At 36.2% G+C, this 72,089-nt stretch overlaps 1 long non-coding RNA gene across 2 annotated transcripts; it reads right to left on the bottom strand.

Annotated features, from left to right (window-relative positions):
* Nucleotides 1–16,648: 16,648 nt before the first annotated feature.
* On the bottom strand, nucleotides 16,649–56,967 carry LOC103886420. 2 transcript variants are annotated; one of them, XR_004184826.1, is made up of 4 exons: nucleotides 55,343–56,967; nucleotides 39,914–42,329; nucleotides 19,233–19,329; nucleotides 16,649–18,505 (listed from the first exon to the last, which is right to left on the bottom strand). It is a non-coding gene; the product is annotated as an uncharacterized LOC103886420 (long non-coding RNA). The 2 variants fall into 2 exon arrangements; XR_002523453.2 differs by lacking the exons at nucleotides 16,649–18,505; nucleotides 19,233–19,329; nucleotides 39,914–42,329 and adding exons at nucleotides 42,364–43,831; nucleotides 53,688–53,770.
* Nucleotides 56,968–72,089: the final 15,122 nt, after the last annotated feature.

Below are 72,089 nucleotides of genomic sequence, written 5' to 3' on the forward strand. Positions count from 1 at the left end.
TTCAGAGATGTAAGAAATGTAGACATAATGTACAATATAATAGTCACTAGCTATGTGTGGTTGTTGAGTACTTGAAATGTGGTTATTCTTACTTGAGGTACAGTGAAAGTATAAAATACACACTGAATATCAAAGATTTTTAGAGAAGAAAGACTGCAAAGTGTCACATTAATAGTGTATATATTGATTACATACTTAAATGCTAACATATATTGGATTAAATAAAATATATTACTAAAATTAATTTTGTATGCTTCCTTTTACTTTTTAATGGAGCTACTAGAAAATTTAAAATTATATAGTTTTCCATTCATAGCTCACTTTATTTTTCTCATTTCTCTAAAACACTGTTCTAGATAGAGGATTAGCAAATAACTGCCTTTGGGCGAAATCCTATCTATCACCTCTTTTTGTAAATAAAATTTTATTGGAACACAGCCATATTCATTTACTTACGTATTATATATGGCAGAGTTAACTAGTTGAGACACATGGCCAGCAAAGCCTAAAATATTTACTATCAGGCTTTTTCTAGAAAATGTGTGTGGAGCTTTGGTATAGACTCTAGGCTTCTAAAAGTAATATTATTTGCAGGTAGTCTAAAGTGCATGTTCATTTTTAAAAAAAGGCTTGAAAAATGCAAAACATACAGAGAAGATATATTTAGGCTAAGACTGTGTAACACAGTGCAAGTCTCCTTCAAAAATTACCTTTACTTCCTAATATTGAAATAGGAAACTCATAAAGGCAAACCATAATTAAACATTGGATAGATGAGTAAATATTCAGTAACTTCCATTGCAAAGTTCTAAAACAATCAAGGTGAGTAAAACCTTGGGTTTTACAGTTGAAAAATATCATCTCTGTCATATTCCATAGAAGTATTTGCTATAATTTGAATATTCATCCCCTCCAAGTGTCATGTTGAAATGCGATCCCCAATGTTGGAAGTGGGGCCTATTGAGAGGTGTTTGAGTCAGAAAAACGGATCCCACATGACTAGATGAAAGCTCTCTTAGGAAGGCAGCGAGTGAGTTCTGACTCTTTGAGTTTCTGTGGGAGCTGGTTGTTAAAAAGAGCCTGGCACCTCCCTCCTCTCTCGTCCTTCTTCCCTCACCATGTGATCTCTACATGCCTATTCGCCTTCGTTTACTACCAGTATTGTAAGTGTCCAGAGGCACTCACCAGAAACAGAGGCTGGTGCCATGCTTCTTGTACAACCTGCAGAACCACGAGACAAGTAAACTTCTTTTCTTTATAAATTACCCAGCCTTGGGTATTCCTTACACCAACACAAATGAACTAAGACTGTATTTAATAGAGTGTCTTATCAAATGCTAGTCTCATTCATTGTTAATAGATGTTGCCCAGAAAAGTGGTATATGATCAGAGAAGTTTGCTTTTTAGTCTAAGAAAGTTTAATAGGTTTACTATAGATTTTTCAGAACATTTAATATATTAATATGCATCATATGTATCAAGGAAGATAAATTCGTATAGAATATGTTCTAAAATTATTAGACCAGTGAATCTTTTTTTTTTTTTTAATTTGCAGTGACTGCCGTGTATTTAGTATACAATGGTACCAGTGATTATTACCTTTATTGTTCAATTCGTGGGCCACAGTGCCCAAATATTTGGTTAAATATTATTCTGAATGTTTTGATGAGTTTTTTTTTTTTTTTTTCCTTTTCTGGATGAAATTAAGATTTAAATCAGTGAGCTTTGAGTAAAGTAGATTTCCCTCCAAAATGTGTGTGGGCCTCATCCACTCACTTGATGGACTTCATAAAACAAGAGGGACCTCCCCTGAGCAGGAAGAAAATCTTCCTGCGAACAATCTTCAGATTTGAACTGCAAGATCAGCTCATCCCTAAATATCCAGCAGATTTTGGATCCCTAATACCTAAATACCTTGCAGATTTTGGACTTGGTAATCTCCACAATCATATGAGCCAATTCCTTAAGATAGATAGATCTCTCTATCTATCTATCTATCTATCTATCTATCTATCTATACCAGTAGGATATATGAATATACATATGAATATACAGATACGTGTGTATGTATATGTATATGTACATCAAATATATATGTGATATATCATATATGTATATATGTATGTATATACATATACATATACACAGATATCTATATATTCACACATATATTCATATATCCTACAGGTTCTGTTTCTCTAGAAAACCTTGACTAATCTAGTACCTAAGACTTTAGTGTCTTGTATTGGCTCTAAAATTGCCATTAGAGGTATCCGTTAACCCAACCTCTAGGTAACTCTGCTTAGACCTCAGCAGAGAAGAAAAATCCTCTCTTACGTGAAAAAGATAAATCTAGCCTCTCCATCTTCATAACAAAATATCAATTTTATCTTGATTGTTTTTCAGAACCTATGAGAAAAGAATTTAGTTTTTAAAAAATAACACGTAAAAGATGTGTCATCTACTCAGAATTCTGTATCTAAATAAATAATTGTCAAGAATGGGTGACGAGTGTGAAATTTTACCCTATGTTCAAGCTAATAAGTTACTCTATCACAATTTTGTAGATGCAAGCAGTAGACATGAAAGTCCAGGGTAATAAACAAGGGCTTTATCAGTCAAAGCAAAAGCAGTAGCCAGAATATCCACGTTTTCTTCCACTGCCTCCCTAAGCCCCAGTTCTGACAGGGTGACAAGCAGTGGAACAGATGGCATTTTCAGTGGGTTGCATACAGCAGAGAAACCCAGAGCTTAGGGAACTAAATTTTTATAATGATGTAAGTATGCCTTTCTCTCTTTCCAAAAGGAGATAATATCTCCATCTTCAATACTTTTTGCTATATACACTTCCCTGAAAAAATTGCCAGAGCAAGACCAGGTGGAGGTGACTCACACCTGTATTCTCAGAACTTTGGGAGGCTGAAGTGAGAGGATTGCTTGAGACCAGAAGTTTGAGACCAGCCTTGGCAATATAGTGAGACTGTGTCTCTACAAAAAATCAAATTAGGTGAGCATGATAGTGCACACCTATAGTCCCAGCTACTTGGGAGGCTGAGGTGGGAAGATCGCTTGAGCCTGGGAGATTGAGGCTTCAGTGAGCCATGATTCTGCCCCTCTCCCTGCACTCTGGGCAACAGAGCAAGACCCTGTCTCTAAAAAAAAAAAAAAAAAACAAGGAAAAATTGCCAGAGCAAAGGCAACAAAGGCATTCAGTGTCTCTGCTCACAAAATATGTTAAAATGGTAGATGCCCATGGATAATTATCTATCAACAATAAGCAAGTATGTAACTATGAATTATGTATGTACATATATACATACACATATACATAAAATATATTTAATTGTGTCCTTTTATGAACTCAGAATAACAGGAAAGTACACAATCAGCCTCATCTCAACAGATGGGTCACCTTTCTGAAATACATTCAGTAACTTATTGTGATAGTATACATTATTTATTTTACAGAAGTTTGATTCCAGAAATAATCATATGAAGATCACTTCTGCTTGTTTGATAAAGCCATTTTGACGATAATGTTAATTCCATGGACCCAGAATTACATAAAGATTCACTTGTTAATTTTTTTTTTCCAATATGGCATCACGGAAAACCTTCTCTCTTGGATAACTGTTATGTTTTCTTTAGCGTAATAAAAACTACTCAATACACTACTCAACTACTCAATAACAATATAATAATGATCACTAATTGTTAATTAGCCAGAGCTATAATAAGTAAAATAAATAAACCAACAGGAAGCAAAGCTGGGTTGGGTATCTTCCCTTTTTATACAAGCAGGAAGTACAGCCACTCAGAGAGCTCCTCACTGAGTTTGGTTATTTCATAACAACAAAGAAAAATAGAAATAGATAATATAAAAGAGAAATAGCAAAATAGAAATAGATATATAATATAAAAGATTAAAACAGTTTAATTTTTAAAACAGTTTAATTTTATAATAATATAAAAGATTAAAACAGTTTAATTTTAAAGCTTCTGTATATGAGGGATTGCAATCTTTGCTTATATGCCTCCCTTTTTCTAAACACTTTCATTGAATCACACATTACATATACAACTCTTTAGAGCTTTCCCAATCATTTTTTATTTTTCTCGTTAAAATCTATTATCCTACTTACCTAATGGTGGAAATCCCAAATTTCCTACCACCAAGATAATACTGGTATAGCATGTTTATTTATTTATTTAGTCATTTAAGATGCACTGAGAACTGAGTCCTGTCTATTGGAAATAAATGAATAAAACACAGTAGCTATTTTAAAAATGGCTTAAATCTAAAGCAGTTTTGTTCAACATTTTAAACTGTAAATATAGACCTAATCTTATAAATGGAAATAAGTTGTAGATGGAGCCAAGGATTAAGCATAAAATATGAGGTATGAAAGTGTTAGAAGAAAATATGATAAAAAGTAATATTAGGGGTCAGGGATGACCTTTCTGGACATGTCACAAACCCATGCATTGAACTCCCTTTGAAGTTCAGCCACTTTGATAGTAAGCCTTAGGTTTGGCACACGGCTTCTGTATGCCCCTGCTAGAAGAGATCAGGGCTTTTTTGTATGCAACTAGAGAGGACTTTTTTTTTAATTATTATACTTTATGTTCTAGGGTACATGTGCACAATATCTTGCTGCTATAAAGACACATGCACACGTATGTTTATTGCAGCACTATTCACAATAGAGAGGACTTGTGTTTTGCACCTGTTTTTTACTTATACTTCACTCCCTCAGCCCTTCATTATTTTTAAGTAAAGAGCAACATTGCTTAGCAATAACCATGTAATGTCATATCTTTATAGCTATTATTTTCCTTATACATATGAATGCCTAGAACTTCATGTCCAGCTGCACATTCTCTCCCAACTAAGTACCCTCTCAATTTATCACAGGTCAAATTTTTACCAGTTCAAAAGCCACCTTGTGCCAGGGACTGTGTTCTACCTACTGTCAATGATGAGTTTCCCATTGCCTGCTGAGTTGTGGGTGAGCTAGGTCCAAACTCCATCTGCTATCTTGGGCTATCCTCAATCCTATATGTTGCAGGAATTAGTTCTCAGGGACCAGGTGCTGCAAGAAAGTCTGAGGTGTAAAATGGTGATTGGAGATCAATATCTGCAAAAGAAATAGGGGAAGCAGGATTGAGTAGAGAAGTTAAACTCTAGTACAGGCCTGGAAAAGCCTGAGTGACCTCAGACAGCTCAGTGGGCAGCCCTAGGGCAGGACTTTCTAACTCCACCTGGCTCAGCTATGGGCTGTCGCTGTCCTGGGAAGGATATGAGATTAGGTAAGGCAGCTTTCAGCAGCTGAGACAGATTCTGAAGTTACTGAGAGCTGAACGTTATCTGGTGACCACACAGCTTACAGCTAGGTAGCAAGTCCTTCCTAGAAGGGGTATCTAAGAGAGTATCTCTGTGCCTGCCACTTCAAAACACATGTAGAACACACAATACATACACACACGCACATGCACACACTCACACACACACAAAGAAAGCTACTCTCAAGAACTGACAACTTAATCCATAATGAGCTGAGAGTATCCGACTTGCCTCTGCAATCTTTCTTTGAGCTCTAGCACACTGACTTTCAAAGTCTGGGATTTTAAATGACTGTCATTCACTACCTGTTTGACTGAGGAAGAATCAGCAAAGTGATTAGGGTTTTGACTGGAGACATGAATAAAGTCGTCCATGTGGATCGATGTCACCCTGCCACTATTAGCCAACATGACAGTGATAGCTAACTGCCTCCAGGGCGTCTGCTTAAATGCTTCTATCACCATAGGAACAAGACTGACCAGAACACTTCTCATGCCCTCCTCCAGTGGGCACAAGGTGCCCTCTGATTTTTATTATGAGAAGCAGATGATAGCAATCTGGCTAGCTTATTGTCATAAATTTGAAAAATTTTGAAATTCCATTTTTCATGGTTAAGAATTACCTATATTGATGCTTCTGAGCCTCAGAAAACAATTTTAAGCACTGGAGAGAAACTGGGGATGAGTGAAAGTGTAATTTTACTCTTCACTGGATACAGCTAAGAGGCTAAGACTCTGATATCACTAACGATTCTGTGGCTCTTTCTTCTCTGGTCTACTAAAAATAATTAAAATAGCTGCAATTTCTTAAATGTACTGTGTGCCAGGCATTTTATGTACTCTATCTGTTGTGATTTCAGAAATAACCCTAAGAAGTATATTGGACACTGAGGCTTAGAATAGATAAGGATGTTTCCCAGAGTTGTAGGAGAGGCATGCAGTGTTGGAAACCCCATCTTTGTGACTCTAAACCAATTCTCAGCTTCTCCACCAACCAACTCACCAGATAAAACCTTTGCATTTGGAGCAGAAAGTAAGGCACCTTAAGATTAAAGGTATGTTCAAATTCATTTTAAAATGTTAATCCCTACAATGATCCTTTACTTTAAGTAGAGAAGTATCTTATTCCTTTCTTATAGATGAAGAATGTAAGGTTCGTAGGATCAAAATGACTCACAGACGATAATGTGGCTAGTCATCTGAAGAGATGGAAATTGAATCCAAATGCGTGTGTGTTGTTTTCATTTTCTTTTTCAAAAAGGCAGCCACAAACGATGCAGAGGAAAATATTGCATGTAAGCTCTTAATAAATACAGTAACTCCAAATTGCATATTGCCAAACTACACAAACAATCTTCCACAAATAATGAATTCTGTTTGAGGAAATTAAAACATGGTTTATTGGAAAGGGCATTCAGCTGTGCATTAATGCCTGAATTTCAGTCATGGTTTCTCACCCAAATTCTACTATAACTGAACCACTTCTGCCACTGCTTAACTACCGCTGCAAATTCCAGTAGTCAATGCCAGAGCTCCCTGCTAAGTGTCCAGCTCCTTATTTTCCCTTTACTAACATGTGTTTCTCACAAATGCCTAGTGAGTTACGTGTGACCATTGTCATTTTCTAGATAACAAAATAGAATCCTACAGAAGTTAATTGCTCAGAGTCAAAGAATGAAGCTCGTCATTAGAGACCCCACACTTTGGAATTATAGTCATGGACTTGAAGACCAGCTCAGCCACTTATCAGCAGTGTGAACTTGGAAAAGTGACTTAACCTACCAAGTCTCAGTTTAAAGGTATAGGATTTGTAGCAGATGGTCCCTAAGCGTCCATTTAGCTCAGAGTCTAATTTTTTTCTCTCCCTAATTTAAGTAGACCCTCTTTCCTGCTTGTGCTCCCATGAAACCTCCAGCAATTTAATTGCAAGTCATGCCTACCAAGATAGATAGGTTAAACATCTAAAAGTATTTTAAATGTTGCCAATAACAATTTAAAAGACTTTGTTTGTAACTAGATGAAGCATTTATATGTTTCAAAATTGGTAGGTGCAACAGAAGTATACATTGACAAAAAGTTGCTTTCACACCCCAGTCCCTGTCATTCAGTTGCTTCACCAACATAACAAACCAGAAGGCTTATCCTTCCAAAAAATACTTTTAGTTTTCCATTTTAATACCTTCACAGCTCAGGTAAAGAATGCCTAGTTATGCTTTCAGTTCCAATGAAAGGCATAGAGATCGGTTTATGTAAATAACTATTTAGGATATTTCCATTTATGTCTGAATGAGAGTGTCCTATTTATTTCTTTAAGTAAAGAGTTTTAAAATTATTTCTTGATGAGTTATCCCATTTCAGCTCTTGCTTCCATACAGGACAGATCCAGGATTATAGAATAAGTTTGAAACTCCAAACTAATAGCAAAATGTACCACACAAGCTTATGCTTCTTTTTTGGTAACATAAAGTAATTTAGCAGAAGACCAAATATATTCCATCTATATTGGGCAAGAATAGTTGCATATAGTTTTGTGTGCATCCTTGTTTAAGAAGAGTGGCTTGAAATTGAAGTACATAAAAGGAGATTCATGATAGGTAAGACTGATGACAGGTGCTGAGAATAAAATTATAGAAGAAATCAGTTGTGGTTTAACACAAAGAAAATCAAACCGTGCAATCATTTGGTAGAAAAACAAGAGACCCATTTACCCCAAAGACCAAAACCTTACTTATTTGATAGATTTAATAGATATATAATTTGTAAATCCCCAAAGCCTATATTTTAATGAATTTTCAGAAGTCCTAATTGAATCAATCTTTGCAATAGTGACTATAAATTTAAAATACCTATTCAATTTGCCAAGAAAGAGAGCTTCATTTTAAAATTCTGCAACATAAATTTCCTTCAAAATTTGACATCAGGGTATACTTCACTCTTTAAACAAAACACATCCATCAGCAGCAGGGTAGAGAACAGTTGTACTTATTTAGTGGTGAAGTAAATCTCTGTATTGCATATCTCCTTTTGACATCAAAATTGTATCCACAACTATCCTTAACAAAATGATCTGGTTGAGAGCATGTCAAAAAGACCAGATTTATGCCTCTCATGACAGCTATAACTTGGCCACAATGCATGTAATTAAGGTATCAATTTAACAACCTGTACAATAACAAAGTTGCATAAAAATGCAGGAAGCATTGAGTTATAGCAGTTATGGGTCGTCCCTCTAGTGTTGAATTTCCTCTTTGTCAAGCATTCATACTCACCGCCAATGTGTTTTTAAGAGACACGGAGTGACAGCTGTCTGATGATCTCCCTTTCCTCTCCCTGGTCTCTTGTAAACCTTCTTCCCCTACCATCTAAGTCTTGCTCCCCTGACGCACAGCACTGCAATGCTCAATAGTTCACTTTGAAAATGATCTCTGTGGCCTCTTGGGCTCTTTAGAAAGAAGGTAACATATAGTTACCAAGCCACAATGAGGGTTTTATTGAAAAAATAAGTCATTTGTTGCAGACACACAACAAAGTCAAGCCAGCCTTTCTCTAGAGGGCATCTGATTCTGAGCTGGAGTTTTTCTCTTATGAGAAGTACAGGCAGGATACCATGAAGTGAGACTAAAAGGCGAAACTGAATAAACCATCCATGAACTGACAAGAGTTGAGATGATGAAAAGGATATTTATCAACTTTTTATAAAATAAGAAGAGACTGGGCATTGAAATTTTTTTAATATATAAAAATAAGAAAACGTAGTAGAAAATGTAATTTTTTCACAAATATGATTTGAATATTCTGTTTTATTCCTGGGATGCTCGCCTATCCCTGGGTTCTTTTGGGGAGTCCTTGTTTATCCATGTGTCCTGCTTGGTGAAGGTGGTGCTTGTATCCTTGTTAGGTTTTTACTTAATCTCTCTCTCCATTGAACTTGCCTGCACAACACATGGTTAATCTAAATCATCTTTCTCCCTCACCTGATGAATTTATCTTATGAAAGTATATACAGCTTTGTCCCATTTGTTTTGTTGCCTAAGGAGCAGCATGAATGAAATGGGGTGGGGTGAAGGCAGGCAGGAAGGTCAAAGTGGAAAAATACTGTTCTATCTTTGGTTTTTCCTCTGAAAAAAAAAAAAAATCATCTTGGTGGCAAATTGACATAAAAGAATCAGCAACTCAGTTCTTGCAAAATTCTTTAAGCTGCTTTGGGAATTCTCAGCTAAAGAAACTCTCAAGGCTTTTAGAAATGTATTTCTAGTGAGACCCCCCACTCCTCAAAATCTTTCCTAAAAGTAATATAGCATCAAACAAAATACGGAATTCAAGTCCTAATTAAGCCCCTTTGATAAAGCACTTGACCAGAGATTTTAGCATCAGCATTGTAAAAAGGGATGGTAATTATAAAATCCACCTCTTACTCTTTTGGGGATTCAGTGAAATATGTATGTGTAGAACACTGGCAATTTTCCTCATAATTATTGTTAGTTAGTACCATTAGTTAAAAACTAATAGTATCCACTGTTGTCATAATGATAAGGATAGAACCAGTGAAGAAAATGAGGTATTTATAAAATGCTGGCTGCCTTCTATGAGCTGGTGTGGGTTCTCCATTATGCTTCACAGAAGACAGTATTCACTTGTACTCTTAAGAGTAAAATAATTCAGCATTATTTATTATTTTTAAATTTCAGATATGTAAGAATGTGGGATGTTATGCTATGAGCTCTATTTATCAAGTTGATTGGGTGACCTCACTTTCATCTGGAATCACTCATACACATTCGCCAACTGATCTTCCCAGTAGCACAATAACATCCTGATGTCAGCGCAGGCTGCATTTTAAATGAAATCACCTCTGTTTATGCTGTAAAAGCAACCTGAAACAGAAAGAGCATTTAGGTCTCCTGGTCCTGTGACCAAAATCAACCCATCAAACTCTTTAACAGTGTTAAAAAGCAAGCAAACAACAAACATAAAACAGAACAAAACCATGCTCATTTGAAGTGTATGCGAGTGGTCTCTAAGAAAATCTCCAAAGTAGCAGTGAATTACACTGCAACTTCAGAAAGTCAAAATAAAGAGGGGTTGATGTATAAAAATGATGCTAGACCTGGAGCAAAGAGGGCTTCCCTCTGAGACAGGATGGATCACACGCCAGGGCTGGGAAGCTTCCTGTTGCTTCATGGTATTGTGCAGTTGCTAAGATTGAATACCGAGAGCCCTCGTACTTGGGATCATGAATAAAACCTTGTGACACCTTTGATAAGACTGTTACCCTTGGAGCTGAACCAAGGTCCATTTGGGAGGCTGCACTTCCCATCTATTTTTCAATGGCTTTATATAATTCCATCTTACTTTAAGTTACTCTGCTATTAATCATTTACCTCATTTCCTCTCATACTTTGGAAACTATAATAATAAAAACTCATCACATAATGGCTAATCCACTGTGCCAAACTAAAACAAAACAAAGCAGCCATTAACAGAGGAAAGATCTATAAAACAATTCTCACCAGCTCCCTGGTGTCATGCAGGAAAAAGAACATTGTTCTATTTTACAAGAGAAATTGCCTAGAAAACTATGGGGTCAAGGGTTGAAACTGACCTGCTTGCTGATCAATCAATAGCATAATGAATTATTGAATGTGTATCAACATAATTACTAATGTGCCCTTTATAATTGATAGTTTAGACATGTTCCACTTCCATCTGAGGATTTTAAATTTCTCTTCATCTATTTGTAGGATTTTCCTTTCATCTTGGTTGTTTGGGAACTGCTATTGATAAAGCATAAGAAGTAACTTAAGGTGTCATGTGTAACCAGGTAGAGCTGAAAAATACCTGCTGACATCAAATCCACTGTAAAAGCTGAATCATTAGCCACGTGGAAATGTTCCTTCATCGTACTTCAAAGACAGACGTACATCGTTACTGTCTTTGTCATTTATACTGCTATAACAAAATACCACAGACTAGGTAATTTGTAAACAATAAAAATTTACTTCTCATAGTCTGCGAGGCTGGGAAGTCCAAGATCAAGACGTCCGCAGGATTAGTGTCTGGTGAGGGCTGCTCTCTGCTTCCAAGGTGGCGCCTTGTTGCCAGATCCTCCAGGGGAGAGAGATGCTGTGTCCTTACAAGGGAGGAGGAGAAGAGAGTGCTCTCCTCGACCTCCTATGATTGTATAAGAGTCCTCATGACTTAATCACCCCAAAGGACACAGGTCTTAATATTGTTGCATTGGGGATTAAATTTCACCATTTGTTTTTGAGGGAACACCCCTCATTCAAATCTCAGCAGGTATTGAGTTCAGAGATGAATTTCAGAGGATATCAGAGGCTGAGCTTTACTCATACTCTCTTCAGCTTTGTCTTGTTTGAACTTGCAGATTCTGAAATGCTTTTTGTTAACTGATCTTAATAATCACACATGATACTTAAGCATCTTTTATTCAAATAGTTCATGCAAATATATCATGAGATTTAGTTACTGCATTAGAGTGCTTCCTTAAAACAACAGATTATCACCAAATCGTTGAAATAGAGCAAATCAAGCTGGAATTAGGCCTGGCTCTCACCTCCTCTCTCTCTCTCTTTCTCTCTCTCACACAGACACGCGCGCACACACACACACACACACACACACACACACAGCTGAATCCATAACCACAGCATTGCACATAAAGACCCCTCTTGCCTCTGCTGGATGTTTCCATTGGGTGCTTACAGCTCACATCTTTATTGGATAGCGTGAGGAAGGCAGGCAAATACGGGAAATGGACATCTGCTTTGGCGTCACACTTTCTTATTTTGTCTCCAGATATGCGGTGTAAGTTTGGGCATAAAGTTCTTACCCTCATTTGCTCTTTATCTCAGAGTCCTTAACCCACATTTGTAAAATAGACATCCCCTCAAGGATGTCAAGATAGCTATAATATCTCAGATCATCTCTTCTCCTGTCCTTTTCGCTTAATTTTTAAAAAGCATACTTAGCAGGCTCTTCTGAAGTTGGCTTTCTGCAGTGTGAGAGACAGATGGTCCAAAAGGAAAGCTTATTTCTGATCTAGACACCTCTGTGCTCCTGAACCATACCAGTGATTTTGGAAAGTAAGAACCAACAACAGCCAAAACCTAAGAACAATAAGACACATAAAACTAATCTGGAAGTTCTTCTGTGATCAGTGTGGGTCCATTGGAAAAGCTGTGCCATGAATAAACCCCAATTAAATTTATCCAGGGGCTAAGTGAGAGCACTCACAGAGTAAAGGGATCTTGAACAAGCTATGTTGTACTGTACAACCTATCTTGCACTGCTATGGTTATAAACTCTCTGGCTAAAGGTCGGAAGGTTTTCCTCTTTTTCCAGTTCAATATTAACTTCTTTTCATTGGTAAGAAATAGAAACATAGTAGTCGCATCTAGTGTTTTAGTAAAAAATATGCTCTGAAAATTGCATGGCAAAATAGATAACAAACATACTGCCTATGTTCTTTCACTAAATGTTAGACCGTGCATTTCTGAAGACAGATAAACCCATCATGCTTATGGATTTTTTTCTTCTTTAAGCCGACCTAAATGGTTTTATAAGGTCTGTCATTGCAAACCAATATGAAAGAGAGAGAGAAAGAATCGACCTGCTGTCACATGCGAGATGTGAAATATTAGATCGTTCCCGGAATACGGGGACCACTGAGAATGCCAACCCACTCTCAGCTAAGCTCTGATGGAGGAAAGAGTGACAGCTATTTATTAGAACAGAAAACGGGGTATATACTTTAAAGATCAGCAACATGATGTAAATATTGACTCATCTCAATTTTTAAGTTGATGAAAGGGTGTCTGTAATGTTAAACCCTCCTTCTGCAAATCGGTCCTGTCAACACGAGATGATGGGAGGGGTGGATATTGACAAGAAATGAGAAAGGATTTACTGATGGAGTATTTGTATTTTTTCTCATTTAAAATACATAGAGACACTTTATAAGTCTCCGTGGAGCAGTAGAAAGCCAGGCTGTCAATTCCTGGAGGACCTGGACAGGCACAATCTCCATCTCCCAGTTAAAGAAGGACCTAAATAACCATGTTCTTCCCAGAGAAAGATAGCTATGCTAATGTTTTAACATTTCAATTTTCATTTAACTTACCCAGATGAAAACGTTTATTTCTCTTTTTAGCAGCTGCTGAGAATGTTCAAATTTGAGGTTTGAAGAAAGTACTGGAAACTTAGAAATTTGCATGTGTATCCTGCTTTGTGGAAGTCCGTCCCTCGGAACAATAATGATAATATCTTTATTCCCCATATAGGACGAGGCTTCCACTAACACAGAGGGAATCCATTTGTTTTCTTGGATAATTTCACTGACTCATAAGGACATCAGGAATCAACTTACCTCAGAGTCTCTATCTTCTCATCTTTAAAAGTGCAAAACATTTCCCTGACACCTGCCTTAAGTCATAGTTTTACTTGATTTAGAAGCACACACAGAGTTTAAAAGCTTCCTTTTTAAAGGGAAGTTTCTATAAGCCTTAAAGTTTCAGACACTCAGATTCCTTTGCCATTCTTCTGATGAATGCCGTTGGGGCTTTTGGGCACATCTCAAGTGGTAGTATTTCAGGTCAGTTTTCAAGATAAATGAATGATACAATACAGTCAATCAAATACGTGCACTCTCTTTTGTACAGAAGTACATAAAAATGTAACTTAAATTATACTCTGGAACATTTTGTGCTTCTATGCACCTGTATGTTCCAAGTATGATTCATAGTCAAATTCTGGGTCTGAAAGTAACAACCTCCCACTTTTTTTCTTTTTGGCACCTATCACACATTAGAGTCCCTTCAGCTTCATAAAGAAAGGACAACATACTGAGGTAACAATACATGGTACAGACTTGCTTGATGTAGTACAATATATCAGATGATTACTGAGAGATGGATGGCTCACCCTCTCGCTAGAAGGCAGAGGGAAGAAATCAGCAAAATAGCTTTTCTAGGTGTTTCCTTCTATCTTTTTGTGATTTCTTCAGTAAACATTTGAGAGTGAACCCTGACTCTGAGCATACTTCTAGCAATTTAGCATTATGAAAGTATAAGGCAGCTTGTGGACTCACAGGTGAGGGGGCTGGGAAAAAGGAAATTTAAAGGGCTTAGCTGAGAGTTGAGAGGAAATCCATATGATGTTAGGGTAATAGACATATCTGCGGTTGAATCATGGCTCTGTCATATTTACGTGACTTTGAGCAAGTTTTGTAACATCTTTGAGCCTTAGTTTAAATCTCATTCTCCTTCTATCTTTCCAGCTCTATCTCTATTTCTATCTTTACATTTCTATGTTTCATCTCTGCCTCTCTCTGACTTGTAGCATCTGCTCATTTCCATGGTGTTATAACCCTTCACTGCAGCAGACTTCAAATTACCAACGTAGCATCAGTGAATGTGGAGGTGGGATGCGATGTGCACAGCTGGCCCATGTGAGCAGACTCCAGCATTCCAGTAGGGGGATCCACTCCTTACAAGGTGCAGCACATACTGAGATATCAAAGGAGGTGTGGTTGGATCATACTAAGGAAGAGGAAGAAGAGAATTTCAGTGTCTTTGCAACAATCATGGAAAACAGAAAGTGTCTAACTCTAGAAACTGTGAGGGGAGACAGCATCTCTTGTTTTTAAGGCAATGAGAAAGTTGAATGAATATCCATCCTGGGCTCAGAACCAGGCTCATAGTGATGCAAAGTTGAGTCATTTATGAGAAGTTGAGTAAAGTCAAGGGAATCTGTGGGTTGTAGGCATTATTCCTGACTTTGTTAAGAATAGATACAATTAAATTTAATCACTTTCAGACGTGCCAGGCTCCAGGCTAGATTCTGTTAATACAAAATTGTCCCTTCTCCCAAATGCTTTATAGAGAAGGTGTAGGAGAATAGAGATATCTAGACAAATCAATGCTGGTATTATAGATGGGTTTGAAGACAGATCCCATCCCACAATGGGGTAGTAGAGTTTTCACAGTTTACCTTGGAGAGTTCAAGGCACTCTTTAAAGAGGGGCTGACCTTTCTCAATCTTAAAGAATGTGTAAGAATTTCACAGACTATCTGAAGTTGAGAGAATCTTAGCATGCAAAGGCTTGGAATAGAAAAGAGCATGGTGTGTTTGAGGACCCAGCAGTATCTCAGTGCGAATGGGATGCAGAGTGTGAGGGGTGGTTATACACAAGCATAGACAGGCAGATGGGGGTTACATCTCTCAGGCTTCCCCAGAGAGGCAGAGTGAATGAGATAGACATACAAAAGGGATTTAAGAAAAACTATCAAGAGTGTTCAGGGTACAGGTGGTTTTTGGATACATGGATAAGTCATTTAGCGGTGATTTCTGAGATTTTGATGCACCCATCACCCGAGCAGTGTACACCGTACCCAATAGGTAGTCATTTATCCCTCCCCTCTCTCCCTTTCCCCTTGAGTCCCCAAAGTGCATTATATTATTCTTATGCCTTTGCATCCTCATAGCTTAGCTCTTGCTTTTAAGTGAGAACATATAATATTTTGTTTTCTATTGCTGAGTTATTTTACTTAGAATAATGGCCCCCAGCTCTATCCAAGTTGCTGCAAAGGCCATTATTTTATTCCATTTTATGGTTGAGTAGTATTTCATGGTGTATATAAACCACATTTTCTTTATCCACCCATTGGTTGAAGAGCATTTAGGTTGGTTCCATATTTTTGAGATTGTGAATTGTGCTGCTGTAAACATGTGTGTGCATGAGTCTTTTTCAGATAATGACTTCTTTTCCTTTGGTTAGATACCCAGTAGTGGGATTGCTGAATTGAATGGCAGCTCTACTTTTAATTCGTTAAGTAATCTCCATACTGTTTTCTGCAGTGGTTGTACTAGTTTACATTCTGCCCAGCAGTGTAAATTGTTCCCTTTTTACCACATCCACATCAATGTCTGTTATTTGTTCATTTTTTAAATTATGGCCACTTTTGAAGGAGTAAGGTGGTATCTCAATGTGGTTTGGTTTTAATTTGCATTTTCCTGATAATTAGTGATATTGAGCATTTTTTGTTTCATAAGTTTCATGACTGTTTGTATATCTTATTTTGAGAATTGTCTATTCATGTCCTTTGTCCACTTTTTGATGGGATTATTTGTGTTTTTCTTACTGATTTGTTTGAGTTTCTTATAGATTCTGTATATTAGTCCTTTGATGGATGCATAGTTTGCAAGTATTTTCTCCCACTCTGTGAGTAGTCTGTTTACTCTGCTGATTATTTATTTTGTTGTGCAGAAGCTTTTTAGTTTAATTAGGTTCCATTTATTTATTTTTGGTTTTGTTGCAGTTGCTTTTGGATTCTGAGTCATGAATTATTTGCCTAAGTCAATATCTACAAAAAATATTCTCATGCTAGCGTCTATAATTTTTAGGGTTTCAGGTCTTAGATTAAAGTCTTTGTTCTATCTTGTGTTGATTTTTGTATAAGGTGAGAGATGAGAATCCAGTATCATTCTTTCACATTTGCCTTGCCAGTTTTTCCAGCACCAATTATTGAATAGAGTGTTCTTTCCCCATTTGATGTTTTTGTGTGCTTTGTATTTGGTCTTATTTCTGGCTTCTCAACTGTGTTCCGTTGATCTATGTGCCTATTTTTATACAGTACCATGCTGTTTTGGTAACTATAGCCTTGTAGTATAATCTGAAGTATAAAAGGGAATTTCTTATGGGAATTGGCTCACTTGACTATGGATGCCAAGAAGCCTCACCATCTACAGCCTGCAAGCTGGAGACCCAAAAATGCTGGTGGAGTAATTAATAATTTGAAGGCCTGAGAACCAGAGAAATCGATGGTATAGTTCTCAGCCTGAGGCCAAAGGCCTGATAATCACTGTGACCACTGGTATACGTCCCAAAGACTAAAGGTCCAAGGACCTGGAGCTTTGATGTCCAAGAGCAGGAAAAGATAAATATCCCTGCTCCAGAAGACAGAAGGAATTCACCTTTTCTCTATCTTTTATTATATAGGACCCCCAAATGAAGTGGATGATGCCTACATTGGTAAGGGCAGATCTTCTTTACTTAGTCTCCTGATTCAAATGCTAATCTCTTCCAGAAATGCCCTCACAGACACACCCAGAAACAATGTTTTACCAGCTATCTGGGTGTCCAATAACCCAGTCAAGTTGACACGTAAAATTAAGTTTTACAGGAAGCAAGTCCTTAAGGGTCCTGTGCATTCAGAACAAAGTGTTACTTTCATCATACAGAAAAGGCAATGTCTGGCTAAGTAATGCCGTCACACCACTTGTGTGAAACAAAACACTATATGGGTGGTGAAGTGATGAGCTTTGGACCGTAAATCTGATATTTGCCTGAATGGGGTGCTCTATGCAACTTTTCAAGAACCTATTTCTCAGGTTAATCACCATCCACATAGAGATCCCTCCTTAATCAGCTTATCTGAATTTCTTGAATTTATTTTTCCATAGGGCTTACAATAAAAATAGTTTCTGTTTTATAGATATGCATTTCAGTTGCAGGTGTGAAAGATACAGCACATTTGCTTTCCTGTAGGTGAATTTAATTCTGACCGTAAACATCTATTCTGCTGCGTGATGAGAAGAAATTCCACCTCAATCATATTTGGAGTTTCCTGCTACAAGAGCTCTGGACAGTTCCTGGGGTAATAGCTAGCATAGAGGATTAGGGAGATTCCTCATGTCATGCGACTTCCTTTTCCCAACCTCACTTGTCCCTTTCACATAGTAAGAGTGGTGTCTTTTTTACCACAGTAAACGCATGGAAAAATTTGGAGACATTAGGGCCCAACCTCCCCACAGGTATCATACAGTTTTTCTCCCCTCAGGTGTGACCACTACTAAGGGTTCTTCATGAGAGTGTGACTATGAGGCAGAGACTTGGTTCTCTTCCGAGGCTCCCAGAAACATGTGCCTCTTCTGCTTGTCAATCTGCTTGAAGTAAGACAAAAACAAACAAACAAATAAACAAACAGCAACAACAAACCCCATGGAAAGATAATCAGTTTTTAAACACATTTCAGTCATAATTTTTAATATTTATTGTGTTGGGGTATCTGTTCCTACTCACTAGGCGATGGAACTTGGGGGAGCGGGATCTTTTCTCTTGTTCCTGAAACAACTGGTAGAGTGCCTGTGTACAATAGGGTTTTTATAAATATGTGTTGAATAATTTCATTTATTCTAACCCACTAAATAAATTTTTACCAACTTAATTTTGCAAAATAAGTAATCTAAATATAATTTTTTGGTACTTAGCAACAACTTTACAACCAAAGAGTTGAAATAACTAAATATTCCGGCGAGTTTTGCTCATGACATCACAGGTGGTGGTTACTATAAAGCACCCGCAAGGCAAAATTAATGTATCAGGAGTTCTAGACTCAACCTTTTCCCCTCTTCACAGGATTTCAAGGTCCTTAAATCATGCATATAATTAAGTCTTTAGGTTTTCTTTTTCCCAAACAGATAGACATTTTCTTTTCCTCTTCGAGCCAACATACTACTTTGGAAAAAAAAAAAAGAAAAGAAAAAAAAGGGGAGTTGGGGGGGATACAGAAATAAAGTTAAAATCCTCCCCCTTACACTGAATTTTCCGTATAAGTGTGTGAATGATTTGATTAAAGACACTGATTTTTTTCTTCTCACAAAGAGATGGCCTTAAAATGCTATTAACTAAAAGCTATATGGGTACATCGCTAGTCAATAAAGAGTAGATTTGCCAGCAACAAACAGGAAAGCCCACACTGAGCATAAAACCAGTGAAACGGACCAGAACATGCACATGGAGATTACACTCTTAAGTTAGAAAATGTTTATATTTATTTAAACCTCAACATTTTTAAATTCAGAAAAATTACCTTTCCCTAATTTAAATGATTCAGAGAAGGCTGTTATCTTACAGGGTTGCTGATAGGATCTTGATTGTCAGCATTTCTCAGGTCCAAATAGGTATTCCTATAATAATTACACCAAATTAATTATGTTTGACCACCACTCAACAATCATCTATATTAACTCTCTCCTATGGTAATCTCTATTTTATTAGCATGTAGCTGCTATTTTCTCTTGTAGACAAAAAGTGCGTCTTAAAAAAAGGCATACACTTTGGTTTTGGAAAACTCAGTATTTCTGGCAGAAGAACTAGGGCAAATTTCCATACATCACTCAGGCTTAGCTTTCTCTGAGACAACACAGGCTCTTGGGGTAGTTATGAAGATAAATCAAATGCAGTGATTTTAAAATTATGCTGGACAGAGTCTTAAGGATTCCACATAAAGAAGGGTCTTTCAGATCTCTTGTAGACTATGGAGGGTAAGTGTTACTATGCCCTTGCCTCAGACGTCTCACCTTCACCATAATATCTCTAGCAATTTGTTGTATTAATAACATACATTGGCCTTCTTTTTGCACTGTATTTTGTTTATAGCAAGATTCTGCTTTTAACACTATTTTTGAGTATCATTAAACTGACGTGTCCAAAACATTGTATAAAAAGTAAAGGACTGTTATCACACTGTTATTTTTAATTGGGCTATGAAGTTAGGTTCTATTATTAGTAAGACATAATAAATTTTAAGTTAAAAAATTTATAAATGTAAGAGTGTTTAGTTTCTTTTGACCAGGATGCCTGAATTTTCTAGTTCATACTGTTTTTTTTTTAGTCCCCAGCCATGTGGCTCAGTACTAATTGTTGTGCTTTGATCAAATGTGATTTATGCATGTGTATGTTTCAACACTGATTTTTAAAGACTGATTAACAACATGCAGAGGCTGGGTGATCAGCCAGTAAGAGCGTTGCCTCTGCTTACATAACTGTGATCTTAAATACACACTTTAAGAAAAATAAACCTTGAAGCCAATAGTGCATTACAAGAGTAATTCTCAGTATTCAGTGTAATATAAAACTCAGCACATCTATTCATTGTCAGATTGGGATTTTATGTTTAGTTTTGCTGATGCTGTTCATTGGTTGTACCTACATATTTTACAGTTTAAATACAACACTGTGATAATCCCAAGGGTCCCAGATCTTATTTGCTTTGGAAGAGTGGAACACGCTATTTGGACACATCGATATTGACCTTAGATTCTCTGGAGGATTTTTGCCTGGATTCTGAACATTGAAAGACTAACATCATCAGTAACAAGTTATTTACTGAAAACAGGAGCTAGTTTTAATAAGAGAGAAGCATCAAACAGACTTAACGTTTTAAATGGAAAGTTTGACAATTCAGATGAACAAAAGAACCATTCTGTGGAGCACCCTGGCTTTTGAACAGGTCTTCATTTCCATATGAGGTAGATCACACTGGGACTGCAGGCGTCCATTGATCCAAAGTGTCTGATATTACATGTATATAATTAGTATAGACACAACATTAAGTACTCTGGCAGTTTATAGCTTGTTTCAGTCTCATCTTTCATTTCCTTAAATATAATCAGGGAAGATAGTTACCTCAACCAAAACAGATTGAAGGAGACATCAAACAGATGTCACTTAACTCCTATAGAAGAACACGTGATTGGAGAAACATTACATAGATGTTATAATTCAACAGCTGAACACCAGGCAAAAATGCAGTTCTTAGACTGCTAGGATTTTATTTTGCAAAGAAAGAGGGCTGCCAGGCCCAAGGAGGGGGGAACAGTGGCTCTCATTTTGAACTGAGATAAACATTTCTTGCTGAGAACAATGTACTACCTTCATAATTTTCATATGCTTAAATCATGTTGCTATATTTTACAGGGGAATTTTGTTAAATTGAAAACAAGACAGTGGTCCTCCCTTATTTATAGTTTGCTTTCTAAGGTTTCTGTTATCTGCATTCAGTGGAGATCCAGAAATATTACATCACTACTCTTGTGTTTTGGGGCCATTATTAAGTAAAACAAGCACCGTGGTACTGCAAACATTTATCTGATCACCAAGATCGCTGAGAGACTAAGGACAATCCAGTCAGGATGGAGCAGGACGGCATGAGATTTCATCATGCTGCTCAGAACAGCACACTCTCTAAAACTTAGGAGTTGGTTGTTTTTGACATTATTCACTTTCATCACAATGCTCACATCGTTCACCTCACTTTGTCTCCTCACATAGGCAGTGTATCATCTCACATCATCAAAAGAAGAAGGCTGAGTACAGTGTAACCCATTCTGAGAGAGAGAACCACACTAGCACAAGGTTTTTTTCAGTATGTCATTATAATTGTTGTATTTTATGATTATTGTTGCTAATTTATAAATTAAACTTAATCATAGGTATGTGTATATAGGAAAAAATACGATATTACATAGAATTTGGTATCATAGTATCCGAGGTTTCAGGTACCCATTGGGGATCTTTGAATGTATTCCCTCTGGTTAAGAGCGAACTACTGTAATCAATACCTTGGCTTCAAAATGCATTTTGAATCTTTTCTTTTTTCCTTTCTTACTTTTAGTTTTGGAACACAGTTTAAAGCTTCATTTCCATACCTTTCCAACAGACATTCCCTTGCACTGCTGGCTTATCTAACTATATGTTTGGTTAGAAATTCCAGGAACTAATATTGAGATGAACCAGGCATGGAGACCAAGCTGCACAATTCCAGAGATGACCTCCAGGTTGTTAGTCTACAACCCAGCCATCGTCAAGATAACATTAGACTGTGTTCCAGGTGTACCATGACTCAAGATAGCCACCAGACCAAGGCATGGAGACCTAGCACCCAGCACCGCTCCTGCATGCCTCCCACTCTAAGTTCCCCTCTATAAACACCTCTCCCCAGCCTAAAGTTTGAAATGTCTTTTAAGGGCATGAACCTGGCCATTCCCAACTCTTGGCATTTGAATAAAATAGCTTTCTCTTCATCACACCTCACTTCTTGTGTTTTCAGCCTCTGAGTGGCGAGTGGCCAGACTCACATGTGGTGACGCTACTGTATGACTACATCAAACAGACCAAAGAAGAGAATGAGGAGAGTAAAGTTAGTAGAAGTGGAAAAAGAAAAGACAGCTCTGGAAATCACAGAGCAAGGTACGAATAACCAGAGTTTTGGGAGAAGAGTGGCAGCCTTCATAAATCCAGTTCCATATTTACTTGGACGTAATTTGAGGAACAAAAAGAGCCATAGAAAACATTCTCATGTTGTGTTACTCTGACAAGTAAAAGTAAGAAACCAAATACACATACAGTGTGTACCACAGATTATAGTCTTATATCCTTACAGAAACTTTTAAGAATTAAAGAAGTGATGATTCTCATTTTCCTAATGGTAACAACAGGAAGACTGAGGTCTAACAAGTAACTTTCTCTATGGAAGCTGTGTACCAATACAAACCAGAGCCAAGCACTCCAAATCCTGCATTATTTTCACATCTTATACCAAGTTGCCTGCTGGTGTTCTGATGCCCAAGCCAGTTCTTCTTTCTCCTCTTAGATAAATCACATTCGATCCCAGTGTAAACAGTGTAAAACAATATTTTGGCAAGCTGCTATAGAAACCATAATCAGAGAAAATATTAATAACCCTGGCAGGGACTGAGTATATTCATACACTCCACCTATAACCTGAGAAAAACACTATCTCCTTTCCATGAATATTACATGCTTTGTGAGGCAGCACGTCAACAATATATCACCTTTATTGTCAACTTCGCAGTAAAATGTGATGGCGTATTATAAATGGTGCGAGACACTAGTTGGGGAGCCAGATGATGGCTTTCTTAGGTACTAGACAAAGGTCTAATGGATGATAGTTTTCCAGAATTGTATAACTTTGTTTCACTTTGCATAAATATTGATTACACAGTATACATGTGCTCCTACTGATTAGATGGACTGGGTTTCAGAAATTTTCTATAGACTAGGGGAATGCTTTTTGAAATGAGCTTTACTTGCTTCTTTATTAGCTAATAAGAAATCCCTTCTACCTTCAAAAAATCTGATAAAATTATTGCCAAACCCCCAAATTTGAAAGGGCTTTTCTTTTCTTTTCTTTTTTTTCTTTTTGTTTTTTTCGAGATGGAGTCTCACTTTGTCGTCAGGCTGGAGAGCAGTGGTGCAATCTCAGTTCACTGAAACCTCTGCCTCCTGGGTTTAAGCAATTTTCCTGCCTCAGCCTCCTGAGTAGCGGGAACTACAGGTGTGTGCCACCATGCGCAACTAACTTTTGAATTTTTAGTAGAGACGGGGTTTCACCAAGTTGGCCAGGATGGTCTTGATCTCTTGACCTCATGATCCGCCTGCCTCGGCCTCCTAAAATGCTGGGGTTATAGGCTTGAGCCACTGCACCAGGCCGGAGGGGCTCTTCTTAATCCTGTCTTCTTACTAACATGACATAATCAGATTCTAATATACTATGTATCAGGTACTATTTTCATTTCCATTTCATATTTAGAAGCCCAAGACACTGATGAGTTAGAGTTGGTTTTGCTGGATATATGTCCCTAATATTTTCACAGCAAGTACATGTCAAAAAAGGCAGAGTAAGCTTATAGTTAATTGAGTAACCAGTGGGCTTTTTTGGCATCATAATTGCCATATCTATTTATGTTAAGAAATTTAAAACCCTCAGAAGTAAAGATCTCAATTATTAAATATTATTTCCCCTTCTGCAAGAAATTTTTTTTTCCTTAATCGATTTTCTTAAGGTTTTGGTAATAATATCTCTATCCTCTCTCATTCACACAATAGTTTCCTTCCAATCTTCATGAAATTACCTGTAATTTGTCTATCACTCAGGAACACTGCAATTCACATTATCCATGGTTCTAATCTCACATTGAAAATCGAGATATTGTGTGATACAATTAGAAAGAATATGAAATAACTTCAGCCTTTTAACTCAAGTGCAACTCCTCGCTTTGAACTTAGTGAAACGATTCTCTTTGTTTTGGCTTTGGAGATGACTCATTTTGAAAAAAAAGACAAAAGAAAAAAAAGCCTAACATTGTCTCGCCTACTGCCCATAACTCACCTTAATCCTTAGTTCATAAATCAGGGTTTTCGCCTTTCTCAGCTTCTGAAAACAAATCCAAACCTTCATAAATGCATTTTCTATTGATCCAGTGGTTATGAAAACCTTTACATTTTCAGTAGGGTCTACCATTCATGCCTATCTCCCAAGATAAATCACATTTTCAAACTGAGATGAGCTAAACTGGTTCAAATACATTTTGAAATGGGATCTCCCTCCATGGAAAACAGTTTGGCTTTGAAGGGAAGATCAGTCTTGAAAAAAAGTTCTATGTTTTCCCAAGATTACTAAGTGAGATTTTGCCACGTGCATTCTCTTAGATGCACTTGGTTAGGATAGAAAAAAGTCAATCTGTTAAAATTGGAGTGAGCTCATAGAAAGTCAAAAGTTCACAGGATGAGGCAAGAGCAGATGGAGAGTTTTGCCTGGCAGGAGCAAAGTGATGGCATTGCTGAGTGACAAACTGCCTTATTAGAAGAGATTGGGGAAGGGACAGGTGAAAGGGTTTTGGATTTAAGTTGAGCAACAACAGGCAAGATAGAAACTGTCGTTTCTTTATGTGAGAAATGATGTCATGAAGTGCCATGCCCTGAAGTTGTGTACCAGAAGCTAGTGAAAGATGGGTTGAGATTGGGATAGTGACTAATTCTTGTAGGGCTATTGAGTTCTGGGTTGAGAATAAAACAGAAAGCAGTGGTAGCAGGATCCTGTAAAACACAATTTGATTCATCTCCTGATGTGTCTCTTTTTGATAGAAAAAAAAAATAGTAACACTGACCTTCAGCCATCAGCCATTTCCTTAAAGTTGCATATTTAATTACATAGCACAGTGGTTAAGAACATAGGTTCTGAATTCAGATTGCCTGGCTTTAAATTCTGGCCCCAGCATTTACTATATTATCACTTTGAGCAATTTTGTTGACATTTACCTGTCTTAGTCTCCCTTCTGTAAAATGTACCTCTCTCATTATTAGGAGAATGTATTAGTCTGTTTTCACACTGCTAGAAGAACTGCCCAAGATTGGGTAATTTATAAAGGAAAGAGGTTTAATTGACTCACAGTTCAGCATGGCGGGGGATACCTCAGGAAACTTACAATCACAGTGGAAGGCAAAGGGGAAACAAGGCACCTTCTTCACATGGTGCTAGGAAGGAGAAAAGAGCAAGAGAGAGCATGGAAAACTACCCTATAAAACCACGAGATTTTGTGAGAACTCACTCCCTATCACAAGAACGGCATGGGGGAAACTTTCCCCGTGATTCAAATACCTCCACCTGGTCTCTACCTTGCCACATAGGGATTATGGGGATTTTAATTCAAGTTGAGATTTTGGGTGGGGACACAGCCAAACCATAGCAGAGCACTAACATGAGGTAACCCATGCCCAGTGTATAACATGGTGTCTAGCACCTAGAAACTATTTTTTAAGTATTAACAATTACCATTATCTTAAAATTCATGTGAAATTTTCATTTACTTGATTATATAAACCTATTTGCTTTCATATAACAATAAATATGTAAATTATTTACTACTCAATTAAACTGTCCAGGAAGTAGCCTGATGGTTACAATGTGGCTTTCTGTGTGTATCTCTGTCATGACCCAGCCATCCTTGGTGGCATATGAATTCCAGTGTTAGGAGCACAGGAGTATGCAAGAATGCTGGTCTGTTATTTTTGTCTGCTGGGACTGTTGGAAAAAGAAGCCTAAGAACTCCATTTATTTCAGCGGGCAGTTCCCTGAGGATCATTCACTAGCTTGGTCATTTTTGTGCACTTGTCAAGTAAGAACTGACCCTCAACTTGCCAGGTGAGTTGGAATTGGATCCCACCAGCTAAAATTTGTGTCCAGCAATAGAAATGGATCTGTAATTAAACCCTTTCTTTGAGGTACCTCTGGGCCATGAACAAAGGAAAGTCAACCCCATAACGTTTTCAGGGTCATTCTTTACCCTACAAAAGGAAAATATCAAGCATTTGAAGGATGCATATGAAAGTCAAATAATTTTCTTCCCCCTTTCCCCCTACAAACTCTCAAAGGAACTAAAATTTACTCAGAGAACTCTATGATAGAAGGAATAGCGACTGTCTTGCACTGGATTTATCTCTGGTATCCAACAGAGTCCCTGACACAAATTAGGTGTTCACAATACAATTTGTTGAATGAATGATTGCATAAACATATTCTTGGCTTGGCAGAATAAACTAGGAAGCTGAGATTAGTTTTATTGTCAATAGATAATTTGAAGGAAGACAACATAAGAAATAGATAGCATGGGCCGGGCGTGGTGGCTCACACCTGTAATCCCAGCACTTTGGGAGGCCAAGGCGGGTGGATCACGAGATCAGGAGATCGAGACCATCCTGGCTAACATGGTGAAACCCCGTCTCTACTAAAAATACAAAAAATTAGCCAGGTGCAGTGGCACACGTCTGTAGTTCCCGCTACTCAGGAGGCTGAGGCAGGAGAATTGCTTGAACCCGGGAGGCGGACGTTGCAATGAGCTGGGATCATGCCACTGCACTCCATCCTGGGTGACAGAGCGAGACTCCATCTCAAAAAAAGAGAGAGAGAGAGAGAGAGAGAGAGAGAGAGAGAGAAATAGACAGCATGAGTTAAAAACAGTGTATTAGATGTATTTTGAGTCATTTATCTAATATGGTTCAGGATAAGAACAACTGTGAAGAATTCTGATTGACTGTATTTATGCCTGAGGAGGCAGTATATGGTATGAAGAACTTTCTGTAAATGAAATCTCATATTTTTTCACATGGTAGAAGGATATATGCCAAGAGTTTTGTAAAGTATCCAAAGTTACTTCTTTCCTACTTTGACATAAACCATATCAACAGAGAATCTGAAAAGTTCATCGAGGACAGGCCAAATCTCCACTCTAACTGTGACCTGCCCCTCTGCCAAAGATTGGAAATGCAAATTGTAACAGAAACTCTGTCAAAATTAAAACATTTTGGAGAATATGCTTGAGAAAATTACATTGGGTATTAATAACAAAACTAGAATCAAACAACAGGATATTTTAAATCGGAGCAGCAAAACTATTCTCACACAGACACATAGAGAATTCTGAAATAGTATTTTTTTTGGGGGGGCAGCATTGCCTTGTTCTGTACATTTTAACTATTATTAGAAGTAAAATGAATTCTTTCAGCTAAAACTTATCTATTGAAGCAATCTATGTAGGAAATACCAACCCATCTAATCAAATACCATTTTGTCAAGTTCCTGACCATCTTTTAATTTACATTCATTATTATCACTGGTGTAACCTAAACTTTCAATTTCTGGGTTTTTTTATAGGCAAAAGCTATGTCTCTCAACTTCCTTCTATTCGCCTATGGCCTTTGGGAGATAATCTACATCTTTGCATGTAAATGTGCTACAAGTGACAAAATAACAATCTAAAATAAAATGTGTCAACAATTTGAGACGCATAAATCCTTTCTAAACATAAAATTTAGTATTTTGAACTTTAAAAACAATTTGTCTTTTCATAGCTAAAACCACTTGAAACTATTGAAAATAGTTTGAACCGTTAAATTACATAGAAGGAGATTCAGACATTAAATGTTCTCTTTCTTTTTCATTTTTTGTCTTTAATAAAAGACAAAAGCTACCTTTGAAAATTTACACAAAAGTAAACTCCTCAAGCCTAACCAGTTAGCAAGATTTCCTTCAGCCAGAGACAAGAAGTGTTTTGAAATGTCCCATTATGATGATAGATTTGTTTAATTATTTAATACATTCAATGGATTTTGTTTCATACAAATGAGGCTGCTTTATTAAATATAAACATTTTATCTTCTTGATAAATGTTTCTCAGTTACTGTTATGTCAAATAGACAGATCTGTAAAGCCACAGAGATTTGGACAACACAACTAATAGGCAGAGTCAAATGAACCCATACATTTTGCTTTTAATTCTTAAAAGAAAAATTAGAATAGCCATTCTTTTCAACCATTATGGTAGTACTGTTTTCCTCATCTTTAAAGGTATTATTATTCCCAACTGTGTCATACCTCCAGGTACATTGTGCATATGACCCTGCCCCAATGTCACACTTGGTCAAATGACTTGCTTTGTCCAAGAGAATGTGAACAACCCAGGCACCAACCAAATAACTATAATTTGCTTATGTGGTTTAGTTTAGCCTTAAGAGTTTCAGCTGTTTATCATGAGGACAGCATGTCCCAGAGAGATGCTGATCCTTCACCATAGGGTATGGAATGGGAAGAAATGGGGGAGCTCATCTGAGCCCAGCTGAGTTGAACACAACTGGTGCTGATGCTCAGCCTTTCTACCATGAGTTAAATAAAAGTTTTGTTGTTGCAAGCCATGAAAAATTGCAATATTTGTTTTTATAGCAAATGATGACTAATACAAGCATGTTGAAGATGTGCTTGCATTGCTAAGTGCTAGGATACAAATTGATCCTTATCAATTTTGAAAGAATTAACATCATATAGAAAATTTTCTTCTTCTCCTTCTTTTTTTTTTTTTTTGGTGGAGTCTTGCTCTGTTGCCCAGGCAGAAGTGCAGTGGCACGCGATCTTGGCTCACTGCAACCTCTACCTCTCGGGTTCCAGCAATTCTCCTGTCTCAGCCTCCTGAGTAGCTGGGATTACAGGCGCTTGCCACCACACTCAACTAATTTTTGTATTTTTAGTAGAGATGGGGTTTCACCATGTTGGCCAGGCTGGTTTTGAACTCCTGACCTCAAGTGATTTGCCTGCCTCAGCCTCCCAAAGTGCTGGGATTATAGGTGTGAGCCACTGTGCCTGGCCAACATCATACAGAAAATTTTCTCTAAACATCTTTTAGATAATTTAAATAAATGTATAAAACATGTATATTTGGAAGTTGGAAATAAAACTTCCATGTTTCGTGGTGCCAAGAAGAAATCAATTTTTTTAAATATGCAGGAATGAATGGTAAGGTAACATTATATATCAAAACTGAGAAACACAGACAAAGGAATAATCTGATGGCAATTTCTAGTCTTAAATGTATATATTGGAAAATAAGGAGGGTAAAAAATAAATGAATCAATTGTCCAGTTTAAGAAGTTAAGAACAGCAGAATAACCAGAGTGAAAATAAAGATGAAAGCAAAAATCACTACAGAGACAAAAAGAATCCCCAGTCACAAATGTTAGTTCTGTTAAATGCTTAGTGAAAGAAACAGACTCTGGCAAAATAGATATCCCTTTAACTAAAAGGAAAGAGTAGACAAAAAACCCAGCACTGTGAATAAAAAGGTCTATCATAGCAGGTACTACAGAGTCTTTTAAAGGCAAGAAAGAATCCTGTCAAATTTACTTCCAAAAAAATTAAAAGCTTATCTTACTAAAACAAACTCAAGAAAGAGAAGTTACAAATAGTTTAGACATTAGAGGGGTCATTTAAAAATTATCCCATTCGGCTTAGACATATTAATAAGTGAGTTTGCTTAAATAGTAGAATGTGTTAAACATAAAAATTTTTTCAGAGAAAGGAAAAAGACAGAGCATTTTTTAGTTCATTTCATCTGAGTATTATATTTAGCATATTTTTATACCCAAAATTAGTGAGGTATAGCAGAAGAATGGAAAGTTTAAATTCCCATTTACTCACATTTTAGTTTGAAAAAAAAAAAAAAAAAACTAAAAATATAAGAAGCCCACACTCAACAGAGAATAAATATAAGATTTGACTTACCTTAGTAACACAAGATATTTTAACATTTAAACACCTTCACATCTGCATGGATATAGCCTAATATACAAGAGTCAATTACATATTTACACTACAGTCAAAGAGTTAAAGAATACACTTTGTAAAAATAGATCAGTTTAAACATTTACAAAAGTATAAAGTTTTTGGTTAAATATCTTTAATGAAACTTTGTTAAATACATGCAGAAATTATAAAATTGCATCAAAAGTCAGCTCAACGACTGAAATAAATAGAGATAGCTCATTTTCATGAAAAGAAAGAATTGATGTCATAAAGATATCTGTTCCCATCACTTTGCTCTGAAGATTTAATAAAATCCATATCGAAATCAAGACAGTATATTATTTATTTATTTAAGTACAAATTCATTATACCAAACAATATATTTTATTTATAAATGCTTGACACATACCAAAAATGAAATCTGAATGATATCTTTTACAATAGCATTTCAAGTAACAAATATCTAAGAATAAGTATATATAAGATTTATATACATGAAATTCAGTCTTTATAAAGAGATTTAAATATCATTACACAGATGACTATAAATCATCCTGGGAATAACTAATAATGAAAATACACCATTTTCATAGATTGAAAGAATCAACAATGTAGAGATACAGGTTTCCCTTGATTGTTCATAGTTTTAAAGCAATTGTAATCAAAGCCTATCATTCACATATGTGTGTATGTGTATGTGTACATTGAAAATATTATTTAAAATATTATATAGAAATGCAGAGATCTAAAACTGGATGATATGCTCTAGGAGCTTTAAAATATGGTATGATAACTTATAATGTTTGTATAAAAATAGTACAATGTTGACCAAGTATAAATAGTACAAAAAATATGCCATAAGAAAAAAACAGAACCATATCCACACTGACACTTAATTTGAGAGAAAGGTGCAATTTCAGAGTAATGGGCAGAAAGTCTTTTCAATAAACAAATGGAAACAGTTTGATATCCAGAGTTGTAGAGGAGAGGGGCTGGGGAAGAATCTTGGCCCCGACCTTACACCATACACCAAAATAGCAATTTCACATGGAGTATACACTTATCTATAAAAGAGTACCAAATATATAATATATAAGCCATGAGCAACTTTTAGAATATAATGAAGAAAAGTTATTTTATGCTTTGGGGTAGGAAAAGATTTTGCAAACAGTATACAAAATGAACCAATCACAAAGGAAAGTATCAAGCAATTTGATTGCGTTTATATTTAGAATTTCCATTCTTGGGAAGTATATACATATATATTTGTACATATAGACACACACACAGCAAGGGGGGGGCTGCTACCATTAACAGTGTGAAAAGGCAAACCACACAGTTAGAGAAAATATGTACAACAAATATAACCAACAAAAGATTATGTAGAATATAAAGGAATCCAGCAATTCAATAAGAAAAAGAGACACCAAGTAGGAAAAAAAGGGCAATTACAAAGGAAAAATATGTATAGCCAAAAAACATATGGAAATAGACTCAATATTATTAGTAATCAAATAAATACAATTTTAAATTGTGATATACCACTACCTATCCATCCGAATGGCTAAAAACATTAATAAATTAAAACAAAAACTCACTCAAAACAAAAACTCAGTAGATGTGGATGAAAACGTAGAATAAGAACTTGTATATATTTCTTATGTATGTTCAAATTCACTCATTCATTTCAACATTTTTCTATTAAATTTTAATTTATGCATCCTTTATGACTCATAAATTTTAGTCCCAGTATTACTCTAGAGGAATGTATGCATATTTGCAACAATTCATGGAGATGCTATTCTTAATAGCTCCAAACTGAAAACACCTATATTTCTATCAGATAAATTAATTGTGGTATACATTCATACGGTGGAATACTATATAGCAATAAAAATCAATGAACTATACCTAAATGTTACCACATGAATGTATCTTAAAAGCTTAATGTTGTTCAAAAGAAGCCAGATACACTGGCTGTATTTTTCCACTAATAAAATATTCTAAAGCAGTAAAGTTATACTCTATTACTAATGCACACTTATAAAGCATGGCAGGGTAGTGATTATCAATAAAAGTAACAAACTGATTACATTCAGAAAGAAGAAAGAGATTGTGATTGAAAAGAGGCATTTGGAAAACTTCTGTGAAGGAAGCTTTGTTCTATTTTGTGGTGTTTACATTATAATATTTTATGCAGCTGCACATTTATATTTTATGCACATCTCTGTAAGTATGTTCTATTTCAAAGTAAAAATAGTGTTTTCAAAAATGTGTATAGACTTGTGAATTGGCTAGCTGGTCCAATATATTTTTGAAAGAGTATATTTAGGAGGGGCCTATAGAAAGACTTATGAAAAGTACAACTAATTAAGACAGTGTTATGTGTATACAGAGACCACACTGTCTTAATTAGCATGTGACCAGTGGAATAGAATAGACAGCTCAGAAGCAGGTTCTTATGAGAATTGTGTATAGAAACAAGGTAGCATAGCAAATTACTGATGGAAGAATGTATTGTTCAATAAATGTAGATAAAATATGTATTATGCCTAAGTTAAAAATTAACTCTAGCTAAGACCATGTATGTAACTAAGCTACAGATGAATTTAAGCATTTAAATACCAAAAGAAAAGAAATTAACTTGAAAAAAAAATAGAAGAATATCTTTCTCACCTCAAGATATGAAAGGATTTCTTAAGCCAACACAGGAAGTCCTGATCATGATTACAAAGACTTATACTTTTGTCTATATTAATATCAGAAAGTTCTGTTCATCAAATACACCTTTAAAATATGAAAATGAAAACTAAAATCTAGGAGAAAATATGTACACCACATTTAACCAACAAAGAATTTCAAACAAGCATATATAAAGAACATCTATATATCATTAAGAGACGTGAACATATATATAACAGCCACATGAGTAAAGATCAATTGCACTACTAACAAGAAAAATGCAAATTAGGAACAGAATGAGAAATTATTTTACAATCACTTCATTGGAAAAAGCCACGAAGTCTGACAATACCTATTGTCAATCAAAGTACTATTTTATACAATGGTGGCAGAAGTGGAAATCAGTAAAACCGCTTCAGAAAACAATTTAGCATTGTCTTATTAAGTGGGATATTCACATAAACTATGACTCACTAAACCCAGAGCTAGGAATACAGGCAAGGTAAATTTTATCTTATGTGTCAGAAGATATTTCCAAGAACATTCATAGTATTTCTATTTATGATAGGTAATAAAAAACGAAATAACTTTCAATGGAAAAACTGATTCAAAAAATGGTGGCCACAGTGGAATATTATAAAGCAGTGAAAATAAATGGACTGCAGCTTAAGAAACAGAAAATAGGTCCTAGTACCATAATTTGGAACAATTTGACATTAAAAAAACAAATTAAAGAAAAACAAATTTTATTATTTTAATAACGTCTTACTCATTTTAGTTATACAGTAGTCCTTCCTTATCCAAAGGGGATACACTCGAGGATCCCCAGTGGATGCCTTAAAACACATGTGATACCAAACCCCCTATATTTTATGCTTTTTTCCTATATGAACTTATATGCCAATACTTTACATATTAGGCACAGTAAGAGATTAACAATAATAACTGGCCTGGCACGGTGGCTCATGCCTGTCATCCCAGCACTTTGGGAGGCTGAATCGGGTGGATCACCTGAGGTCAGGAGTTCGAGGCCAGCCTGGTCAACTTGGCAAAACCCCATCTCTACTAAAAATACAAAAATTAGCTGGGCATTGTGGTGGGTGCCTGTAATCCCAGCTACTGGGGAGGCTGAGGCAAGAGAATCACTTGAACCTGGGAACCCAGGAGGCGGAGGTTGCAGTGAGCTGAGATCGTGCCACTGCACTCCAGCCTGGGCAACAAGAGTGAAACTCCATCTCAAATAAACAAACAACCAAAAATACACAATGATAACTAATAACGAAGTAGGATAATTATAACAAAATACTGTAATAAAAGTTATGTGAATGTGGTCTCTCTCAATATCTCTTATTATACTGTGGTCACTTATTTTCAAAGGTGATCATGGGTAACTAAAACCCCTAGTAAGAGGGCACTACTGTATATGTATGCATGCACATGTATTGTAAAATGGATAGCAGAGTAATATATCTGTATATATAAGCATATTATATGTACATATATACATATATGATATATCCATATATATATATATATATAAACACAAACTTCAACAGAGTGATAACTGGAAGGGAAGATGAGAACATATCGAGGTGAGATAGAGAAGGAAAAGCCCAAAACCCAAAAGTATAATTAACTTATTGGTAATATTCTATGTTTGGGACTGGATAATAGTTCCCCATTACTTACTATACTATTGACAATAAATGAATAAGGAAGTGAGCTAATGAAGATAAAACCATAAAATTGCTTGTGTTCTCTGTATATTAAAATTGGGTTTCTTTCATCAATTGCTATGAAGATGAGTTTTACTGTAGATGTCTAGCACTAAAGCCACTACTTAGACACTATTTACCAGCATGCACTGGTCTACTTCCTTTCCATTACAAAGCTTTTTGCCAGCCTTTAGCTAGCTATGTAAACAGAGGCAGCTAGTTATGACCTAAAAGCTGAGATTTCTTTCTTGGTGTAATGGAGCAAAAAATACCAACCCTGCCTATTTTACAGTGTTATAGCCAGTTCAAATGAATCAATATAGGAGAAATCTCTGTGAATACTATCAACTACACTGCTAATGTAATATTTCTATTAGAATAGAATAATGCATCTTAATGCATTATTATTAGAAATTGTACTCAAATTTGAATGCTAAATATAGTCTACTGATAAATTTAAAGCTACATTTATTCATTGATTTGTAAATTACATATTATTAAGCATGTTCTGGACACAAAAGACCATTTGGAGTTTTGGGGTCAGAAAATTCATAGTAATCTGATAGACTCTGCCTAATAAAAGTAACTGTATATTTAGGTAGGTGATGCTGACAGATGCATGCCAGTCCTAATCTCCCATGACTAAGACAGTCATCCCCCATACTGCTACAGGTTTCAGTAGTGAGTCTTCCTTAATTTCCCTCTTTGCTCTGTATATCCTGTTTTTACAGCCCCCATCTCAATAGCCCTGCATTTCCCCATTCAGGGGTGCTTGGAGTGGAAAATTTACAATTTCTTTCTTTCTTTTTTTTTTTTTTTGAAATGGAGTCTCACTCTCTCACCCAGGCTGCAGTGCAGTGACATGATCTTGGCTCCCTGCAACCTCTCCCTGCCAGGTTCAAGCAATTCTCCTGTCTCAGCCTCCCAATTAGCTGGGACTACAGGCACCCACCACCACACCCAGCTAATTTTTTTTAGTATTTTTAGTAGAGGCGGGGTTTCACTATGTTGGCCAGGCTGGTCTCGAACTCCTGACCTCGTGATTCACCCACCTCGGCCTCCCAAAGTGTTGGGACCACAGGAGTGAGCCAACGTGTGCGGCACAATTTCTTTTTTTTTTAAAAAAACTGACTTTTGTTTCCCAAAGCCCTAATTTTAGGATACATTCTTTTTCATGTGGATCTATTATTTACCTAACATGCTTGCTCAAACGTTCATCAAGTCAGATATAACTTGATAAATCTCAATTAGATCATTGTGGACTCTTTTTTATCCAGTGAGAATAAACCGACTTTTCTCCATCTCTTTTCCATAATATGGCTTGAAACCTGACACCGTTTGGGTTGAAGGAGGCAAAACTTCTTTGACAGCAATTACATAGTTCCTTAAGCATGGTGACTAAGACCTGAACTGTCTCCAGGCAAGATTTTTAACAGGAGACTTTATATTCTTAACAATGCCTCAGGTAATTTCGACTGTTTTTTTCTAACTATCTATCTCAGTATCTGTATCATTTCCTTGGAAAAGACGTCAACAGAATTTCAAATTAGCAAATGGGAACTGGGATAAACTTAGAGTTGCTTAAGATACAGATATGATATAGATAGTTAGGTAGATGAGATGAGATAGATGATAGATAGATAGATTGATAATCACTTTGGTTTTTATAAGATAATTTGCAAGCTAACTCATCATATAATTATAATAAATATTAAATTTCCTTAAATAACAGCTTCATTTTTTTCTCAACTGAGAATCAACTCATACTCTACTTATTTCAATATATTAATCATACTTTGATCTAGCAGATTTAAAAACAAAAATCGGAAATAATAAAATGAAAAGATGTACTCTTAAAAAATAACATCTTGCATGAAAAATAAGAAGAAACTATTTTTCAAGTACATTTTATGTTATCTAAGTAATATTCCAAATTGGTTTCAAGAAGAAACTAATTTTGACCTCTTAAGCCAACATTTTCTTATTTTGTATGTATCAGTAAATTTGGAAACTTCATATCATTGTTGGCATAAAGTTACTGTATGTTAGCTTTCTGTCTGAGTCATTGTGCTTGTCAAAAATCAACAATTTATTTGAGTATAAGGAATCCTTCAAGGATGAATAGCAAGAGCTCATATTAAGATTTTGGTTAAAAGAGGAGCTGAGAAGTTAGTATTTATCTAATTCTTACATAATCCTTATGTAGGCAATATAATCTTTTTTTTTTTTCAAAATCTTTTGAACTCTGAGATTAACTATGTAGGGGATAAAGAACTAGAAGGCATCCCTTTATAATTAACACCTAGTGTCTGGGGACCAGCAAAAGGGATTACTTATTACCTTCATTGCCCAGTTTATGGTCTTTGGTCTCATGTAAAGAAGTAATAGCAAGTGCTGAGTGCCATACATTAAGGGTCTATAATGCTCAGGAATGTTGAAAGCCAAAACTAACAGATACTCACCATATCCTTTGCAGTGCCCTCCTAAACTCTTAGTACCCTAAATATCTCTAGAAAATAATACTTCTGCAAAATTAAGATGCTGTGGTGCTTTAAAATATCTCATGCTAAAATTTCAGGACTTTAGGGATGCCCTTGGATATTTCAGGGTCTAAATACACAGTGAAGAATGTAAGAGTTCTTCACCTCTCCACAGGTGATAGTTGGCATGAAATGCATGTGGCCTCCCTGGCAGTTGGGAAATTCCTTGTATCTTTCACCAATGACCCGTAGGTTAAAAAGAAAGAAAGAAAGAAAGAAACTACTTAGCTTTTACTCAGTGTTTAATAAATGTTCATTGGGATGAATCTACCAAGTTGTTTGAGATAAAGTTATTTTTAAAATCTAGGGCATTATCTGTTGCATAGACCCCTCGTAAAACCTCACAATGGTATTTTTTATTTACTGCACTATTACTTTTGGATTATGCTAACTCATAACGTAACATATATAAGCTTTTCTTGGTAAGTGTTAGTGCAAGTAGACTAATACATGTTCTACAATGTCTTGCGCTAATCGTTATATCCAATCTTTACATATCAGCCAAGGAAGATGGATATTAGAACATAAAAATTTTTTAAAGAAAACTTGAAACGTAACAAACAAAAACATTTAAAATCAGATCATTGAAAGAGCAGAAACATTAGGAGATTTAGAAACTGACTGATAATACTTCTGTCTTCCATGGTAAGAAGCAAGCATTAAAGAGACAGCATCTCACATCCGTTAGAATGGTGATTATTAAAAAGTCAGGAAACAACAGATCCCGGAGAGGATGTGGAGAAATAGAAACGCTATTACACTGTTGATGAGAGTGTAAATTAGTTCAACTGTTGTGAAAGACAGTGTGGTGATTCCCCAAGGATCTAGAACCAGAAATACCATTTGACCCACCAATCTCGTTACTAGGTATATACCCAAAGGATTACGAATCACTCTACAAAAAAAAAAAAAAACACAAGCACACTATGTTTATTACAGCACTGTTCACAATAGCAAAGACTTGGAACCAACCCAAATGCCCATCAATGATAGACTGGATAAAGAAAATGTGGCATATATAAACCATGGAATGCTATGCAGCCCTAAAAAATGATGAGTTCATGTCCTTTGCAGGGACATGGATGAAGCTGGAAACCATCATTCTCAGCAAACTAATACAGAAAGAGAAAAACAATGCATGTTCTCACTCATAAGTGGGAGTTGAACAATGAGAACACATGGACACAGGGAGGGGCACATCACACACCAGGGTCTCTCAGAGGATGGGCTGGGGAGGATAGCACCAGAAGAAATAATTTAATGCAGATGATGGGCTGATGGGTGCAGCAAACCACCATGGCACTTTGTATATCTATGTAACAAACCTGTACCTTCTCCACATGTATCCCAGAACTGAAAGTATATATATGAAAGAAAGAAAGAAAGAAAGAAAGAAAGAAAGAAAGAAAGAAAGAAAGAAAGAAAGAAAGAAAGAAAGAAAGAGGGGAAGAAGAAGAAGAAAAGAATAGAAAAAGAAAAGAAAAGAAGAAAAGAATAGAAAAGAAAAGAAAAGAAAGAAAGAAAGAAAGAAAGAAAGAAAGAAAGAAAGAAAGAAAGAAAGAAGGAAGGAAGGAAGGAAGGAAGGAAGGAAGGAAGGAAGGAAGGAAGGAAGGAAGGAAGGAAGGAAGGAAGGAAAGCCCAATACTGCTCTTGGTCAAAGAGACTGGATTATTAAAATACTGTCTTTTGAAGGGACAGAACCTTGTCCCTTTAGTTCTCTAGTTTCCTGAGATAAACAAATGGACATCCACTTATAGCCAAGGGACACATTCCATTACATTCAACTATTTCTGTTTCAGAGAGTTCTATATACTTGTAAACCTATATCAGGGTAAAATCTTTATCTCTGTATCCAAGAGCAGTGAGGAAATGTTGAAGAAACCCATACTATATTCCTCATTTTAATCTCTGTCTTCTTATAAATGGTTTTTTTACTTTAAAAGCTTGCATGCCAGTATGTCTAATTCAATCATTCTCAATCAGGTTAGTAAGAGAAGTAGAAATTAGAATGCTGAGCATTATAAGCTTTCACTTTGTGATAATAAAATAGCAGAGAGTTTCCATTATAGTTTCTGAAAATGTAGGCAGAGCCAGATTCCATTTTCTTTCAGATAGGTGTGCCTATACTGAAAGTTTTAAAACTCCCTGGTTACATTTAAAGCAAATGAAGAATTTTTCCATTTTCCAGGTATCTAGCATGGATTGTTGAATCTTAATAGCTTTGGCATGAAGGAGGAAAAACATTGTGCTCATTTGATAGGTAAGAAATATCTGTCTTTCCTAGAGGCATTATAATATCATGGCTAAGAACACGTACATGTGTTGAAGATGACACTAGGTGTGTTATGATGAACCACATGCTTAAGATCTCTGAACCTCAACTGTTTTAAGTATAATATTCCTAACTCATTGGAAGTTTTGTGAAGGCAAATGAGGTATTCTATATGTTACACAGGAAAATAGCAGCCTCTGCGATGAATATCTGCCACATCTGTCTTCCCAGTGTCCCTTTATCCCAAATTAATGTTAGAATGGGAAACAGGTATTTATGGGCAGGTACCGCCCCAGTCCTTACCACTAGGTGGCACTAGTTGGTTTAAAGATTGAGATGTGATGTAAACAAGTCAATCATAATCCTTCCCTGAAATTGATCCACAAAAAGACCTGCACATGCAGAAGTCGAGGTGAAGGATGAGGAGATGGATGTTAATTAGAAAGAAAGTGAAAGCTTTTATGATCATTTCTGTTCTTGATTCCAGTGTGCCTGAAGTTTTATCTAACTAACCTCAGACTTAGCAGTTATGCCATCTAATAAGTTGGCGCATTCTTTTTCATTGCTTATGCTAATTACATTGGGGTTGTGTCATTGACAGTTGGAGGTTTTGACTCACATAGTCAGTACCTTCTGAACACCTTGGGTTTTCTTGGAATCCTATTGCAATCATCAGTCGTATGCTGATATAATTAGAAGGCTTTTTGAGAAAGTATTCTCTGTCTTGTCATTGCTCCTTTTCACAGTTGAGATTGGTTAGTGGGACAACCAAAAAATAAAAAATGAAAAAAACACTTTAGTCTATAAAGTTTAAACCCTTATTGCTTTAACTATAAGGTTTTAAATGATTGCTCATCTCAAGTGTGAGAAAAGCTCTTACTTTTAGTTATATGATGCCTCATAAATAGAAAATATAGTGTTTCTTGTTATGAATTGTAGTTGTTTCCAGTAACAAGTCAAGTTTGGTGTAAATACCTATTTTACTACTAACTAATAGGTGATTCTGGAGGAGCTACTTAACCTCCCTCAACTTCAGTTTGCTTTTCTATAAAATATGAAATTTAATAATAACTAACTCCTAAAATTTTTATACGAAATAATTGAGCAAATACATGAGCACAGCTTAGCTAGTTTCTGTTGCAGATAATTTTCTCAATTACTTGGTATTTTTAAGCATTGTTCTTTCTAAGGATATCAACTCATTCTGGCTTAATCAGGCCTCTCCTTTGGAACTGCTTACCAAGGAATTACTTCCCTGTCTTGAGGGTAGACCTGTGTTTTTGTACAAAAATTACCCAAATCATTCTGACTTTTCCTTCTTGATCTCTTTTCTTAACCAGACCCTCCATGTATTCTCTAGCTTATCTATTGTTTTTAAGCTGAATTTACTTGATCAAATGCTTCTAAGTTAATGTGGGTTAAAAATGAAACTCAAGCCAGCTGTACTGATTTGGAGTTTATGAAGCATCATTATTTTTAGGAGACTGTGTAGAGGTTAACATTATTATTTTGGTTATGAATCACATACAGAACACTTTATTTTTGCAAGGAGTTTTGGCATCATTTCATAATTTAAAGTCAAAAGTGACTCAGTGGAGGATATGTCACCCATTGCAGATGGTAAAGGAAAGACAAAAGGACCTAAATAATTGCAGAGCAAGTTCATCACTAACCAGAGGGTCAAAGCTTGGGTTTCCTAAAGACTGTTCCTATAAGACTGACTCAACCTAGTTCACACAAGACCAACTCAACCCGGTAAGTAAAAATTCTCACAACTGGATATCATTAGCTTAGCTCTCTCTCCTTTTTACTGCTAAATAAACATTATGGAGAGAAATTTAATTAATGGAATCAGCCCATTTTTATGATGGCACAATGGTAACTTATATGACAACAGTTCATAGATTTAAGAAATTAAAAAAACTAGGTCATATTGATTTAAATATGGGATGTATTAAATAGTTTAAACTTTCTTTGTTTCAGTGTAATGTTTGTCATTTATGAGTCAACTATTGTTACCTTGAACTCACTTTAGAAGAACAGTCTATCCACTAGTTATCTGTCTATACCAACTTGTCAAATGACCATATTAGGGTCAGTCTTCTATAAAAATAATTAGAAATTTCAGATTAGTATTCTGTTTTATGGTGTGTTTTTGCTTAAGGCATATGTCTTGGTCATTTGAAGTTGCATTAAAAGATACCATGTCCTGGGTAACTTAAAGAACAGTTATTTTTCACAGTTCTAAAGGTTGGGAAGCCTGAGGTCAGAATGTCAACTCAATTGGGTTCTGGTGAGTGCCCTCTCCCTGGTTGTCTCACATGGTAGAGAGCGGGAAATGAAGCAAGCTCTCTTTTGTCTCTTTCTTATAAGATCACTAATGCCACCATGAGGGCTTCATCCTCATGACCTAATTACCTCCCCAAATCCCCATCTTCAAGTACCATCACATTAAGAATTAGAGGTTCAGCATATGAGTTAGATGGAAACACAAGCCTGCAGTCTATATCATCCTTTCGGAAAACATAGGGCCTCATAAACTGTATGAGCTGAATTCTATACAGATCTATTCAGTCGTAACAGGTATTCAAATTTGAGGGTAAATGAGAAAACTCTTTAAATAGATTAAATATCTTCTTTCAGGAGTTAAAAAATACTACTCATCAGGAAATCTTTCTTAAAGATTGAGAATTCATTATTTCCTGAGAAAGAAACCTAGAGTAAATGTGTACATTTACTTCATAAAATGGTTATCACCTGTTTGAAAGTCAAGTGAGATAAAATAAGGATTCTCAGAAATATTTACTTCATTGTTTGCAAACATGGAAAAACCACATTCAAGTAGTATTAGGCAGAAACAGTAGCAATCCCTCCAACCTTAGGTGTAGGCTTGGGAATGAGTTTGATCCCGGAGTCCAAACAATATCATCAGGAATTGGCATCTCTTCATTTTTTTCTTTTTCTTTTTTTTTTTTTGTCTTCAGATGATGACGCTAGCAAACTCAGTTCAAACTCTCCTAGGCTCGAATCCACCCAAAGTATGAACCTGACATGGTTTCAGAAAAGTAAATAAATAAATAAATAAATAAATAAATAAATAAATAAATAAAACAAAAATTAGAAGGAGAATTTTCTCTAATAATTTCAACACAAAGCCTCAGATTTGACTCTAGTTTGTTAATTTTAGACCAAATTTAATCATATGGTTACACCGGATCTTGGCAAACAGAATGTCAAGTTGGTTTTGATTTGGATCACATGTATATTTCTGGAGCTGTGGTTGGCCCCAAAACCTATGGAAAGAAAAGGAAAAAGGCAACTTCCTAAAGGAAATTCAACCAACACTGGGCCATAGGAACGACAGATGTCTATCAAAATAAAGAACAAAACAACCAGTTCCATAGTCATTCATCACTTTACCTATTTTGTACAACAGTTTTAAAAGAAATGCTAGAATGATGATTCTATCTTGTTTACTGACATTTATTTCAATAAACACTGAATTCTAGAAAAAATCTGAGATGGAATCATAGATGTTTTTTAGGGTAAAATTTCTATTGAAATTTCCATTTATGTCTCAGAGAAAATGGCTCCAACTGGCTTTTTCTTAAATAAACAGTCTATTAAATATTTCAATTGCAAAAATCTATTCCAGAGAAGTTAGATGCAAAAATCTAACTTCTGCATCTGTTTCTTTAAATAAATGTTTTCTTGTATCTTTGGATTTTACTACTCCTATAATGCTTCTGAGTATTATACATTATACAGTATCTGAGAGACCTTTTCTATTTCACCAGACTTAATTCAAGGCAGCCAAATTAAATCATCTCAGTGATTTAGTAATTTCCCAAGAAGACCTTCAGACCTCAAATTAAAAGGAGTCAACTTAAGTGCTTAATTGTTTTACAGATTTTTTCTTCATTGATTTTAATTAAGGTCTTCCTTGTCTTCTGAGCTTGGAGGACTTTTATTATCCATTGAAATAACTTTATTTGAAGTCAGGTTGGCCAACAAGTCACACACACTTAATAATTTTGTAGGAGCAAGTTATCTTGATATATCGGGAAACAAAAATCCACCTTTCCTTGTCAGTGAGAGTTAAAACTGCATATTGATTTCTGTTAAACATCAGCTGAGTACCTAAGAGGAGGTAGCAATTCTAGGGAATGTGACATATTGCAGCCTAAAACTGTGGGCACAACCTTGGAGAAGGAAATTGACTGTAATCAACTGACCTCTAAGTTTCACTGTAACAATTCGTTTTGTAACTCTTCAGATAAGGTGGTTGTTTGACTCATTTTCCTCGGGCTGGAAGAGCTTCTATAAGCTTTATCATTAGCTTTCCCAAGTGCAATGGAAACAGCCAGTCTAGGTCACCTTCCCCTTTCAAGCGGCTGATAGAAGCGAAAAATGTGCTCAATATAGTCTTCTGTTTAAAAAGGGGCAGATCTGAGGTTAGATAACCTGGGATTCATTTCCCTGGTCTGCCATTCACCAGTGTGTAGCATGAGATAATTACATATCCGCTCCAAGTCTCAGTGCTGAAATCTGTGAAATGGGGAGAACAATATTGTCTACTTCAAATTTCTTTAGATAGTGTCCTTCAATTCTTTTTTTGAGAATTATGTGGGTGTATCTAATGTTTATAGATATGTAAACATTGTGTGACATGTATAATAAAATTCTTTTGTACAAAATAAAAGGAAGAAGGTGTAGTATGTTAGTTACGGTTCTCCCGAGAAACTTAAGAGGAATTGTCTCACATGATTGTGGAGACTGAGAAGTGACACAATCTGCCATCTCCAAGATGCATAACTGGAATAAGCCGGTGGCCACAGGTGTAATTCAGTTAGAGTCCAAAGACTTGAGAATCAGGGAGCCAATGGTATGAATTTCAGTCCAAAGGTAGAAGAGAAAATAAGTTGACCCGGTGCAAGCAGTAAAATAGAAAAAAAAAAAAGTGAGTTTCTCCTTCATCCACCTCTTGTATTCTTCAAGTTCTCAACAAATTGGATGATTCCCACCACGTTGAAGAAGGCAATGTGCATTACTAAATCCACTAATTCAAATGCTAAGGTTATCCCAAAGCACCCACACAGACACACCACAAAACCGTGTTTAATTGGGGCACCTTGTGGTCCATTCAAGTAGACATAAAATTAACAATAACAAGGTAAATATCTTGCATGGTGAATGATCAGGGCAGGAAGGGCTGAAGGCCAGATAATGCAGCAGGTCTTATAGTTGCTAAATAGCAAGACTTTATTTGGTGGATATGCATTATGACTAATGCAGAGATTAGTCATAGACTCCCTTTAGTTTAGATGCTTTCACTTGAAAATCCCCTTTGTACAGGCCCTATTCCCTGAGGGCCTTTAATATGCTTATTGCTTTAAAGATTGTGTTTTTTTAAATAACATAAATCACATGGAGTAATAAAACAGTGTTCACATATAAAAATCATTAATAAATGTTAGGTAGTAGTATCATCATATCACTATTATTATTATTTTCTCTATTATCTTCTCTCCGTATCTCTCATATTAAAGATATTAACATAAGCTTGCTTAAGTCACCCAGATGGAGATTTGTGGACTCTGGGAATAAATCAATAAATCTAGGTGTTCTCCATTCCTCACTCCTTGTCTAGCATTTTATATTTTCAACAGAAACTCATTCAATCACATCAGAGGCAGCCGAAAGTCTGATGATCTAGATACGTCAGACACATCCTCAATTAGCAAAATAGCCACATCTAAAAGTCCTTCTTCTATCTCTCTTAAATACTGCCAATTGTCCTGAGAAGACCACTGAGCCTCCATTTGCATAAATTATCACATCACTAAAAATGTTTTACTCTTTAAACCTGAACGGTTTTCCTTATGTTTGAAGAAACGCTTTTATATTTTAGACTAAAAGATGCATGTATGATTAAAATTTCATGGCAATCACAAGCACATAAACATTCATTTAAATCACTGCTTGAGTTAAATGGGAATAGGACTCTTGCCTCCTTATTATAGAACATAGAAGAAAATTTTTGGATTCTCCCCTTATGAAAATGTAAGCCTTTCTCTCCAGTTGTCTCTCCAGTTGAAGCTGGCTCAACAGCTTCAGCCGCTGGAGAAATTGAGATACATAAGTTATACTACATAATGTCATGTAAGTGGTACTTTATTTTTATTTCTTTGTTCTGGGAGGTGTTACAAATTAAATTCTTAACTGCAGGGACTTGTCAGGTGACTCAGCTGAGCTATACTTAGCACCTCACATGGAATATTGACCAAATCCAATAACATTTAACTGCACATGCTGAGCCTATTTTCAAAGGCATAAATATGTACATATAAAACCCACAGCTTCGTGTAACAGCTATAGAACACACAGAAACTGGGTACAGTCTGCGATCAGTCTGAGATATACAGACTGCAGTTCTCATGGTTAAGATATAAATTTTTTCCTCAACTACAATGAAGAAGTCAGATCCTACAATTAGCCAGGTGGTAGAGAGCAAAGTCTGGGACATTATCAACATACTTAATCTTATTTTTTCTTTGAAGGTTTTATCATCAATTTATTTCAAAGCAGCATCTAATTCAGCGCTCACAATTATCTGATTCTATACAGATATTTTTTGCTATTAAAATGCTGCAGTTTTGGACAGATATTTTTCCTTTTTTAAAGATAGAATAAGAAGAAGCAAGATTCTCTGAAAGACCTACATGCTGAAAACTATACAGCAATGAAAGAAATTGAAGAAGATACAAATAAATAGAAATATATTTTTTGTTTATTGATTGGAATAAATTTATATTGCTAGAATGTTCATATATCCAGAGCAATCTACAAATTCAATAAAACTATTAAAATTTCAATGACTTCTTTTTTTACAGAAATAAAAAAAGAGTCCTAAAATTTGTAGGAAACCACAAAAACCTCAAATAGCCAAAGCAATATTGATCTGAAAAACATGACATCATAATATCTGATCTCAAAATCCACTACAGAGCTATAGTAATCCAAACAGTATGATACTGGCACAAATACAGATATACAGATAAATGGAACAGAATAGAGAGCCCACAAATAAATGTACCCATTTATGTTAAATTGATTTTAGACAAAGATGGCTAAGAACACAAAATGAGAAAAGAATCATCTGTTCAATACGTTGTGTGGAGATAACTGGATATCCACAAGCAGCAGAATGAAATTAGACCCTATCTGACAGTATATATACAAATCAATTAAAATGGATTAAATAATCAAACATAAGACCAAAAATTGTAAAACTACCAGAAGAAAACATAGGAGAAAAGTTTTTCAACATCAGTGTTGGTCAAGAATGTTTGGATATGACCTAAAAAGCACAGGCAGCAAAAGAAAAAAATAGACAAATGGGATTGCATCAAACTTCAAAGCTTCTGCACAGCAAAGAAAACAATCAACAGAATAAAGAGAGAGTCTATGAAAATAGAGAAACTATTCACAAGCAATACATCTAAAAATGGGCTAAAAACCAAAACACTTAAGAAACTCAATAGCAAGAAAACAGACATCCTGATTAAAAAATGGGTAAAAAGCCTAAACAGGTATTTCTTTAAAAAGACATTAAAAAGGCCAACAGTATAGGAAAAATGCTCAACATCACTGTGATGGTTTAATATAATTTGTTACCCTGAAAAACTCATGCTAAAGCTTGGTCTTGATTATGGTGGTATCAAAAAGTAGTGCTTCTAAGAGGTGATTAGGTCATGGAGATAGGTTAATGTCATTTTAGAGAGATTTGTTTGGTTTTCTCAGTAATGGGTTAGTTTCTGTGAGAGCAAGTTGCTATAAAACAAAGTTGCTTTTCATGTTTGTCTCTTGTTTTCCCCCCAAGTGCCTGGTTTCTATTCCATTTTTCTACCATGTTTTGACACGGAATGAGATTCTCACTAGAAGCCACCAGAGGCAGCCACCAAATCTTGAACTTCCCAGCCTATAGAACCATGAGCTAAATGAACTTTTCTTCTTTATATATTCCAAGCTCCAGGTATTCTGTTATAGAGGCACAAAATGAACTAAGACAATCATCAGGGAAAGGCAAATAAAGCCACAGTGAAATAGTACTCATGCTTATTATAATCACTGTTATCAAAAAGACAAGAAATGACAAGCCTTTGCATGGATGTGAAGAAAAGGACTCTCCCACACTGTTGCTGGAAACATAAATTAGTACAGTCATTATGAAAAACCGTATGGTGGTTCCTCAAAAAATAAAAATGGAACTACCATATGATCCAGCAACTCCACTTCCGAATATAAATTCAGAAGAAATGAAGTGTTTCAAAGAGATATCTGCAAGAGATAATGCTGCATGTTCATTGTAGCATTCTTCACAATACCCAAGATACTCAGTTACTCTAAGTCTCCATTAACAGATGAATGGATAAAGATAATGTGGTATTTGTACACAAGGAAATAACATTTAGTCTTAAAATTGAAGAGAATCCTGTCATTTGTGACAACATAAATACATCTTGAGGACATTATACTAAGTGAAACAAGCTAGGAACAGAAAGGCAAAATATTGCATGATCTCACTTATATGTAGAATCTTAAAAAGTAAACTTATAGAAGTAGAGAATAGAATGGTAAATACTGAGGACTAGGGGGATGAGGTGGGGTGGGAAAAATGTGGAGGTGTCAGCCAGCAAAAAATATATTTAAGTATCACAAGTGAACTGATAGGTATTTAATTAGCTTCATATTGAATCATTCCATTATGTATCCACATATCAAAATATTAAGTTGTATACTAAAATACATACAATTTTTATTTGTCAATTAAAAAATAAAGACCTCTGATAACAAATTTGTATCTGTGCATTTCATGTGCCAGAGACATTTTGCAGTATAGTGGAGAAAGGAATGGCAGTAAAAGAGGGGCACATGCTTAAGAGTTTATTGCAGCAGGCAATGATCTAACTAACAACTGTATGTGTTTCAAAACCTGTTGCTGAATTTCAACCCAAGGCTTTTACAGTACTGGAGATTAGTTTAGATGAACAAAACTAAGGATATAAGCTTGACTTCTCTAACTGGTAAGGGTACCTATTATTAAATTTATAATAGTATGATAGTAATAATCATATTAAAATACCCTTAACTAGCAGGTATTTAGTTATTATTTACTGAACGCTAGGAGCTTTACATGAATTATGCCATGTGGTCCTCGGAACAAACTCAGGATGTGGAGAGTGCAATTATCACAATTTGACAGATGAGAAAACTGAGTCTCAGAAAGATGAAACAATTTGTGCATGATTGCAAATAAGTAAATGGGGATGTGATTTGAACTCTAATGATTTTACATGAAAATCTACACATATTTTGTGGTTTCCCATAGGTTTCTATGAATAGAAAATAAATACTGCATAATTTATGGGTTCATATTCAGCTTATTCTTGTTATAATGTGTAGCATATGATTTGATATCTATACCTCAAATTCTAAATTTATTTTAAAATTAATTTAATTTTCAAAACTAGCATCAGGTTATAAGGTCTAGAAGCACTGGGGAGACTGGGTGAGACTGGGGAATCTAGATCTTGCTAGGATGTTCTAAATTCTAGCACAGTGTCCAGAATTCTGCTTGCAAAAATTTATTCCACTCCAAGTAGTCCTGGATGTAGAAACATATAAAATAAGGCAAAAGATGTCAAACAAAGAATTAAGTCATATTTGAGTCCTAAACCATTGCAAAGAACTCTAGTTGGCTGGGTTAGAGAGTAGAAGGCATAAATGTCTTTAAACATGTATCTTAGGACTTAGCAAATTTAATAATTTTTCTTGGACTAGTCAATGTTCCAGACATGAATTCCAGCATGACTGCATAAGAATCACTAAGGATTTCATACAAATGCAACTTACGAAGCCCAACCCTAGGAGAGTATAATTCGGAACTCCTGAGGTAAGGCCTAGATAAGTTCTTTTTTAAAATTACTTTTTGTTTTTTTAAAGCTCCCAGTTATTTTGATGTCTAGCTAATTTTGGCAAAAACTGTCTAGACCCATTAGTCAGCTACAGTGACTCCATTCCTGGAATATGTGACCTAATTAACACAGCAAAATTCCTTCTGGGTGGTGTGCCTTGTTCTCATTTCTGTTACATCCCTGATATGGGCTAAGAGCTATGAGTGTGTATTTGTATTGGGAGGCAGAGGGTGGTCATCCATCAATCCATTGACTCCTCCCAGAGACTGACACCTATTTTGAGCAACACTTTCTGCTAGGATCCATTAACAATGACAAAAATAATTAAAATGAAAGTGGAATACAAATATCCTAAGTGAGGAACCCATTAAAACATCTAGGGCTTCAGAAGGAAAAAGTCATTTTCATTGCAGAGATGAAATATATTTTCATGTGCCAAAGACATTTTGCAGTGCAACTGAGAAAGGAATGGTGGTGAGAGACAGAGAGAGAGAGAGAGAGAGAGAGAGATAAGCAAGAGTTTAGTTCATTGTAGGATGCAATGATCCAATAAATAAATGGCATGTGCTTTAGAAATTGTGGTAAATTTCACTTTCAGTTTTTTACAGTCTTGAGAATTAACTTGCTTCAGGAATAAGGTATCATATAAATTGGACCTTTAAAGATGGTACGTGTGAGAAGAATGAGGTTTATATTTAAATTCTATGTTACAGGCTGGGCGCGGTGGCTCACGCCTGTAATCCCAGCACTCTGGGAGGCTGAGGCGGGCGGATCACGAGGTCAGGAGATTGAGACCATCCTGGTTAACACAGTGAAACCCCTTCTCTACTAAAAACACAAAAAATTGGCCTGGCGAGGTAGCGGGCGCCAGTAGTCCCAGCTACTTGGGAGGAGGCTGAGGTAGGAGAATGGCGAGAACCCGGGAGGCGGAGCTTGCAGTGAGTGCAGATCGCGCCACTGCACTCCAGCCTGGGCGACAGAGCGAGACTCCGTCTCAAAAAAAATAAAATAAAATAAATTCCATGCTACAAATATAGAGGCTGTGGATGGTTAAATGTTTTATCCAAAATAAAATAACAAATTTGCCACGAAATGAAAAATATAATTTAAGAATTTAAGCTCCCTAAATTTTCCATTATTTCCACTAATATTAATATAAATTATGGTTAATGAGATTTTTTTCAATAGAAGAACTGAAGGAAAAAATATGCTTTTAGTTGTTACTCAAATATAAAAAGCTTTGGAAAATACACAAGACTACCCAGTATGAATTTACCTTCATTTTCAAAAAATTAGCAGTAGCTATATTGCTTATTTATTACACAATCCTCAAAAAGAAAATACTGGTGTCAGATTTCTTTCATTCTTCTAATTATATTTTGAGGAAATACAGTGTGCTTTATTGAATGAAGACATGCAAGGAAAACCCATTCATATCTTTGTTTACTACTTGAAGCTAAGACAAGCTTTAAATTCCCTTTGCAAAGAAGCTTCCCAGGAATACCAGGCCTTTTGATATAGATAGGTCGCAAATTTCTCATCTATAGTGGGCTTTGAAAGAAGGGAGCAGTGTTCTCTTAGGAGATGATTTCATTACTTAGTAGTTACAGAAGACTGCCACATGTCTATAATCAGTATATTCACCTTAGAGTTTAATGCTAATACAAAACCTCCAGAAATCGCAAAGATTTGAATCATTAATGTTATTTTTATTTCTGCTCTCAAGGTTAATTTGACTCTTTCCATCATACATATATATTTCTTGAAGTCTCCCTCATCAGCTTAATGCTTCTTGGAACTCTTTATCTCCACCCTCTTCCTGTTTTTCATTTTACTTGATACTTGATTTTGCATTCTCTCCCTGGATGATTTTTTAAAACCTGTGTTCATCTAGTCAGAGATTAAATTTCAACTTAGTTCATACTCTCTCTCATCCTTGATGCATTATGATATACACTAAAAGCTACTAGCCATAGGGAAATGATACTTGTTAATGTGTTTTTTCCTCCCAGATTGATGTGTCCTATGTTTAAATTACTTAAGTATTTTACAAAGTGCCCACCCACCTCCCTTTCACCTGTGGACACATTATCTGTCACTCATACCTCTTTTACAACACCACCCCTAACTACTGTGGCCTTCATTACTTCTGCAGTGTTTAGATTTCTGCTTCTCATGCATCTCATTAGACTTAATGATTTTAACATTTTATATCCTGCATACATATAACTTTGCAAAATTCACAGTGTAGTAGCATGATAAGTTGGTAGAGCAGATATTACATTCCTCAATTTTTAGGCAGAAAAGCTGACGATAATTCATCTGCCTCAAATTATCGAGTTAATTTGTGGGATATGCAACATTTAAACTCAGATGTTCTAGCCAAGTCTGAACACTTTCTTTGATGCCAAAACAATGCATTCTCCACTCAGTGTTTTATTTTTTATTTAAAGTTAGAATATGAGTTCCCTGACAGGAGGTAGCATGTCTTGTAATTATTCTAGAAAAAAATCCTAAATATGTAACACATTTTCTGTAACTGCGTGCTGATTAATAACTGGTTAATTAATATAAATTAGTATTTCATTGTACTTTTACAGCATAATCTCCATTTTCTGTAATTTGCCCAATAGAAACGATAACTCTGTTTTACTCTGCAATCTCAGAAGAGAAGAGCATTTACTTATTTTCCCCAAATATAATGGAAAATGTAATTCGGTTGGGGAGGAAGTGGCTTACAGTTTTGACCTATGATTCAATTACTTAGGATAGTTCCCTAGCTATTTTGGAAAACCACTTAGGAAGAAGATAAGACCAGTAGATGGCTCTCTAATTCCTGAATTATAAAGAAGAGTGAAGCTAATACATTTGACTTCTGCTGAACAGATTTGATTTGATTGCACCAATGACAGGAATAAACTTCACACAGACTTGCTGAAACTTTATGCTGTTTTGTCATGTAGCTTAAAATGGGAAAGCTATTCTTGACCCTCTTCGTCCTTGACAAGTTCCAGAGATTGTTGAAGGAATCAGCACCAGCAAGAAAGACAATTTGTTCGACTCTGAATAGAATACTGACTTGATCAGTACAGAGCAACTTCTTCCCCAGAATTTAAGTTATCAGGAGAACCGCAACTAACAGCAAAAAAAAAAAAAAAAAGGATCCAGTTCTTATCATCAGGTGTCTGCAAGTTGAGTTTCACAGTGGGACATGTAATGAAACTGCAAAAATGTAGGATCTATTTATGTTTACTAAGATGGAATGTGGGGAATTGAGAGACATGGGTTATAGAAAAAAAAATCTTCTAAGAATAAATTCCAAATTTATTCTTACTAGATAGCATTATGCTCTTTTGTGTTTCGAAATAAAAATTTTGAAAGCAAAGATAATGTTTTCAAAGTATTGGCTAAATTCTACTCCAGCACTAAAAAGAAAAAAAAAATTCATTTATCAGCATATGCATGAATGTGTCTGTATAAACATGTTTGTGTATAGTTCTGTTAGTTCCGTTCCTTAAACACGCTTTTCCTCCTTGTTCGGAAAGTGTTACAGCTCTATTACCTGTTGTTCATTCGGCTGCTTTATTTATTTATTTATTTTGTTTTTCAGAAACCAAGTTTTTAAAAAATTCTAAAAATAACTCTGACAGAAGACAAATATGCGTCCTGTCAAAACTTACTTCTGTGTTTGAGGTATGATTTATTTCACATCGCTTCTTACGAACAACACGAGAAAAGTGCAGGGTGCTGTGTTCAAAAGCACTTGCATCTACAGCTGAAGAGTCCCTGGGGATGGTTTATAATGGGTGGAATGTGGAGCCTGTGCACAACTTTGACTTTCACGGTAACTTTATACTATTTTGAAGACTTACGAATACATACGACTTGAATGAAAGTAGCATTATACATTTTTGAGGTCTGGAGTGACACAGTCAACTAACCATTCGTACAGATAATCACAGTGTCTAGGACACAGTGGTGTCATTTCACAGAGCTCACCAACCTCATAAGGGTTGGATGTGATAGGACTGATCACAATAAGCCAGCCTCAATTATTTCCATGCAATTTGAGGTTCTTAAATGTGCCAGGTCTCTCTAGGATAAAGGAATCTGATTTTAAGCAAGAGCAGACACAGAAGGAGATCAAGATACCCAGCATTAAGCAGAGCTCACACAGCTACAGCCTCCCTATCCTGAGATTCCAAGCAAGTCCTGGATTTGGCTGCCTTCACCACCAAGATTATGAGCACAAGAATAAGCCACTGTGTACATCAATTTGTCAAATTTCAAATCCATGAAATATGAAAATGAATAGCATTTATCTCAAATAAAGTATTCCATAGGAAGCTAAGAGTGCCAACATAATAATAGCCATCATAAAGCTTTCAACTCTTTGGAGGAAAGAGTATCTCTATTTTCATGCTTACAAGTTACTTTTTGCCGTTGTCATCTTAATCACACTCAAGTAAATGAATTCTTAAGCCTGTAGTCTTCAGTCTTCTGAGTATTTCTATAAACAGAGGATTTGATAAATATTCACTGAATTTTCAAAACACCTGGTGTCATGTTATTAAGGTCAGCTGTGTTCATGTTTGGACTGCTCCAGGCACTCAGGGAGAATGGGAAATACTTCAACCAAACAGTAAAATTAATATTTTTCTCTTGAACTTGGAGTATACTTAAGGCAGAAAGAAACTAAGGAGGGAGGATGATAGAGTGAGAAAGAATTACGCATTTGTTCACCTTGTCTTTATAAACCAACTCAGTGTGCAAAGCTTAACAGTACTTCTAGTTGGTTCTACCACTGAAAATTTCTCTTCTCGTAAGAGTGGGCATAGCAGGGAATACAAGCTATTGTTAGGTCATTTTAAAATATGCCTTTCTAAATGTCCTGGAATTGATGACTAAACTTAAAATCGAGGATAAGTGGACATAAAGTAGCCTATATTCTAAAGAGGGAGATGTCCCAACTGAGGGCGGTACACCTCCCTCAGGCTTGATATGAACAGGCTCTGCTGCCCTAATCCTCATTCCAGTCTCTGCTCTCCCAGGCTTTATAAGGGGAACGGAAAGAAGAGAGAGAACGTTCAGATTTGAGAGACATAAAACTGAAGACTGCTAGGTCTTTCTCTCTGATACCTGGAGAAGAGGGTGCTAACTACTCCTGTATGTAGTGCGGGCGGCACCAAGAAAATCACTTATAAATATGGAGAGTTTCTGCAACAAGGGAAGAGGGAAGAGTTCTATCTCCTTCCCACACTGGATATAAGTTTAGGTAGTAACCTTGTTTATTTGTTTATTTTTTTCTGCATCTACCTCATCTAGGGAAAAGAGATCTAGAAAAGAGATACCTGAGCACAGAGAGGGTCTGGGGTGAAATAGACAACTGTTCCATCTTTTGTTTGGTATAGACAGTTAAATATCCTCTGGTGGGGTAGATTGCTGTGGTTTGAATGGATTGCCTCCAAATTTCAGGTGTTGCCAATATGACACTGTTAATAGATGGGGCCTTTAACAGGTGATTAGGGCATGATAGCTGCTCCCTAGTTAATGGGATTAGTCCTTTTAAAAGAGGCTTCACAAAGCATTAATAGCTGCTCCCTAGTTAATGGGATTAAGGTCCTTTTTTTTTTTTTTTTTTGAGACGAGTCTCTGTGGTCGCCTTCAGGCTTACGTGGCGCGATCTCGGCCACTGCAAGCTCCACCTCCCCGGGTTCACACCCATTCTCCTGCCTCAGCCTCCCAGCTGGGACTACAGGCGCCTCGGCCACTCCTGCCCGGTTAGTTTTTTGTATTTTTAGTAGAGAAGTGGTCACCATACAGCCAGATGGTCTCTCATCTCCTGACCTCGTGATCCACCCGCCTCGGCCTCCCAAAGTGCTGGGATTACAGGCTTGAGCCACCGCGCCCGGCAAGGTCCTTTTAAAAGAGGCTTCACAAAGCATTAGCTTAACTCAACCTTCTCCCTTCTGTCATGTGAGAAAACACATGGCAGGCACCCACGCCAAAGTCCAGCCATGCTAAGATCTTCAAATCAGCCTCCAGAACTGTAAGGAATACATTTCTCTTCTTTATAAATTACCTTGTCTGTAGTATCCTGTTGCTGTGACACAAACAGCCTATATGGATAGCCCAGCATTTGTTCCCTGGCTGCTAACTCACCCACAAAGCTGGCTAACTGGTGATGGGACTATACCACCAAAATGCTGTGGGGGAATCAGACGGAAGAACAGGAACTGAGGGGTGAGTTGGATTGGGGGAACTCTGTCATAAGTAGTCTCAACCAAGAGCTTGCTTAAAAACACTCATGCTTAGGCTCCAAGACAATGGTAGCCTTAGCATCAACAGCCAGGAAAGAGAGGTTCTTGTAGCTCATTTGGAGGTGATATTTGGAGAAAAACAAAAGTGCCTGTGTTTGTGCTCCTGTCTTCTAAAGGCTAGTATATAAGAAGCAAACTGTTGTCATGACCCCTAGGAGCACCTGTGGGATGGGGACGTGAAGTCTTCTCTATTTGTTTTGATGTCCTAGTGTCCCGTTCACTGTTCTAAATTCCAGTGTTTCTTTAAAGGTACATGAGTGTTTTTAGATATTTAAAGTGATAAAATGGCTGACTTACCTGATACCAGCTAACACACTGAAATTATACCCCATTTCACTTAAACATTAGTTTTGCTTCTAGGCAACTCAAAAATTAAAAACAGATTTTTGCCAAAGCTGTGACTGAGCCATAGTGATGTCACTTGCTCATCTGATTCCTATTATAAGATTCAAAGAATTCACAGCTGAGCACTTTCTACCACCTTTTTCAGTTTTATTTGAGCCCAAAATGTTTGTATCTCTCTCTGTGGCAGACCAGTTTGAAAAGAATCAGGACTCCAGAGGAGAGGTGGAGAGGCAAGGGGTGGAAGGGAAGAGAGGCGAGGATGCCAATTGCTATTAAATAAATTAGAAACTGTTGAGAAAGGGGTTTTTACCACAATGTGATTGCACTTACCACTGGAATGTCTTTAAAGGGTGTATTTAAGAACACATTTTTGCTTCACATTTATGTTAAAAGTTTGGCCTGTCCTCTATCACCATCAAGTGAGGACAGGAAAGCAGGAGGGGGGAGAATAGCAAGGAAAGGTCTGAAATGAGAAGGCAGCCGGTACTTTAAAGATGTCTGATTGTCTTGCCAGTCAGCAAGCAGTAGACAACAAAATGGCCGCACAGAGAATGTGCATACGCTGAGGCTTTACGACCAGGGCGCATTTCTACACAGCCTGTTCCCCCACAAAGAAAATAAGCCACACTCCCTCACACATGAATAAATTTGATTAAACATGATTAACTAAATTGCTTAGTTTCTGCAAATAGGAGACCTTTAATTCTCTCCGATGGAAATACAGCTTACTTGTTCCCTCTTCAAAAAGAAAGAAAATGATAAAGACACTAAAATGTTATTCATATATTTCAAATATATTTTTGTTTATGGTCTATACATATGCTATATATTATTTAAAACCCCATCCCTAGAAACCTAGCCCACTGAAAATAATTTTTGACAGTAATATTGGGTGAGAAAGTAGTCATTTCCCATTGCAAGTGTTATGGAAATTCTTATATGGAACATGCCTATTTGTGTAAATAAAACAAGATGCCATTCTGGGAAATGGATTCCTCTTTATGGCTGAGGAAATTAACCACAGATTTGGGAGGCCCAAAGAGAAGAGTAGGCTAATGATAACTGATCTGATTTGTGTGCAAATTATGGGATCTGTTTAGACAGATTCAACTGGAAAGACACTGTGGAAATCAAGAAGTTTGGCTAGTTTGATAACACAAATAACTATTTATTTTTCACAAGGAAGAGTTTCAAAATAAACATAGAGGTTTAGTCAGGCATGACCACACTCTTCATGAGGCCTATCTGACTTGTAATGTTGCTATAGTGACCTCTGGTATAATATGAAAATGATGCCTTCCTCTGTGCAATGTGTTTTTTCCCTGATTCATAAAGCAATTTCTACTAACTGCACCTCTGCATTAAACATGAGGGCAGGCAGGAAATGGCACACAGTGTTGGCTGGATTGTCTTCTGCAAGCCTTCATTACAGTTTCCAGTCAACATTGTTATCAGAAAAATGGAGAACTGAGACAGTTCCACACATAGTTTATGCAACCAAGGCTTCCATCTTCTGAGATCTGCAGTGATAAATATTTTGTAGGGGTGTGTGGCAGTAGATATTAAATTTTGCACAATGCATCCATTTTAATTTCAAAATAAAAAATACAATACAATGAAGCCTCCAAATTATTTAGTTATCCCAAACATGCCCAGATATTAGCATTTCTGTGGCTAAAAAGCAGGTTTTATCATGTTCACTTGTCTGACCAAATGGTTCTGGTCCTTAGGCTACTACATTTTTAAAGACATACGTGTTTCATATGTAGCCCAATAAATTATTTCCATTGTGATTTCTTTAAATGTTGCTAGAAGATATTTTTTTTGTTTTGTTTTGATCTTTACAAAGAGGTAAAGTTGTAAAGATCTTCCCACCACACTATTTCAAGGTTGAATAATCTGAACAATTTCCTTACAAAGTGAGAGACAAATAGCATAATCATTAATAGATGAATTCTAGGGTCAGGTTTCTGCTCCTCACTGACCTCAGCTAGATTTCTTTCCTTTCTTTTTTAAGGCTTTTTTTTTTTTTTTAAGAGCAGTTTAGATTCACAGCAAAATTGAGAAAAAGACATAGAGATTACTCCTATTCTCCCTACCTTACACGTGCAGACAGTCTCCCATTATCAACATCTTCCACTAGAGTTGGCTAAGGATTTTAGCCTTGTAATGCCCCAGTTTCTTCATTTGTAAAATAGGATAATAAGTACCTATTGCTAAAATCTGCAGTGATAAATATTTTGTAGAGGACTAAAGGACTAAAGAGGACCAAAGTGTTGCTAAGAGGAATAAATAGTTCATATTTGTAAAGACCGTAAAACAATGCATGGCACATACAAAGTGTTACAAAAGTGGTTGCCAAATCATTTAATGCTGTGTTTAATAAAATGTTTATTGATAGCTAAATTGTTTACTTTTTCTATTTTTAGAGGCAGGGTGTTGCTCTGTCGCACAGAGGGGATGCAGTGAGACGATCATAGCTCACTATAACTTTGGACTCCTGGGTTCAAGTGATCTTCCCACCTCAGCCTCCTGAGTAGCTGGGATGACGGGTACACACCACCATGCTCAGCTAATTTTTAAATTTTCTGTAGAGATGGGGTCTTGCCATTTGCCTAGGCTAGTCTCAATTCCTGTCCTCAAGCAATCCTTCCACCTTGGCCTCCCAAAGTACTGGGATTGTAAGTGTGAGCCACCACATACAGTCTGTTCACTTTTTAACAAGTATGCTTTACAAAAAGAGGACAAACAAGTTTTAGAATATAGAGTCAATCCATTTCATGAGTACTTTCTATGATATAGAACATTCATTGGCGATACGTTTAGGGGCAAGGCCCATCTGCTATTGGGTTGTGTCTGACTGGGAGGGTTTCCTGCAAAGTCAGACAAGCATCACTATCACACAGCTTACTTAGTAGTTTCACTTCTATGTCGTGCTTCCACTCAGTTTGCTGTCCTTCATACTTTCAGTGACTTAATTAAACTTAATCAACGAATATAATAATAATATTGCCATGAATAAGCTATTTTTAATTTTCTGAGACCAAAACATTATTCTAATGCACCGCTTCATGGAGAGCAGGGTTTTAGACGAAATCGGCTATAAAGGGCTTTTGTTACTGCTGTTGTTATTGCTGTGGGCATTTATTCACCTAGAGTGTATTTTCATTGTAAAATTTAAGGTTCCCAACACGTTAGCCAAACAAAAATTTCCCTTATCTACATATTGAGCATTTTTAAATATTTGATAATTCTCTTCATTTTTTTTCCCCTGGTTTCTCATAAATGTTTTATAGCCTAAAACTATACGAAGATTATTGTTGACAAAAGTAAAGGACTTTAAACGCAAAATAAGAAAGCAATTTTATGTAATAACAGGAATAAAGGTAAAGAAAAAGCCTTTTACAAAAATTTAAGAGAAACCAACATCAGGAAAGTATGTGACATTAATCATACTGGCTTTTGGAGGGAGGAACCCTGGTATTGAATTCCAGGATTACTAACTATAAGAACTTGGGCTCTGAGATTTTATTTCCCCATCTGTAAAATGGCAATAAAAACATCCACCATGTAGAAATGGTGAGGGGATCAAGAGCTGCTTAGCTTAGGGACTGGCACACAGAAAAAGAAAGTTCTCAGTTTAGAAAGCTGTTAAATTAATCAAGACATCAAATCACACATTATAAGCCCCTTGAGAACAAGTACCATATACTCCACCAAACATACCGAGCACTCTATAAAGTAATCACTGATTGGCAGACAAGGCAAACATCTGCTTCTAAAAAGACTATGGAATAAATCAACTGGATTATGGATCATGAAACATAGACCTTGCCTGAGCAGCGTCAGTTTTGAGGACTAGAGTTGATGACCTTCAGTCTTACTCATGGGATGGAATAATTTTCCTTTATCAAGGTTAACATTCAGTTTTAATTCCACAGTACGCTGTAGAAAGAAAGGTTCAAAACCAAAAATGATAGCTGGCAATATACAGCAATGCTCAAATTGTGATAGAATGATCAATATTTTAACTCCTCCTTGAATGTGTTAATATTCCCACTATTAACTAATAAATTTTGTTTAAGTATTCAAAAATTTCTTAAGCTTCAGGTTATATAAACCATTCTTGTTTTTTTTTTTTTAAGTAAGAACATTTTTATATAAGTAAGAACATGTGCTATTTGCTTTTCTGTTTCTGCAATAGTTTACTAAGGATAATATCTTTCAGTTCCATCCATGTTCCCACAAAACACATGATCTTGTTCTTTTTTATGGCTGAATAGTATTCCGTGGTGTATATGTACCATGTTTTCTTTTTCCAGTCTATCACTGATGGGCATTTATGTTGATCTCATGTATTTGCTATTGTGAATAGTGCTGCAATGAGCATTCACACGCATTTGTCTTTACGGTAGAATGATTTATATTCTTGTGTGTATATACCCAGTAATGGGATTGCTGGGTCAAGTGGTAGTTCTGCTTTTAGCTGTTGAAGAATTGCTACATTGCATTCCATAATGGTTGAACTAATTTATACTCCCACCAACAGTGTGTAAGTGTTTCCTTTTCACCACAACCTTGCCAGCATCTGTTATTTTTTTTACTTGTTAATAATAGCCATTCTGACTGGTATGAGATGGTATCTCATTGTGGTTTTCAATTGCATTTATCTAATGATTAGTGATACTGAGCTTTTTTTTCAAATGCTTGTTTACCACATGTATGTCTTCGTTTGAGAAGTGTCTGTCTTTTTCGTCTACTTTTCAATGGGGTTGTTTTCTCTTGTAAATTTGCTTAAGTTTCTTATAGATGCTGGATATTAGACCTTTGTCAGATGGATAATTTGAAATATTTTCTCCCATTCCATAAGTTGTCTGTTTACTCTGTTAATAGTTTTTTGTTTGTTTGTTTGTTTGCTTTTCCTGGCAAAAGCTCTTAAGTTTAATTAGATCCCACTTGCAAATTTTTGCTTTTGTTGCAATTGCCTTCGTTGTCTTTGTCATGAAATCTTTGCCTACTCCTGTGTCCTGAATAGTACTGCCTAGGTTGTCTTTCAGAGTTTTTATAGTTTTGGGCATTACATTTAAGTATTTAATCCATCTTGAGTTAATTTTTGTATATGGAGTAAGGAAGGGGTCCAGCTTCAATCTTCTGCATATGGCTAGCCAGCTACCCCAGCACCAGCACCATTTATTAAACAGGGAGTCTTTTCCCCACATTTGTTTTGGTCAGCTTTGTTGAAGATCAGATGATTGTAGGTGTGCAGCTTTATTTTGGGGCTCTCTATTCTGCCCCATTTGTCTATGTGCCTGTTTTTGTACCAGTACCATGCTGTTTTGGCTACTGTAGCCCTGTAGCATAGTTTGAAGTCAGTAACATGATGCCTCCAGCCTTGTTCTTTCTGCTTAGGATTGCCTTGACTATTTAGGCTCCTTTTTTGGTTCCATATGAATTTTTAAAAAATTTTTTCTAGTTCTGTGAAGAATGTCACTGGTAGTTTGATAAAAATAGCATTGAATCTGTAAACTGCTTTAGGCAGGATGATTATTTTAGTGATTATTGTTAGTATAATATTCCCCTTCCCTTAAAAAAAACAAATTCCATATTGTGGAAACCAGGACTGGGTTCTAGAAATCTCTGACACTTAGTTCATTTAGATTTGTATGAATCTCAAATTGGTTGGACAGAATGGTGTTTTAATACATGCCTTCTCTAGAGGAAAATCTGTTTGTTTTATGTAAATGAAATGCATTTGCTATTTTCTATCCTTTGCATTTGCAGAGCTGGACATAACTTTGAAGATTATGTATATATTTCTAATTGAGAATTCCATTTTCATTCTCTAACAAGCTGTCATACCAGAAAGTGAGTCATGGCAAGAAGGCCTTGCTTACTCTGAAGACACATTATTTGGAAATACTAAAAATGTAAAGTAGCCAATTATGAGAAAAATTCACTGATTTTTTTTTTACTTTATTAAATTTACCCAAAATAACACCTCATACATCTTAGAGTATCATTATACAAGGCTATCTAATATTACCCAAGTTTTCTTCTGAATATTTCTTGGAAGATTATAATGCTAGAAATAAATCTGGGAAATGTAGCTTTTATGGCGCTCAATTTTGTTACACATTTTCTGGGGGTTCAACTCTTAGAATTAAATCCATATTACTATATTTTTGAGTTTTAGGAAAGTAAATTAAACAATTTATAGTTTTTTATTGGTGTATCTATTTGCTCTTCTGAAAATCTTGCTTTCTTTAGTGTATTAGAGTGCAGGATGCCCATCATTAGAATCTCTATTCAACTTGACTGCTATTGAAACAATATTCAGCAATAAAATGTGAGTTTAGATATGGTAATAGGCATACATTGTAAACATTTCAACTGAAAATTAGACTTAAGAGCTACCGATTGATGTATCTGAGAATGTGTTTGAACAGTTTATTGATTAAAAATTTGATAGACAGGCAGGGCATGGTGGTTCATGCCTATAATCCCAGCACTTTGGGAGGCTGAGGTGGGTGAGATCCCTTAAGACCAAGAGTTCAGCCTGGCCAACATGGTGAAACCCCATGTCTACTAAAAATACAAAAATTAGCCAGGCATGGTGGCACACACCTGTGATACCAACTACTCGGGAGGCTGAGGCACAAAAATCACTTGAACCTGGGAGGCGGAGGTTGCAGTGAGCCGAGATTGCACCACTGCACTCCAGCCTGGGCAACACAGTGAGACCCCATCTCAAAAAAAAATTGGTAGACATTTTGAAAAAAACAATTAGATAAAACTTCCAATTTAAAACATTTAACTCAGCAACAAGAAAATAAACAACCCACTTAAAACATGGGCAAAAAACCTGAACACAAACCTCACCAAAGGAGATATACTCACAGCAAATAAGCATATGAAAGGATGCTCAACATTCTGTGTCATTATCAAACTGCAAATCAAAACAGTCATCAATGGGAAGCCACCAGACAACTACTAGAATGGCTAAAATCCAAAACACTGAAAACACCAAATGCTGGCAAAGATGTGGAGCAACAGAAACTCTTATTAATTGTAGGTGAGAATGCCAAATAGTAAAGCCATTTTGGAAGATAGTATGGCAATTTTTTACAAAACTAAACATCTTCTTACTATGTGATCCAGTAATGATATACTTTGGCATTTACCCAAATGAGTTGACAATTTATGTTCACATAAAATCTTAACCACAGAAGTTTATGTCAGCTTTATTTATAATTATCAAATCTTAGAATTGACCAAGATGCCCTTCAGCAGGTGAATGGATAAATAAATGAACTGCGGAATACTCAGAAAATAGAATTTTATTCAGTACTAAAAAGAAATGAGCTTCAAACTATGAAATGACATAAAGGAAATTAAATACATATTACTAAGTGAATGAAGCCAACCCTGCAATGGCTATATACTGTGTGATTCCATGGATATGAAATTCTGGAAAAGACAGAAGTATGGAGACAGTAAAAAGACCAGGCTGGGTGCAGAGGCTCACGCCTGTAATCCCAGCACTTTGGGAGGTTAAGGTGGGTGAATCACCTGAGGTCAGGAGTTCCAGACGAGCATGGGTAACATGGCAAAACTCCATTTCTGCTAAAAATACAAAAATTAGCAGGGCATGGTGGCGCAAGTACTTAATCCCAGCTACTCAGGAGGCTGAAGCAGGAGAATCACTTGAATCTGGGAGGCGGAAGTTGCAGTGAGCCTAGATCGCACCACTGCACTCCAGTCCAGGTGACAGAGCGAGACTCTGTCTCAAAAAAGAAAAACAAAACAACAACAACAACAAAAGACCAGTGGTTTCCAGGAGTTGAAGAAGATGATAAATAGGCTGAGTACCAACAATTTTTATGGCAGTGAAATTATTCTGCATGACACTGTAATGGTGGATACGTGTCATTATACATTTTTCAAAACTCATAAAATGTACAGCACCAAGAAAGCACTCTAATGTAAACTATGGACTCTGAGTTACTATAGTGTGTCAAAGTAGGTTCATGGATAGTGTCAAATACACCACTTTGGTCAGAGATGTTGACAGTGCTGGAGGCTTTACATGTGTGGGAATAGGGATGCATGGGAATTCTCTGTGTTTTCAGCACAATTTTGCTATAAACCTAAACTTCTCAAAAAATGTAGTCTATTTAAAAAAATTAAGACTCACATAATTTCCATAAGACAATAGAAAGAATGAAAAATCTCTACATTCAATCGTATATTAGAGGACCTCAAAACTCTTACGAATACGTATGCTGAATTATACATTTGCCTAATCAATACAATTTAAATATTTGTCCACAGCCTTATTTAAGCACGGAATATTTATTGATACCTAATTGTGGTGAATTAAATAAACTATCATCTATGTGTTCAGGGATCTTACAATACTGAGAGAAACAGATCCTTAAGTAATTACAAAGTAGTAAGTTTTAGTTAGAATGCACGTATCATTATAAAAGCTTAGTGGAGAAATATGCATATCAGAATCTACCAGAATCAGGAGGCCAGGGGAATTTACCTGGAGGCTATGGTACAGCTGAATTATGACCGTTAAGAAAAGGCATTCATATAAGAAAACTTTCAACTATGATCTCACGTCCGCGTAAGAAATACAGCCACACAAATCTCAATGGAGAGACCCTCAACTAGTAGAGACCCCTGATTTAATTCTGTATACTCTTTTTCTACAGGTTTATTTAGTGTTTTATTTTTGTTTTCTTAATTTTCAGAATAAATTATTCACAGAAGCAATGACTGAGTGAGAAATAAGAGAAGAGGTGAGGAACTTTTGTAAATTCAGCACTATCTAACTGGGCATGGGTGAGAGATTGAGTTTGCTCTCTATTGGAAATTGTTATTGGGAACGTACTTTTACAAAGGCATATGGAGTCAATCATTCATGGATGCAGGGCTTGCAAAAAATTTAAAATAGCTAGGTTAAAACCTAAACATGGAGATTGTTTCTTGGACCAATGGCTGGTCTGAACTTCATGGAAACATTCGATGAAGAGTCAGCCAAAGCAAGACAAAGGACAGGTGATTAGCTGCTACTGCCTTTGAATCCTGAAGTAGGCACCTTACAAATACCCAAATCATCTTTTCAAATGTCTGGCCTGAATTATTTTCATTACTTTTCATAATATATCTGGGGTAGAATTGTGGAGATAATATTGTGGACAACCTGCCTAGAAGTCATGTTCGACCCAAACACTCAACTTTACTTCTCTAATGCCTCATCCCAAGGTATCTTTTAAAATATTCATATCTAATGTGTTGACATTTCCACTTCTCTCATATCTCCTCTTTTGAGATACACTTTATGTGCTGATGCCAGAGTAACTAAGCTACTTACTGTTTTCTCATAACAAACCTGATCCTTTGTGAGTGATATATAAAAGGGAAACTTTCTGGTTTATTTTATAGTCATTTTTAGTTCCTTTGAAATATCGAAACATTCCTTCCTCCATTCTATCATTTCCATCTCTTACGTGTGTAGCAATAAGTGTTTGGATTGCACTGTATGATGGCAGACAAATATGCTATTAGCCAGAATTTTGCATAATTAAAGTAGAATGCATTCACTTTAGAAAATGTCCATACTTAATGTAAGTGCATAATGCTGCCAGGATATTTTCCCCCTCCCCTCTGGGTTTGAAGCTTTGCTTTGCATCTCATCTCAGACACATAATTAGTTGTAGCAGCTATATTATAGTAGTCTCATAGCCTACATCACCCAAATCTTCTTTAAACATCATTTTAGCAAAGTAAACCCAGGAAATTCTGTTCACCTCACTTAAATGCTTGTAACTTTAGTATTTTTACAATTCTTTCAGGCTCAGCACAGATGGGATTTTTCAAATGAAAACCAGATGAAAGTAAACATCAATCTCACCATCGAAACTAAAGGTAGGAAGACGAAGACCTAGCTCTGTGCTGTAACAAGATCTGCTTTTGCTGTGAAAGTGTTTCCAATAATTGCACAGTTACCTTTCATTAGAGACTCAAATTAGCATTTTATTTTTCCTTTTATAATTTGACATGGTAAAAGGAGAAGTGGGCTTTCAAATCTCTAAACTGCGTCAATCTGAGATGAAGGTTTTTAGCACTCTGCCTCTGTGGGGGTATTTGGATTTGTGGTTCATTTTCCAAATCCTGTTTAACATGCAATTAAATAATAATGTAAATATGTGATATAATCTCCCCTGGCTGCAAACTTTCACTGACCCTGGTGATTTCCTCCCCTTGGGGTTTTAAATTTGATTTCTATTGCCCTTCCTTACTAAAACCTATATCCATGTCCTTTTCCGTTGCCATTTGCTAAATAGTCATTTAATTTGTATCCTCTTTTAAATTTATTTTAAATAATTCTTTTTGGAACAAAAAGGAACACTTGATTAGAAAGGAATTATTCTAACTCTGTTGCCAATTTATTTTGGATTTATTTTTATTTTTAAATTATACACCTAGATCATCTCCAAAGTAGCCTCCTAAATTGGTGCATATTAAAATCATTTGAGAAGCTTTAAAAATTTAAAGCCTCATCTCCTGATGATCTGATTTAACTGGTCCGGATCGGGACCTGGGCATTTACAAATTTTAAAAGATTTCTTTATGTATCCTAATATGCAGCCTAGGTTGAGTATCATTCTCCTAGGGTCTAGATCCCTTTCTTGAAGGGGTTTGTTCTTGTGTTTCAAAGTTTTGGGTCCTTTTTACACCACCTTCAGGAAAGTCAAGGAATTAGTCAAGCCTAGAAAGAATGCAAATTCTATTGCGCACACTCAGATTGCAGGAAGAATCCTTAGCAGTAATAATTGATCTTAGCATCATAATCTACTTCTAAGAATGAACATATGAAATGAAGACATATCTGCACTTAAACTACTTTGGGTCTCTCTGCAGTGCACTTATCTGATCTCTTATCAGCATTTAATATAAACATTCTCAAAATCAGAGGCCTGCAGGCCTTCATTCCATTAGCCCCACATACTATGTTACAGTTAGGGCTGACCTCTGACATGGCAAAGATTTCAAAACAACAATGTGTGATATAACCTCATGAGTACCTGTAGAAAAGATAATCTCTCTGGGGCACCTATATTTCTTCTCTTTCAAGTGGTCTTCCTTGCCTCTGTAAATGGAGAAAGGAAAGGCGTAGGTCTGAACCAGCCAGTCAGGTATGATTAAAGTGGATGATGCAGGTTTTATTTCATATCATTTCAGAAAATTTAAGCAGAAAGAAAACATGGTTTTCAAATCTAGAAATGATATTATGCATATCATTATCATGGGTTGTTTTGAATGATTATTATTTCAGTCAGCAGTCTTTCACTCTCCTAATAGAAAAAAAAAAATGCCATTCATGATAGTCAAGTTTTATCATTAATAGGATGGCTAAACATTTTTATTACAAACAATTTAAAAAATTCATTTTTAAATAACATAGGTACTACAAATGTTTAAGAAATCCACTTAAGAAAATTATCTGTGGTACATCTTTAGTATTTTTCAAGATCTCAAGCTACTAAATTTATGGCATTAGATTTATTAAAATAAATCGTACCTAACATCACAAGTTTTAATTCCAGTAAATCATCCTTTCAAATGTGTGTCCTTCTTATCTGATCATTAAAATACCTCCAAAATATACTTGGAGTCACTTGACATCTTTTATTTTATTTATTTATTTTTTTCTTTTTCAAGATGGAGTCTCACTCTGTCACCCAGGCTGGAGTGCAGTGGTGCGATCTTGGCTCACTGCAAGCTCCGCCTCCCAGGTTCAAAGGATTCTCTCTTGCCTCAGCCTCCTGAGTAGCTGGGATTAGAGGCACCCGCCACCACGCCCAGCTAACTTTTATATTTTTGGTACAGACGGAGTTTTACCCTATTAGACAGGTTGGTCTCGATCTCCTGACCTCGTGATCCGCCCACCTCGGCCTCCCAAGGTGCTAGGATTACAGGTGTGAGCCACTGAGCCCGGATGACATTTTTAATTTTTTTAAATGAAGACCTTGAGAAGAGCAAAGAGATGTTTTGCTGTATATCCAGATCCAGGTGTAGCAAACTTGAGGCTCTGAGTACTTATGTTCCTCTTAATTACTCTGAAATAATGGGGGTAAGAAGTTCAGACAAGTTATAGGGAAACAGTAAATATGATTAAAAGGCAAATTAATAGATAGAAATAGATTGTGAGAATTTAATGTGTTTAATGTACCATGTCTAACGGACTGACTATACAGGAGATTTGAAACCAGTGGAGAAATATGTAAATAACCTAGAGGAGAAAATTTCACCTTACCTTGAAGGGATTCATGATGGAGACTGATAGTAAAAGTGATTATAGGGCCGGGTGCAGTGGCTGGAAGCCTGTAATCTCAGCACTTTGAGATGACAAAGTGGGGGGTGGATCATTTTGAGGTCAGTGGTTCAAGACCAGCCTGGCCAACATGGTTAGACACCCTCTCTACTAAAAATACAAAAATTAGCCAGGCAATAGTGGCTTGCCCCTGTAATCCCAGGTACTCAAGAGGCTGGGGCAGGAGAATCGCAAGAGCCTGGCGGGTGGAGGTTGTGGTGGGCTGAGATCATGCTACTGCACTCTGGGTGACAGAGTGAGACCCTGTCTCAAAAATAAAAAAGTAATAATAAGATCATATTTAGAGATATAAACCATGTCAAGAAAAACCTCTGAAAGAGAATTTAAAAACATAAATAAAATAAGATATTTGGAAAAGTTACCATTATGATATCCTTTTAGATTTCAGAAAGAAACATTCATAGAAGATGTGTTTTTAGCAAGAAGAAATGTCAAGGGAAAAATGTAAGATTTAAAGTCACAGATCCTCATCTGCAATTATTGGTCTATCATTTATAGTACAAGGCATATTACCAGCACATTTATAAAACCGTATTTATAATTTATTTTTTCATGGATGTCATGGAAACAGTAAAATGTTATTACGTTAATGTAAAGTGCTTTGCAAATTATAGAGGTGCTTTCAAAAACAGGTCAAGATGTACACCTCAAAGTGAGATTCTGGCTTTCCACAAGAGTTCCAAGTTGGTTAGTATTTAATATCCACAGTCCATTTGGAGAAACACTGGTCTAAAAGGGTGGGAACTGAACAATGGAAGTAGTCCTTAATTTTGGAAACAGTCAACTTTAATTTAGATTGATAATGCTTGAGCAAAATTGCAGAAATCTCTGAGTCTTCTTTCTCCTCCTCTATAAATCTAAGAGTGGGAACCATTTTTGAGACCTTCTGAGATTTCATGACATAAGTGTTACAATCAGTTGTGAGGGATATTTCAAATTAATAGTTACTGGTATGAGTTAACTTTTGTTAATGATTCATATTTTGTTACGTGTTTGTTTAGATTATTTTTATAATATCATTGTCATTCTCTTGCCATCTGATACGCTTCCTGGAAAGGAACAGAGGTGAGAATTACCTATACCCTGCAGTTTATGTGGACAGATAGGTCCTATAGAATGTGAGTAGTAGTCTGTGTTAAGAACCATCTATTACAAGTGTATGCAAAAAAAAAAAAAAAAAAGAAAAGAAAAGAAAAGAAAAAAGCTGAGAACTTTTGGAGTGAACGATCTTTGAATCTTCCTTAAGCTCTGAAATAAACAAACAAACAAACAACAAACAAAAAACAGTGAGTAGAAGCAGAGCTTATGAAGCCATGGGAGGAAATCAAAGATCCTGAATTAACTATTTTCTGCTTGGATGTCATTTAATTTTTTTTTCTGTCTTTCATTCCTTTCAATATGTGACTAATGCATAATTTGTAAATAACAACTAGAGCTTTGTTCTTCACAATGATAGCTACTTGGCTATGCAAACAGGGTGACATAAAGGAGAGGAAAAATTAACCTCATACATCCATTAGATAGCTAAACACCTAGGAGGGACTGTGAAATCATAAGGGCAGCCAGGTGTGTAGGCACACTCAGAGATAGGTGCTGGGTGCTGGCAACCACCTGAGAACACTTACTAAGACTGAGATAAGAAAATAGGAAAACTATGAAGGGTGCTCTGAAGAATTCTGGATAAAGAGATCTTGACTCTATACCAGAGAAGTCCATAGATTAGGTGGATGGACTGTGGTTCATTTAAGAAACCACCGCCAATCATGATACCCAGTCATTAAGGGTGACAAGTTGAATTGAACTTGCTCCTGCTTGTATCCGATGCCCATCTCCTTCCTAACTCAACCCCATTTCTCATTGGTAATCCTGCTTTTTGTTCCATCAACTCTCTGGTCCTCAGCCAAGGAATCTGGACATGGATTTTGGCTTGGGTACAATTTGATGATCTTCTTGTTTTCCACCTTAGTCTAGGCATCTCTCACCCAAGCCTGCTAACCTGCATTTAGACTAGAGCTTACTGGTTACTCAAAAGATGGGACTTCTGACAATCATGTTTTTAAAACACCACAATGAGGTATAATACTTTATACTATGTTTGTTTGTTTGTTTGAGACGGAGTCTTGCCCTGTCGCCAGGCTGGAGTGTAATGGCGTGATCTCGACTCACTGCAACCTCCATTTCCCAGGTTCAAGTGATTCTCCTACCTCAGCCTCCTGAGTAGCTGTGATTACAGGTGCGCGCCACCATGCCCAGCTAATTTTTGTATTTTTAGTAGAGACGGGGTTTCACCATGTTGGCCAAGATGGTCTTGATCTCTTGACCTCGTGATCTGCCTGCCTCTGCCTCCCAAAGTACAGGGCTTACAGGCGTGAGCCACCGTGCTTGGCCAATACTTTATACTACAAAGTTTATCTGTTTAAAGTACAGAATTCACTGATTGTCAATATATTTACAGAGTTGTACAACCATCATAATAATCTAATTTCAGAACATTTTCATTATTCTCAAAAGCAGTGTTGTACCCATTAGCAATCATTTCCCATACCATCATCTCCCAGCCTTAGGCAGCCACTGATGAACTTTGTCTCTATGGATTTGCTTATGATTTTTGATAAATGATTTAAACAGTCACAGAAAAGATTCCATTTTTTAATCCTCAAATTGCTCACCACATGATCTCTAACTTCTCAGTATGAAGTTGTATTAGGGTTTGGAATATTAGCTATTAGAAATTTATTTTCTTATGTGTGTAATTTTCAAAGTTCAATTAGGGATTCTCAAATCGTTCAGATAGGTTTTGCTATTTTCTCTGCTGAATGTTCTTCTGTATTTTAGCAGTGACAGAATGGGAATAGTAGTAAAATTAAGAACACATGAAGTATCAATGAATTGACTTCTTTCCCACCACTGAATTTCTGTTTAGTTCTATGTGTCCCTGTGGCCCTTGATTGCCCAGACTTGTCTCTTACATTCCATAGCTGGCAACCTACTAGTCACCTATGAAACACTTATTCCCAGTTATATACACTCACAGCCCTTGTCAGGTTATATTTATACCATGTCTTTTTGCTTACTAATGTTAGCAGTAGAGATGATATACAACTGAATAACTTTATGAGAGTTTAAATGACCACAAACACACACTAATTTGGGGGAGAGATTAATTTGATAGACTTTTTACACAATAAATTAATATTGGTATCAATAAGAAATTTAGAATCTTTTTTAAAATTTTATTTATTTATTTTTTATTTATTTTGAGACAGAGTCTCGCTCTATCACCCAGGCTGGAGTGCAGTGGTGCGATCTCGGCTCACTGCAACCTCTGCCTCCCAGGTTCAAGTGATTTTCCTGCCTCAGCCTCCCGAGTAGCTGAGACTACAGGCACCTGCCACCATGCACGGCTAATTTTTTTGTCTTTTTAGTAGAGACGGGGTTTCACTGTTTTAGCCAGGATGGTCTCGATCTCCTGACCTCATGATCTGCCCGCCTTGGCCTCCAACTTATATTTAATAATACATTTTTTTGTGTGTGTGCCTATTTTAAACCTTTAGGTGGGTGTTTGATTAAAAGCATCAGAAACAGATGTAAGACGAGAAAGAAAATAGAAGCTGATTTCTTGAAAAGATAGAGGTTGGCTCATAGAATTAATGAAGAGGGTGAAAATATGTGTCCCAAAGTGGGCAGACATGAGGGCAGCCTTGGAAATCTTGGAGTGAGGAATTGACAGAGGGTACTTTAGGACACAGTAGTCAGGA

Source organism: Papio anubis, chromosome 7 (genome assembly GCF_008728515.1).
Source record: "Papio anubis isolate 15944 chromosome 7, Panubis1.0, whole genome shotgun sequence".
Lineage (NCBI taxonomy): Eukaryota > Metazoa > Chordata > Mammalia > Primates > Cercopithecidae > Papio > Papio anubis.